Source organism: Mytilus californianus, unplaced genomic scaffold (genome assembly GCF_021869535.1).
Source record: "Mytilus californianus isolate M0D057914Y unplaced genomic scaffold, xbMytCali1.0.p SCAF_7, whole genome shotgun sequence".
Taxonomy (NCBI): Eukaryota; Metazoa; Mollusca; class Bivalvia; order Mytilida; family Mytilidae; genus Mytilus; species Mytilus californianus.
The window spans coordinates 6,733,822-6,805,910 of record NW_026262723.1 but is presented as its reverse complement, the minus strand read 5'-3'; the positions used below and the strand labels follow the sequence as shown (position 1 = coordinate 6,805,910).

Here is a 72,089-nt window from a genome sequence, read left to right as displayed (position 1 = left end):
AAAAGAGATGATTTTTCATTTCCTATCGTTAATTATCCATTTTTAGATGGTGACGTTCCCTTGTCACCATCTTACGGTGTTTATATATCTCAACTTGTACGATTCGCTCGTGTATGTAACAATGTTTTAGATTTTAACGAGAGAAATTTATGTATTACTGAAAAATTATTACACCAGGGTTTTCGATATCACAAACTAGTCAAAACATTTACTAAATTTTATCATCGGTATAAGGACATCATTCGTAAATATAGCTCAACATGCAGACTTCTTATACGTTCAGGTATTTCACATCCAATTTTTTATGGAAATATTCTTTATAAAGCACAAAAATGTCAGTATTCACCTCTGAAACTAACAAAACCTTTAAATAGACTTATTAAGAAGGGATATAGTTACGATACTGTTGTCAGGTCATTAAAGATTGCATATTTTGGCGTTAATATTGATTCACTTATAGGGTCTTTGCATCGGCACTAAACACATTTATTTAAAAACCAGTTGTTGGCATGACACGGGTTATGTTCTTCTCATATATGTTATGATGGTATGATACTAAACCCCTAACGGGAAGGATTGTGCCTGATATTCATATGATGAAGACATAATCTTTCAATCAGTTTAATTGAAGTCTGGAGCTGGCATGTCAGTTAACTGCTAGTAGTCTGTTGTTATTTATGTATTATTGTCATTTTGTTTATTTTCTTTGGTTACATCTTCTGACATCAGACTCGGACTTCTCTTGAACTGAATTTTAATGTGCGTATTGTTATGCGTTTACTTTTCTACATTGGCTAGAGGTATAGGGGGAGGGTTGAGATCTCATAAACATGTTTAACCCCGCCGCATTTTTGCGCCTGTCCCAAGTCAGGAGCCTCTAGCCTTTGTTAGTCTTGTATTATTTTTAATTTTAGTTTCTTGTGTACAATTTGGAGTTTAGTATGGCGTTCATTATCACTGAACTAGTATATATATTTGTTTAGGGGCCAGCTGAAGGACGCCTCCGGGTGCGGGAATTTCTCGCTGCATTGAAGACCTGTTGGTGGCCTTCTGCTGTTGTCTGTTCTGTGGTCGGGTTGTTGTCTCTTTGACACATTCCCCATTTCCATTCTCAATTTTAGTATATTAAAATTTTGAGACATACCTGTAATTAAGGTTGCCATTTTTTTTTCGGAGGAACCTAGAGTACATAGAGACAACCAGCGACTTTTGTGTACCATGCACCTACCAAGGGGAGGATTTTAACTTTTAAGAATCAGTTAAATAACCCTTTTCGGGCCTTACACACAAACCTCCGCCTACTTTCTAAAATAAGCACGGGCTTCTGAAACCGCGGGAATATCAGTTAGACTTGATTTTTCGACAGCGATGGATGCACATTTACATTGGTGGCGGATTACGTTACAGACGAAAACATGTTGAAGGAATTAGATTTTCTGGATATGGACGCAAGATAAGTCACAGATTTTCAGATGTTTAAAAGCTTTCTTGAAACCCAGATTTAGGGTTATCTAAACGTTCGAAAAGTGGCCCCGCACTGACTGTTGTTCCTGTGTTAAAATATTCAAAAGGCCACGGCCAGGTCTTCCTATCTTTCTTTTTCTTTCTGAAGACCATATACAACAAAACCATGGTATAATTGTGAAAATTATACCATAGATAGCTATGGTATAATTTTCGGTTAGTCGGATTTATACTCGGGTTGCATTCCCATAGGTTACATTGTACAGCTATGGGTTAAGCAACATTTATGATTTCAGAGTAGTAATCATCAAAATTGAAAGTACAAAATGTCAAAACCAAAAGTGTATGTTATATCAATATATTACATCAAATTACAACTCGCTTGTACCTAAATGTAACATTTTAAATGCTGGTCCTTCGATAGCTATCTTTACAATTTGGTTTCTTTAATTATAACAGCTTTTATTCAGTTTTATGTCCTTTTTTTAAACATGCATGTCTATACATCTAACTATATGAAACATTAATGCATGCTCTTTTTTATTCGAAAAGTGTTTCGGTATGTTACCACCTCATATGCAAAGCCTACTGATGATGCCCATTGCAAATGCTCACATTTCAACAAATGTAAACGGGACGAAACTCATTACCCTAAACAGACGCAATTTTTTGTATTCATTGCATTCTTGGTATCATTACTCTAATTTCATCTGATATACTGAAGTATTAAAGCACTGATGTTCATGTCTTGCATTCAATTCAAATTTCAAAATATTGGATCAACTTTTTTTTGGCATTAAATTCTGTAAATTTCAGTTTGGCCTTCCAAGTCAAAAAAGCCTTCTAATGTATTTCATTGCAAATGATCACATCGTAAATATTGTACATAGGACGAAACTCGCATATCCAAACAGAAGTTAAATCCATTGATTGTATTTCGATATCATCAAAATGTTTCAATGATTTCTAAAGTACTGATTTTTTCTTGCATTAAATTCATAAGATTCGAACATTTTTGTGAAATTGAAATCCCGTAAATGTTTAGTTTAGACATGACAATATCAACTATGCAACATATTTGCAGAACTACATCAGACATGGTAATTGTCGAGTCTTTCTACTGGGAGTCATACGTCCTTCATTGTTAATATGTTGGTACTTTCGGCATAATCTGTATCATTTTTTCAATATAAAACAGTCTTCATATTCACCCACTAGACAACACAACAGAATGTAAGATTTTAAAGTTGCATATGCGCCTTCTAGCATCCACCAGAATGCGCACTTGCTCATGTCATTATTAAAATTCGTTTATCAGACACTAAACGTCTCTGTCCACACTTTTTGAACGTGAAAAAATAAGGTAAAACAGAATGGACATTCATGATTCACCTTGCATTAATGCAATACCTATAGCACGCGGGAAACACATAAATGTGAAAATCACAGTTTATCGGGGATAATGATAGATTATCGGTCGATCATTATAGACGAACGCCGAAGATTTACCTTAACTATCAAACATAGTCAAAAAAATCTTTATGATTCTGAAGTTAACATGATTTATTTACCTTATTGTCTTTGGATTTCGCATGACAAATTGTTGAAACTTGCACCTTTCCTCTCTTTGTATAGATCAATACAAATTGACAATTATTTTGTTTGATAGTTAAGGTAAATCTTAAATTAAAAAAAGAAATCAACAAAAAGTATATAGACTAACATTACTTCAGGAAAAATACATGTTTTAAAATAACTATTGAAAGAAAACAAAATAATTTTAAATCAAGGCAAGGTACAAGTTTTTTCAGAAATAGAAGCCAAAATGATAAAAAAGAGTCTTTAAAATGCTTCTAACAAATAGTCGCAATACAGAAATGATATAACTAGCTAAACATAACATACAATATTATTTTTTTGAAATCATGTGACTTTAAAGGACAATGACTGCAATAAAATGTCAATTTAAGATTTTGGTCATGTTTGACTTATGTGTAGATCTTTCTTTGCTTGATATATATCTTTGCTGTTTACGGTATATCTCAATTTATAATTATATTCAAGATAATTAACAAAAACTGCAAAATTTCCTTCAAACGAGATATTATTGCAAAAGAATGCTGTCATGAAAGTCTCCCAAACGAACACCAAATCTTCAGATCAGTTGTTTATATTAAAGGATAGCTCAGAAGTATACGGTCAAAAATCAAGCTGTGGTGAACTTTGGAACAGTGATATTGTTTATACTACAAAAAATGTTCATTATACTTGGTTCAGACAGTTTGGTAGATTTTATGTTAATAAAAGCATTCAATTTTAATTACTTGTTTATCTCCTACTTGTATTTCTGAAGATTTTTATTACTTCAGAGCCCATGGCTTTAAAGAATTTAATTTACAGTACAATACAGTACATGTACCATAAAATTATATTTATGTTGATTATATAACTTTAGGTATCAGCAGGTAACATCCCAGTTAGTCTTCTCCCATTTTATCTACTCCCTGGTCGCAAGTGGTCTGACAATACCGTCTCCTTCGAAAAATTATAGTTTTTCGTTCGGTCTACTCTTGATAAATTTTATATGTTTTGAAACATTAACTTTTTTTATAAGTATAGGGTTTTTTTAATTCATAAAAGATATTCAAAGGTTTATTTTTTGTAAAACGTTTATTAAAATGTACTTATTGGGGGAAGGTTGAGATCTCACAGAAGTAAACATGTTTAAGCCGGCAGCTTATTGCACCAGTCCTAAGTCAGGAACCTCTTGCCTTTGTTGGTCTTGTATTTTTTTTCATTTTGGTTCATATCTATGTTTCGGAGTGTAGAGTGGCGTCCATTTTCCTGAACTAGTATAAATTAGTGCGTTGGGGCCTACTCAAGCTGCTGGATTTCTGGCTGTGTAGAAGGCCCTTTGGTGTCCTTGGGCTGTTTTGTGTTTTTTTTTTTTTTTGGGTTCTGGTGTGACTTCTTGTTCCTTATTTTTCAATCGTTTACGCATACCAGAAGCATGAAGAAGGAGTCAAAGCCCTACCAGGAACATTTATTAATTACTTTCAAGTTGGAGTGACTACAAATTCCACGGCCGTTAGTAGGGGCTGGGTCTAGTCCGACTGCCTTTGTTGTCCTGTAGATTATTTTTCTTTAAACTGTTTCGTCCTGTCACAGGGGCTTGCCACTGTGCTCGGATACTTATTTTCGGTAATTGCCAGCACCGAAATTTTCAATTTCAAAATCCCCCTTCCCCATAACACAAACGCAATTTATAGGCACATGGGGTCAAAAGCTAAATGCCCTGTGACAACAGACTATCTTGGTCTTTTGACATTGACCGGTCAAGGAATTTGAGGAATATCGTTTGATTCAGGTCTATATATTTAGGAGTAATGAGGATAAGTAACTATGTCCTTATATAACATAAGATTATTATTTACAGCTGTCACTCACCTCCAAAAACATATAGATTGTTGTATCCATGCTGCTTACATCAATTCGCAAAAGCGAAAGTAGAAAATAGTTGATCGCCAATCAAAATCGATTTACAATCGGCAGCATTTCCGGTTTTAATTCAAGTGATCGAATTTACGACTTGTGTTTTAATTCACTTTGTCGAGGTTAACTATCATTACCGAAACAGTTCTCATTATCGACCGTCAATGCATTATTAATCAAAGTACTGAAAGTACTGAACATCGGATGACTGCAAGTTCTTGAGGATGGTCACAAGCACTACAATGACTTGTCTCAGAAAAAAAATCACATCTTTATACCTGAAAGTGAGGTTAATGTACAGATATATTTTTTTTTCTTAAACAAGTTCGTGCGTGGATGATAAATAAATGACAGGGAATTCAACCTCATCGTAATAAATATGATATCGAAGTGATACAAATCAGTATACTCTGGTTTGTTGTTATATATTATATAAATATTTGTATATTACAGTTTCATGTATATATAATTTTCATCTATTTGTATATCATTCTATTCTACTATATTAATAATAGTGCAGTGCAAGTGCATGGTGGACACTCTTCTGTAAAAATTCGATTTTTATAATAGATTGGATTTCAGTAGGAATTCATATTTTCCCGCCAAACTTTCAATCTCCCATGCAGAGTTATCGGTCCTTGAGAGAGAGCGAGGACCGATAACTCTGCATTGGAGATTGCAAACGTTCTTGAGATATTCTTCAGCATGCGTTAACACACATTTTCTGTACGTGTGCATAGATACTAAAGATTGTTTACTTATATATATATTTCTAACGACAAAACATTTTCATATTATTAATTTATGTTCTAAAAAAATATTTTTAGGAGTATCCATTGAAAAAAATAATTTATAACAAGCGATAAGGAATGTTATTTTGCACTCGATAATGTCCGCGTATTTATCATGTTTATAGATCGGTTACAATCCCAACACGAAAGTTACGTAATGGAAATCTAGGCGACAGCAATACACCGGAATGCCCTCACGGTCATCCGATGTAAAAAAAGTAACTATCATTATCTGCGCGCGAGTCACATTAATTATATGATCTATGATAGTCGACCGTAAAGAATACTTTACGCCGTCTATCTATAATGGTCGACCGATAAACTATCAGTATCCCCGATAAATTGTGATTAACTATTAATATGGTTTCCGCGTTCCATAGATAGCCGACGACAAACAAGTTAAAGGTAAATGATTCAGTATTATCAACAACAAAAGTACTACGGTTGTCCACACTGTTACGGGAATACCTCTATATGAATTATTAATGTGTTCAAGTCCTTTTTCAGCATTAAATATTTAATTCGAAATATATAAATCATAAGTCAACACAAACAACAGGCCAAAAGAAAATGAACGATAAGACAAACAATAGTTTACGAAACGCATCACCGAGCACATAAGATTGACAAACACGGATCATCAAAACAAAACTGTGAGCTTATTTCACACTTTTATTAATCAATCAGCAAAAACTCTTATATCAAGATAGAAACTAAGGAGGAGATCAAAAGTACAAGTTGATTGGTTGATTAGTTGATTGATTGTTGTTTGTCTAAAGTCCAGTGTCAAATATGCTTTGCATGTTTGGGACGAGAGCAAATAAACTATATTTTTTAAGTATACTTTTAAAAAAAGTATATATATTTGTTTAGGGGCCAGCTGAAGGACGCCTCCGGGTGCGGGAATTTCTCGCTGCATTGAAGACCTGTTGGTGACCTTCTGCTGTTGTCTGTTCTATGGTCGGGTTGTTGTCTCTTTGACACATTCCCCATTTCCATTCTCAATTTTATAATAATTATAAAATTAATAGATCCTGCATGTAATAGGAGGACTACCAGGATAAACTCTTTTGGGAATGCTTTCTGCTGATCTTTTCTTCACTATGGTTTAAGTTACTAAATACAACCATCCATAATTTACTGTATAAGACTGTTATGCCACCTTGAATGGAAAAATTACTCGTCTAAGTAAAAATGGGTACCGTAAACTTACCTTAGGCAAGTAAAACCAGGAAGTAGGGCGAAATCGACTTATTTACAGTATAAGCGGGTCTTTACAACTCTCCAAAAGTTTTCATAATATTACAAATGTCTTTTAAGAGGATCAGTTTGTTTATTTCAAAATAATTTAATTTTGGATGTGACACGTCTTTTGATTGGCTGAGAGTTTTTTGTCTGTCAGCTCATAGACATAATTTTGTCACGTGACTGTGACGTCATCAACGTTTTTAAGTGATTTATTCCTTAAAAATGGAATTAAGATTAAATTATAAGGAATAGTAGCCGTGTTATTTAAAATTGTTCACCACATTTTTAAGATTATTTCTTCATAGACAGAAAAAATATAACAGTCATTCCTTACATAAAAGATATACTTATCCATGCAAGGTCCAGTCAGTTTATATAATTCAATAAATGTGAAGATATCTGATGTATAATTAGGAGTCTAAATCCTCAAACTATCCATATAATCCATATAAATCCTCAAACTATCCATATAATCCATATAAAAGTAAAAAGAATAGAATAGAAACAATATTCGATATTTGTCATAGAAGACCGAAGAAGACGTAAGATATATTTTCATGGTAAATTTAAAACTTAAGTTGAAGACTGGTAAAACTAATATTTGAATTAAAAGCAAATTAAACATTTGGAAATTTAAAACTGTTTAAGATAGTTCCTTCAATTCCCTCTAGATTTAATTTTGAATAAATATTTATAAGTCGTTACGATGTAACTGTGAAGAAGGTTAAACACCTTAATTCAGGTTATTATTTTGCTGGAAAGTACATACATGCTGAATAATTTTTATGTTTTTGTTTGAAGTGGAAATTACTCATTCCTTCATAAAATTATAAACAAGTTGTCATTGTAGACTGTGTTTACAATACAAAGTTCTATGCCCTATAGAGTTTTCATAGTTTCAGTCATTAAAGTTGCATCTTTATAATAAATGTACCGTCTCAAATGCATAAATCAGATGTCATTTTGTAAACTTATACTTCTAACACTGGCTCAAAGTGCATGATATGTGTGGTAGAGATATACTGGTGGACTTTAAAAACGCAACACACAACCGTGTACGCTCTTGCTCCGCCCCACCAACGATGTGGACGGATAATTTAATGTGCATTTGTATTTGTATTTGTGATTATGAATACTATTGTTATAATGTTTGTATTTGGTGAATAACAGTGTCTCTTCTTTAGGCTATAGCGAGAGTTGATGGTCAGAAAGATGACCGCACGGGTTTCAAGTGCAAAACAAATGGCCACATGTCATGAATATTCATGAACGGACAACGAACTAAATTTTATATACTGACTTACCTGAGGTAATTAAACATACCAGAGTATTGACGTCGCACGAATGCGAGAATTGAAACCCATACATGTTTTTTTTAAGCTGTTTGTCTTTATGAACCATTTCCTTGAATCCATAACCACACTTTAATCAGTAAAAACATGTTGCATTTCTATTTTGCCGAGACGCAGCATTGAAAATCATGCCATAAGAATATTGCGGGCAGGAATACGCCAACTTGTTGTTGCTAGACAATATCACGTCTGAAACTCCATTTACAGTCCTAACAACAACGTAGACTGATAAATATGTCTCAAATCTGAGGGTATGTATCAAGCCAGGAGACCGCACTCTTCAGCCTATACAACAACGATACATACAGATGGGATTTGTTAATGACCACCCATGACCAGATCAATCTGTAGCGACAACGCTACGGAAATACAATGTCATTAGGCAACGCAATTTGCGAGACAGGTTAACTACTGAAATGTTAATAAGTCTTCTCTGATGTCATGGGAGACAAGTTCATGCCATAAAATGTTTCCCACATACTGAAATGCCATAGAATCGACTTTTGAAAAACATTAACAGGGCTACAGTTTAAACCGCATTATTGACAAATCAGACTGTAATTGGTGGGACAGAGGCAAAATCAGAAGGGAAAAAACAAACCTCAAAACATGCCCAATAGAACTGGTTGACTTTTCTGAATATTTTAGGTGTTCAGCCATTGATTTTGACGGTACCACAGCAATTGATAAGGAGAAAAACAGGGTTTTAGTGCATACCACCTGATCGGAACATTAAACGTGACGTAATCAATCAAACTTTCGAACTGCAAACTTTAGTCAAACAATGTGGTAATAAATTAAATTAATGTTAGTATATTTATTTTATAAGTTTTGCTTTTAGCCCGCGCCCCCCCCCCCCCCCCCCCCCCCCAAATCCATAAGCCAGTAAATCTCGAATTATGAAAGTTTTTGAAAATTGAAAAAAAATAATCTAGTGTTGCGTTTTTAAAGTCCGTCACTATATATGTATCATTTAACTGTAAAACATAAAGTACAAATTAGAAAACTACTACAGACTTTCATTGAAACAAATTTTATCTTTTTCGTTACAAGTTTATAGTTGATGTGTTTCCCTCGGTTTTGGTTTGTGACCCGGATTTGTTTTTCGCTTAATCGATTTATGACTATTGAACAGCGGTATACCGCTTTTGCCTTTATTTAAATTGCATTTTCTGAAGAAAAGAAAAGAGCAAAGATCTGTTTGTATTATTGTAAAGTTGGTCATTTGAAATTTGTATTTAAAAAGGCTGTTAGAAATTACTCAGTGCCAATGAAATATATGTGTACTTTATAAATGAATATTCGTTAATCAATAGGTCGCCATCGAAAAATACTTATGTCGACATACAAAAAGACCTAATCTGTCATAATAACTTTCCAGAATGTTTTCTTTCAGAATGGTCTTGATAATATGCAATAAACCTACTTTAGACTAGGTACACCCCCTTCTATAAGCCTGTAAATCTCGTTGCAAGTCGCATATATAAGATTCCTTACTATGAATTTTTTTCTTCCATTTTGACAGTCATTTTCAAAATAGCAGACGATATAAATATACAGCCGAGAGCCAAAAGTGAAACAGTATACATAAAAGAAGTTATCTTAAACCAAATACGCCGCAACTGTAAAATCATTAAAGCATATAGCTTTTAAGCACGTATAGAAAATGTCTACGACCTTCACATAGCACGACCGACACACTCTGTAAATGTAATTGGAAAGTAGGAAAGTAGAGATATGGTGTATGAAGTCAAAGTCCTTACTCGCACTTGACAAAATCAAGCAAAAAGGAACAACGCTAAAATTGATGTTCTTCGTCTAAAAGTCACATTGAGAACTTCAACACGTAGCAAAAGCTTAAACCCCCCCCCCCCCCCCCCCCCCCCCCCCCCACACTACTAAGAGCAAATAAAAAAACTATTACTTTTGCATTGTAATGAAATGTAAAAGGAATCTGAGATTAATATTGTACCTTTGGTAAGGTATATCGCAAAAAGAGCTAGGGCCAATTTTCACGAAATTATTTCGCATCGAGGCTTTTTTTAAGGTTTTTTTTCAATTATGATTATTTACAGTGTATGTGTACTTTGAGGTTGTAACAATATTATGCAGCTATTCTGGACAAAATTATGAGTGCTAAAGATGGCTTTGAACCGCAATTTTGAATAAAAAGGACCTTCAAAACATTTTTATTGCATTGCAAAAAAACATCTATCTTGCGATTACCTGTAAACACAAGCGGGGGTAATATATTGAAATGTGGAAAACATTTTGATACATTTTTCGTTCAGTTGTAATTAATTGGCATCTTATTAAGTTCAACAATGACAGCCCGAATACGATTGAGAAAGAATGATATGTTTAAATGATTGAGAAAGAATGATATGTTTAAACGATTGAGAAAGAATGATATGTTTAAACGATTGAGAAAGAATGATATGTTTAAACGATTGAGAAAGAATGATATGTTTAAACGATTGAGAAAGAATGATATGTTTAAACGATTGAGAAAGAATGATATGTTTAAACGATTGAGAAAGAATGATATGTTTAAATGATTGAGAAAGAATGATATGTTTAAACGATGTGTGTAACTGAAAACACAACATATTTCAATCCCTGATTTCTATAAACACTTTGAAATACCAGACTGTACAAATAAATTCAAGAAAACGATCTTGTACACCTACGTTATTTTGTGATAGTCCGTTTTTTAAGGAAAAAATAACGATTTAATTGTTGAACATATCGGAATTATATATAATAGCATGTGACTGTATACAATACCAAAAATTCCTGTTCATATTTATTGTAGAAAAACCATAGGAGAACCGTAGACTAACAAAGGCTAGAGGATCCTGACTTGGGACAGGCGCAAATCAATGCTCGATTCACTTTCTAAAGATGCCCGAAACATTTCCGTTATTGATTCAAATTCAGATTAGTTTATTTCGCATTCGAACGGAAAATGATCTGGAATTAACATTTCTTTATATTATACAAAGATTTTATCAACAATCTTTCTCATTTGTAATTCTCAGTTTCAATTTTAAGATTAAATGTTAAGATTAAGCTTTTCGCTAAAAGCAATCTTAAATGAGAGTGTTTACTCTTTAAAATTATCAAGATGCAACGTAAATTGATATAACCTGAAAGGTCACAAGAAGTTCATCACAACTACATGAATCGCTCACCTAGCATTTTTTGGTGAAATTTTCAGTATGATCATCTCCTCTACATATAGTATCGGAATCCATCTCAATTAGTACGTACATCTGTGTAGAAGGTTTTCTTTATTCATAAAATTTAGAATGGAAATGGGGAATGTTTCAAAGAGACAACACCCCGACCAAGCAGCAGAAAACAGCCGACGGCCACCAATGGGTCTCCAACACAGCGAGAAAATCCCGCACCCGGAGGCGGGCTTCAGCTGGCCCCTAAACAAAATGTGTACTAGTTCAATGAAAATGGACGTCACACTAAACTCCAAAACATATGAATAAACTAAAATTAAAAAACATACAAGACTAACAAAGGCCAGAGGCTCCTGGCTTGGGACAGGCGCAAATCAATGCTCAATTCACTTTCTAAAGATGCTCAAAACACTTCTGTTATTGATTCAAATTCTCCTAAGAACAGTTGCTATGATTGTGGACATTGGTAACCACGGGTCATTCAAAATCGTGACAACTCCATCCAAAGATGAGAAAAAATGTATTTTTTTTTGTGTGTATAATTCGCTATTAAAGGGTTTTGATGCCATCAATATTAGCAATATTTTCTACACAAAATCTGCGCAGAAAACAATACATGATTACTTCAAAGAAAATACTAATCCTGTCATTTCATATACCTATACCAAATCTATTGCAGCCAAGATTTTCAACCACAAGAAGGTATGAGAGACCTTTACCCTAAAGAATGCTAAATCCAAACCTCAGGATTTCCCTTATTTGTCGTCCCCATGTTAGTATAGTCCAGCTGGTCATGTTATTCCGGAAACATTGGTCATCGTAAGCAATGAACTACTTAGAGGGTCGTCAGTCAAAGGCCCGAACATCAAATTCCCTAGCCAAAAACTGGAAGAAGAACTTCAAGTTACTGATGAATGCAGATTAGGACTACATGTATTTGAGAAAATTGATAAAGCGCGATACAGATGGACCAAACCTAGACACATTATCTGAACGGATCTAAGCTTTTCGGTCATGCGTTCAGAAGCGCATTTAAAATCAACGACATAAAATGAGCACACGTGATTCTAACCCCTATACATTTTGAAATTATTTAGAAACTAAGGTTTCAACTCCCTCAGGCAAAGTTGACAGATGGATTTGGCCATTTTTTATGTCCTTTTTGGTCGAATAGTCTTCAACGGTTTCGGTTCTTATACATCATAAGCTTTCAAATATTCGGCTTTGATCGTTCCTGATGAAGGTAAATCCAGAAACGCGCCTCAGACGCATAAAATTTATAACGTGTTGTTTTCATTTTTTACAGCACAGGGTCGATACCTCTGCTGGTGGACTATCAGTCCCCGAGGGTATCATCAGCTCAGTAGTCACTACTTCGGTACTGACATGATTTATAACAAACCTTTCTAAAATTGTCCGTTTATAAATTTTAAAATTATTTAGAAACTAAGGTTTCAACTCCCTTAGGCAAAGTTGACCTTAGATGAATTTTGCTATTTTTAGGTACTTTTTGGTCGTATAGCTCTTCAACTGTTTCGGTTCTTGTACATCCTTGGCTTTCAAATATTCGGCATTGGGTGTTCCTGATGAAGGTAAATCCAGAAAAGCGCATGAAATTTATAACGTGTTGATTACATTTTTTCAAGAAACCCGAGGTTGTGGATGCTTTATCGTCTCTCCGAGACAAATATGTTGTCACAGCAGACAAACCCTATAACAATAGTGTGTTATATGCAAAAATCATTATTTGTAATGTCTTTTAAAAGAAACTGGAATTTACAGCAAAACTGGAAATCCCACACATACCTCTATAGCATTTATCTAAATGGTGGACTTTTTGATAAACATACTGGTTGAGTTTTGAGGATTTATACTTCAATAAATAGTCGATATTCCAATGCGTACTTATTAGGCACCCCTACTAGCCGACTTGTTTTTAGCTCACCTGGCCCGAAGGGTTATGTGAGCTTATGCCATCACTTGGCGTCCGTCGTCGTCTGTCGTCTGTCATCGTCTGTCGTCTGTCGTCGTCGTCGTCGTAAACTATTTCAAGAATCTTCTTCTCTGAAACTACTGGGCCATATACCTTTAAACTTTAACTGAATGTTTCTTAGGGTATCTCGTTTATAAATTGTATCCGAAGTTTTGATCCATCAACAAACATGGCCGCCATGGCTAGAAATAGAACATAGGGGTCAAATGCAGTTTTTGGCTTATATCCCAAAAACTAAAGCATTTAGAGCAATTCTGACAGGATAAAAATGTTCAATAGGTCAACATCTATCAGCCCTAAAATTTTCCCATTGTTTGTTTGCTGCCCCAAAATTGGTAATTTTAAGGAAATTTTGCAGTTTTTGGTTATTATCTTGAATATTATTGAAGATAAAGATAAACTGTAAACAGAAAAAATGTTCAGCAAAGTAGGATCTACAAAACAGTTAATATGACCAAAATTGTCAATTGACCCCTCAAGGAGTTATTGCTCTTAAAAGACAATTTCACACTTCTGGGCCTAATACTTCTAAACTTTAACTGAATGTTCCTTAGAGTAACTGGTTTATGAATTGTATCTGAAGTTTTGATCCATTAACAAACATGGCCGCCATGGCTATAAACATAGGGGTCAAATGCAGTTTTTGGCTTTTATCTCAAAAACTATAGCAGTAAGATCAAAAGTGAAAGGGAGTTAAAGTGATGAATAAGTCAAGATCAATGTGCTAAGACCAATTGGACCTCCCAGTGTAGGGTTACTGTCCGAAATAGTTTATTTTTTATGAAAGTCTAGTGTGTTTGGTTATTATCTTTAAAATTATACAAACAATGCTACTCGTGCTACTAACAATACGATGCTAGGTGGTTTTGTAACACTTTTTTAAACATCTGTGCTGCCTGCTGATGAGTCTTGAGTGTAAATAATCATTCACTTATACATACCGGTAATGTTAGTAAGTATAATTTGTTTAATCCTTTTGTCCGCCAGTCCTGTTCATATCTAAAAGAATTTTTATCAGTTTGTAGGAGTTATGAATATCTGTATTTGTATCTGCCACATCTGGTATATTGTCGTTACTTAAAACCATAATATATCTTCATAGAAACAATTTCGACATTGAAACAAAATCTTTTACTAAAGATACTGGGAAGATCCTGAACAAATTTTCAGTTTTATGTGAACAAACCGAAGTAAGAAATGACCACCTCAAAGGAACATAAATAGAACCATACAAATATCACATGCATGCAGGTTCTCGGATACCATCTCGCATATTAAAATCACATCATGCAGAAATGCACCTAATGTGGTCCTCTTCTAATTTTGAGTTTTTGCTGCAATCCAAAATCAAAATTGTGGAACATATTTTATCGGAATCATTTGGCAATCAATGTTCTGCTTCTTTATGTTAATCTCTCAAGCGTTGGAGCACACTCAGCTAGCTGTGTTTCCTTGACGGACCATTTTTAAAATGTTAATGTATTCACATAGAAGTTATTCCAAAGTTAAAATGTTGAAAGGAAATTCTCCAATGGAATGTTGCACATGCACAAAATTTATTTACAGGAATGTACATATTATATACACGAAGCACTCATAGTACGTTGGCCAATATGTAGATTTGATATTAAAAGCAATGTCTAGCTAAATAAAATCTATGAACGGTCGGCACTGATTTAAGTTAGAGTCTCCTCCATGACAGTCTTGAACGTTAAAACTAAATATTAAATAAAAGACACTGCTATTTTCAGTGTTTGGTACAGGGTGGCTGTCACTGTGCACAACAGTTCAACATAGAATCCTATGGGGAAAAACCAGAGAACTCTTTTTGTCAGAAAACACTGTCAAACATCCAAACATACTATCCACACTGATCCGTGTCCACACTTGTTAATATTATAATAGATAGAGAGAAAGTGTAAATTGCAAAAATATTCAGCAAAGTAAGTTCTACAAATAAGTCAAATGATCAAAATAGTCAATTGACTCCTTAAGGAGTTATTGCCCTTGAAACGTTTACTTATTTACCTTTTTTCTCTAATATCTCAAAAACTACAGCAGTTAGAGCAAAAGTTAAATGATAAATGGGTCATGATCTATCTATTTTGAAATTTTCAGACAAGTTCGACATCCCATTGTTGGGTTACTGTTGGGAATAGTTTATTTTTATTAAGTTTTACTGTTTTTGGTTATTTTCTTTAATATTATAATAGATAGAGAGAAAGTATAAATAGCAATAAATGTTCATCGAAGTAAGATCTACAAATAAGTCAACATGATCAAAATAGTCTATTCACCCCTTAAGGAGTTATTGCCCTTAAAACGTTTTTTTCACATTTTTTGTGAAAGTCTAATTACTTTATCAAAAATCTTCTTCTCTGAAACTACTTGGCCAAATACTTAAAAACTTTAATTGAATGTTCCTTAGGGTATCTAGTTTATAGATTGTATTCGGGGATTTGATCTATTTAAAAACATGACGGCAGTTTTTAAAAATAGAACATAGGGGTCAAATGAAGTTTTTGGCTTTCATCTCAAAAACTAAAGCAGTAAGAGCAAAACTGATATAGGTGAAAGTGTTTAACAGGTTTAGATCTACCTGTCATGTAATCTTCAGACCAATAGGACAACTTACTGTTGGGTTACTGTCCAGAAATAGTTAATTTTTAGGAAATTTTACAGTTTTGGGTTATGTATTATCTTTAATATTATTATAGAAAGAGAGAAAGTGTAAACGACAAAATTGTTCAGCAAAGTAAGATCTACACATAAGTCAAATGCCTGAAACTGAAATTACAGGTGAGCGATATCAGGCTCTCATGAGCCTCTTGTTTTATAATAACACTGTGTCTAAACTACACCGGCAAAACATGTTTGGACTCGATGGTATCTATATCCGGTTCAGTGATCATTAATAGACAGAGAAACTGTAGGTTTCTGTTTATTTATTTGTTATTTTTATGATATCGAAGAATATATATACATGTTTAACTATTTTCTATTGTGAGATGTAATATTTTCTACAACCGTTCTAGATTAACGAAGAAATAAGTAAAATGAATGTCAAAATGACGAATTGAGTGAACCTTGCCTCGAATTTGTTTAATATCTCGTTGAATTGTTCACATTGTACGGAAAGAAAGGTAAGGAAATAAAGATATTGACATGGGGATTGCAAATCTACCCACTTTGAACACCTCAATACTTGTATTTCTGTGTATGGAACGAAAGAAATGGGTCATGTCAAAACGGAAGGAGCCGGTTTATTCATTGTTGTTTACTACACAATCACCCGGTTTTGTCTATGTATATGACCCGGTTTTGTTTTGTTTTGAAACCACGAATTTAGGAAAAGCAACCTTAACACGGATCTTAACATTGTCCATCGAAAGAAATTCAACATATATGTTATTGTAAAACAACTTCACTTGCGTTTTTTCAACAAAAATAAATACTACATATTATTTAGTCAAGAGTGTACGCACTGACATGTAGCGACTGCTTGAATGGTCGTAATTGAATCTATTTTGAAGATCTGTAAGATACAAAAATGTAAATAATTTAATAAAAGTATCACATAAACTTAACATTGTTCATTGAACCCTAAAAAAGTCTAGGTTTAATGAAACCTGCCAGACGGACATGAACACATTACAATTATTAAAACCAACAAAAAAAAAATTTAACATTTACCAATTAATCAAGAAAATAAGGGATGTCAACTCGGTGAAGATTATACCATTTCATGTATTGTAGGTCGTTGTCTTATGATCGTTAAACCCTTAACATCATTACCTAGGACTAGATAACAGTCCAAGGAATTTTATACCATAATTAATAGCTCATTTACTACATGTACTAATTATGTAAACGGTAATAATCTAATCAAGTAATTAATTAATATCTATAGAAAAATTATTACTCAAACAACAGTACTAGTATTTGGAAACCGCAAAAAAACACATGTAATGATCAACAAAGGGGTGATAATTATAACTTACTGATGGCATTAATCATTTTCTGAGGGTCGATACAGGGTGTAACGAATTTGTTCTTATTTAAAAATATTATCTTGTCAACTTTTCTGGAATGTAGCGATTTCTCAAATTTGTTAGGTAACATATGAAAATATATGCTCTGACGGTACAGAGGTGAGGGAGTGACTAAGATTAGCTAAAAGTGTCAGCCTTGGAAAAATGCTCTTGTTCATAATTACCACATATACCTCTGTTTTGAGGAATTTAAATGACAGTAAAACGCAAACATTCGAATCGTTAACTTTTATTAATTTTAAATAATATATAATGTCCCGGGAGGTGCTCTCAATAAAAATATTTTTTGTTTATACTTAAGAAAGCAACAACATTCTAACAGGAAACCAAGTAGTCAAGTATCATTTTGGTAATCGATACTCGGTACTACCGAGCGATACTCGAATACTCGAGTACTCGTTGACATTCCTAATAAATAGTCATGTGGCCGTATGAGAAAATATAGTTGACCTATTACTTATGGTATTAGAGATACGGACTTGTGTTACATATTTGTTTTTCGTTCCTTTTTTGTACATTAATTAGGCCGTTAGTTTTCTCGTTTGAATTGTTATACATTTGTGATTTCGGGGTCTTTTATAGCTGACTATGCGGTATGGGCTTTGCTCTTTGTTGAAGGCCGAACGGTGACCTGTAGCTGTTAATATCTGTGTCATTTGGTCTTTTGTGGAGAGTTGTCTCATTGGCAATCATACCACATCTTCTTTTTTTATATTAAACACGAAATGTTAACCTTGATCATGGATATCAACCATTATCAGTGTGACATTCACAGCTTTTCATTTTGTTAGGAAATCGCTGAAATATGAAAATGAGATCAAGGGCAATGGACATATGACAGATAGAAACATCGTAAGATAAAAGATCTGTGTACGAGGTATGTTGCAGTCAGGCCTTCTAACTTCTGACATATGAAGCTATATACAAATAGTTCAAGCCGCCACGAATTTGCATCCCTTGGTCTCGCATTTCGACGATTCTAAAATATCAATGTGAATTTTTAGAATAAACATGATAATCCTACTCACATACATCCAATTTCGCGGGTGTCCCTGTTTTCTTATTTCTTATAAAATTCTAAGTTGGTATACGATTTAGTTATATATATATATATAATTAGTGACGAATCCATGCGACGTATAGGTCGCACGCCCCCACCCCCACCTTTGATGGTCCCCAAAAAATAAAATCATGCTTTTTACGATTTTTTTTTAGCTTGAAATCGTCCAAAATTTGTTCGCCTCGCTACGATATGTAAGTTGTTTGAATTACTCCCACTTTGAAAAAAACCTAAATACGTCCCTATATAGTGTGAATAATATATATTGACAAATATCAATGTACAATAATCAAAACACAATGGAGAGATAACAGACCCGTTTATTTATAGAACTATTAATAAAATAATCATTATTGCATTTTCTTGATGGCCTGAGACTAATATACAAATGTCACGGCAGAAACAGAAATATTCTCATTACCGTTTGCTCAATATGGAGGTGGAGTACAAGAGGCTTTATTTGTACAAGTAAAAATAAACAAAACTTTATTTTTGAACTTGTTATTTATGCAACAATTAGTTGATAGCGGGATAAAAGCCGGTGGTTCGTAGATATTTTTGTTATTCATATTTTTCACTGATCTAGTTCAGCTACATGCTTGCAGTAACGTATGATCATCGTATATAAAAGCGCTCAAACAACTCTTATATATAGGTGGCGTATTTATTAATATTAGAAAATGATTTTTTAATATTAAAAAATCAAGCTGAATATTAAATATTAAAAAATAAGACCATTTATTAATATTAGAAAATGAATTTTTAATATTAAAAAATGATTTATTAATATTAAAAAATGATTTTTTAATATTAATAAATACGATCTATTTTTTAATATTACAAATTATTTTTTAATATTAATAAATCGAATATTTAATATAAAAAATTGAATATTTAATATTAATAAATAAAACCCATTTATTAATATTAAAAATTACCTATTTATTAATATTAAAAAATATTTATTAATATTAAAAAATATTTATTAATATTAAAAAATCGATTTATTAATATTAAAAAATAATATTTAATATTAATAAATGATTTTTTAATATTAATAAATAGGGAATAAATTCCACAACGGCTTGCCATAAATGTATACTGAGTATTAGATTTTTCTCCCCATAAACATTCTTTTTCTATGACGATTCTGCATGCATATGCATTTGTCTTCTTATCATGTCTTATAAATAAACACTTAGCCTTAAGAAGATTTATTTTAAACGATCATAGGAAAGATTACACCCCTTGGTAGATTGGATTACTTATAAAGATAACCATCCTGTTGTGCAAGAAAATCACATATCAAATGTGCGTGTTTCAGTTTTTAAGACCGTAAACTCTAATTTCAAGTTTGATCACTTACATTTACATATTTCATATACAAAACGCATAGAGTACTTAAACCTCAGTTTGCGTTGTAACCTTCATTTCTATCTATTTCGCAGTTCAAGTATTTTTTTTAAATGCACAGCAAAATTATAATTATTTTTGTTCCAATAAAGTAGGAATTCAAGTGTTTACAGATTCAAATAAATAATAAGTTGTCCTCTGAAAGAAATCGTTTTCCAACGAGCCACCAGACTCCTTTTAAACTCCGAAGTTCAATTATGTTATGCGATTATGCATTTTTTTCTTTGACGAAACCAGGTTCTGCCTTGTGAAATATAGGACAAAACCAGGTTATACACATTGACAAAACCGGCTCCTTCCAGTATGACATGACCCATTCTTTCGTTCCATACACAGAAATACAAGTATTGAGGTGCTCAAAGTGGTTAGTTTTGCAATCTCCATGTCAATATCTTTATTTCCGTACCTTTCTTTCCGTACAATGTGAACAATTTAACGAGATATTAAACAAATTTGAGGCAAGGTTCACTCTATTCGTCATGTTGACGTGCTTTTTTACTTATTTCTCCGTCAATCTAGAACGGTTGTAGATATATCTCACAATAGAAAATAGTTATTTATGTATATAAAATCTTCGATATCATAAAAATAACAAATAAATAAACAGAAACCTACCTTTTCTCAGTGTATTAATGTTCCGTCACCGTGCCGGTTATTAGATATCATCGAGTCCAATTATTTTTTGCCTGTGTAGTTTAGACACGGTGAATAAACCTTCTCAAAAACAAAGAGAAAAAAATCTAGCAAAGTTCTTTAATTTCACTTTCAGATGAATTGATGATTTCCTGCCACTGAATTATCCACATTTCAGTGAGTACTTGTATCTTATATATCAAAATGAACTTAAGATCCAGGATACTACCGAACCTAGAAGGTCTAGTTCATGCACATAAAGTTGACTTTTAATCATGGAAATAGGTAAACATGATAAATGAGTTTAAAAAGGTAAATCGATAGAAAGATTACAATGGGATATTCAAATTCATAAGTCGAAAACGAACTGACAATGTCATGGCAGAAACGAAAACAAACTGACAATGTCATGGCAGAAACGAAAACGAACTGACAATGTCATGGCAGAAACGAAAAATAACGAAAAGACAAACATCAGTACACAAAACACAACATAGAAAACTAAACACGAACCAATAACCGTGATAACCTGGGTAAGCAGATATGATCAAAGTTAGTAAAACAAAGTAAGAAGATACCAAGGAACTGTCAAAATCACGATTCAATACAAGCAACACTATAATTAAAAGAAAAAGCACGAAAAGAAAAACAAAAGTTTACGAAACGCTTCACACAGTGATTGAAATATTAACTAACACCAATCACAAACAAAAAATCTGTGAGCTTATTTCACACTTTGATTTATCAATCGAGTGTTTTTATTATTACAAGAGCTATTCAGCGAATAAAAAAAAGTAGCCACTTTTGCATCATAGTCTAACTTAAGGATCTTTTTTTTTCATGTTACAAATTTTCATGAATAAAAATAAGAAGATGTGGTATAATTGCCAATGAGACAACTCTCCACTAGAGACCAAATGACATAGAAGTTAACAAATATAGGTCAACGTACATCTTCTTTTGTATGTCTGTTTTATACTATCACATTATAGCAAACTTTTTAAGAATTTCAAAATTATTTATAAATAAGAATACACATCAATCTGGTTTTGAATAAACATTAGTAACCTGTTTTCATTGGTCGTCGTTAGATGCTGTCAATCATGTTTACTTTTCGTTTATTGTTTTGCCATAAATTATGTTGTTGATCTATTCGTTTGAATTGTGTAACATTTGATCATGACGCATGTGTTTATATCTGACTTTAAGGTATGGTTTTGCTCATTATTGAAAGCCGTATGGTGACATATAGTTGCTTACGGTTGTCTCATTTGCAATCATACCACATCTCCTTAATTTTTAAAAGTAAAAGTTTTCCTATTTCTAGTACATTACATCCATCATATACTTGTTTGGTTATTAGTTATATCTTTTCCAAATGATTTATCAATGTATATATATATATATATAACTTTCTTTGCATCTGTCAATGTCAAAACGTGTATTTTTTATTTTTTTATCTCTTTCGTCGTAAATAAGCAGAGCGCAAAGTATTATTACTTGATTTATCAATAATGAAATATAATTTAATTTTGGATGTTACGCGTCTTCTGATTGGCTGAAACTTTTTTTGTCTCTCAGCTCATAGACATAATTTTGTCATGTGAACGTGACGTCATCAACGTTTTTTTTTCGTGATTTACTCCTTAAAAATTGAATTTTGAATTAAATTCTAAGGAAGACATTAAGGAGGCGATCAAAAGGGCAAGTTGAAGAACAGACAATAAGAAAAACAAACATTAAAAGACACAGTTAAAATGTAATAAGCAGGTGTCTTACAAGACATCTGAGAAGTTGTAGATGTCTTAAAGAAAGGACAAGGTATGATAAGTATCAGCCAATTTCCGTTAATTGAAGTAGACCTGCCGTAAAATTAAGATACTTTATTTTCACAGTTTGGTAAATACATTAGTTTTGTCAACTTCCGTTGATTTAGTTCGTTTTGTTGTGGTAACAACCCTCCTGATTTGCGAAAAAGATAGAAAAATGACAGTTTTCAAATGTTTTTTTTTTTTTTTAGAGTTTTTAAAACTACGATCGTTATGCGGGTTCGCGAGGATTTCTGTACTCAAGGAAGTAGATGAATCTGACGGTCGCTTTTTATTGTATAATCACTATGATTGGCAAGTTCATTGTGCTTTAACTTCTTATAAAATGTAACACAGTTTTTATGATTGCATTGTAAAATCCCTGAAATTGTTAGGACTTTATATACATATAATCACTGATATTGCCCCTGGTTACAAGTTTAAACTTGGTAATAGAAATGTTTTTTTTTTCTAATATAAATAGACAAATGATTTTGAAACACTACTAGTTAAAACTATTATACAGTGATTATGAATAAAAGGCATATGAACTGATATTAAGACTACAATTTACTTATTTTTGCATTTTTGCATGATAAGTTTGGGTGACATCTATTGTTACATAATTGCCCTACTTTCGACAGGCACACCTATTTTGTTTACATCTATTCTTTCAAAAACATTCACATTTTATAAAACTTGTCCATCACAAATGGAAGACAGTTAAACTGCTTGTCGATAAGATATGAAATTGTCAATAGATACAGTTGACTCAAAAAAGGGAATCAGTACGTTTAAACTGGTTTCTAGCGTATGATCCTAACAAAATACCATATTTGGTAGCAAGTCGATAACCTTTCTCTGACTTTTCATGGACAATTGCCATTATTTCTTTTCACCCTTTCCACGATCAACAACTTGGATAGGAATAATAACATTACATGCAATGTTAACTTCTTCTAAAACTATATTAGACCCAACTTAACGAACAGTTAGCTTGTTTTTCCATCGATTAAGAAGTGTTTGCACGTTCATTTTCTATTACCGTTTCCGCATCATTACTTTTGACGAAAATCTTCTGTTATGACTAATTTTTTACTTAAAACATGTACAGATTTTTTTAACAAGTAGAACAGAAGTTGCATTCATTCACTTGATATTGATATAAAAGGCTAAATTAAACCCAAACTTGTTGAGTTTAACGCTGCAGGCTTTTTTTAAAGAATTTTTAATCAAAAAGAAAATTATTTTTACAAATCCACAGAAATTTGATAATAGAGAATCTTAACAAAAGATCTTAATCATTTCAGTGATTTTGCAAAATCCGTAGTCAAAATCAGAGATTTTATAAAATCACTAATCAGTATCAGTGATTTTACAAAATCCCTAATTTTACAAATTCACTGTAACAGATATACTTCTTTCAGGTCAGCTGAGGTTTGGACGAATCGTTAACTGTATTGTTACTTAGTTTGGATGGTAAGTATTACACCCAATTTACAATAACCTTGACAAATCTCACTACTAGCCTTGTTAATAGTCTGCTCGACTGTCTTCTCTAGTACTTAGTGTAAACAATATTTTTATTTTGGAAATAATAACGTAATCATTACAATATTACAATATGACAGGATTGGAAAACAAGTGAATTTTCACTTTTACAAATTCCTCTCCCATATAATATAATAATAGATAGATGGAGTCAGAAATATGTTTTTAACTGAAATAAGAAGCATTTGTTGACCAAATTCGCAACTGAACTACAGTGCTATCAAACTACACAGGTATATCTTAAATAACGATATTAATTTCTTTAAGTTGTTAAATTGTAGACTAGTAAATATATAGGTGTTGACCACAAGATGTCTTCCCATAAGATCTAGAACAAAGGAATTAAACCGCCAAAAGTACTGACCAATAGAAGAAATGTACGATAGCGCTCAAATCAACCGTGAAAATAAAGTACTAACTACAGTGAAATCAGACTTAACCAAAACATGAGATGAGAATTCGTCCGTCAATAGTCCATGTCAATAAGTTAAAAAAGAATAATACACAATGCTAATCCTTAATTACAAAATGTAATTAATAAGCTAACAATACAACTTTATTCAAGTATATATTAATATCAAGTACTAAGAATATAAAAATATACAAAATACATAAAATAGCAGGCTATCACATACTCCCCCCAGCCGTGAAATGACGTCCCGTCATTTCCTGTGTGTGGTTGCTGTTGAAATGATATCAATAATGGCCTGTGCTGCTTCTGCCTGTTTTCCATGAAATAGATGAGTGTCTGCTAAAGATGAAAGGCATTGAACCCTCTGAAACCAATCTGCAGTGGTGGTGTGACTTGCACTCTTAGAAAGCTCATATTTTCCTGACGTCATCCAAGCAGGTGCTTTCTTTGTTCTGGTTGACCGACGAATACTCACAGGTGACGATGATGACGAACTGTCAGAAATATCCTCCTGATTGTCACTGGTCACCTCTTGTGAAGGCCTTCTGTCGCTGATATCTGAATCTGTCCCAATGGTGTCATGAGAGTGGGCGTCCCCTTCAGATTCAGAATCATCTTCTGTATCCACGTTGCTTGTTGGAATAACAACTGGCTGAGTAATATCTGAAGTGATGCTTGAATCACTGTCATCCTCAACTAATGGTTCCAATAGCACATCTATAATATCCTCATCATCAGATGATTCCGGATAATTGGCTGTCGGTTTCTTGCATATTCTAGGTGCAGGTTTCGGTGGTTCCTTCTTGGTTCGTTTTCTGGGTCTAGGTACTGGCTTAGTTGGTTCTACAAGGTGACCCACTGGCAACAGCAAGTTTCTATGGAGGTGCCTCTTACGTCCTTCTCCACTCTCCTTTCTCACTGTGAAGACTGGTATGTCCAGATTCGGTTGTTCAAGTACAACATACGGATCCTGCTCCCACTTGTCTGATAATTTGTGTTTGCCTTCAAATGCAACTATCTTCACCAGGACTAAATCTCCTTTCTTGATGGTAGCTCCCTTTACTCTGGTGTCATAGTTCTTCTTTTGTTTCATTTGTGCTTTCTTCGACGCTTCAGTAGCTAAGTTTCGGAAGACTTTGATGTTGAACCATCTTTGATTACATACCAAAAGTACTGACCAATAGAAGAAATGTACGATAGCGCTCAAATCAACCGTGAAAACACGAATGTCTTTGTTTTAAGAATAAAATCTTGAATAATGAGAAAGTTATCAGAATTCTTAATGTCGGACACCAAAGGATTACGTAATAGTTATACACCGAGGGATAGGTGTGTCTGGATAAGAAACCCCGTCGGGTTATCCAGACACGCCGTATCCCGAGGTGTATAACTAACTTACACCCCATTCTAAACCCTATATTTGTTAACATTGATTATTAAATGAAAAAAAAAACGATAGAATATTTATTGACAATATCAAACATTTATTTATAAGAATATTTTTTTATTACATGAAACCCCACTAGTAACCTTTCTTTGGTTATCTTCGTTCAAACTTTGACTAGTGAGTATATTTTACAAATGTCAAGTTGTTTTGCATATTCCCGTTAAAAATATGGATTAGCAGGTCAAGGTTGACTGTTTCGTGTATTCTTAGTCTAGGTTAGTCTATGGAAAGGTATATACTATGAAATTTAGAGCGAGGGGCTTGCCCCGAGCTCTTAATTTCATAGTATATTCCTTTCCATAGACTATCCAATTTAGCATATATTTACAACTCGAGTAATCTTTTAATTGGTCTATTGATAGTTTATTTTGGCTGACTACTTGTATCATAGGTGTTTGTAAAACGGAGCTCATTAACGAAGTTTTGTAAATCTACTCACTAGTATCATTGTAAAATATGTTATTTCAAAAGGCCCTTGACTCCAGAATGAAAAGATGGTAGCTGCTGGTGTAAGTATGTTTATTGATATAAAGCGGTGTTTTACTATACATGTTCTTCTTACATGGTAAGATGACCAAATAAATTGACCAAAAGCATGCAATAATTAAATTGCAGTGGAAGCTTTACATGTTTTGAAAACATTTTTTAATTTCACAGTAAAACTAAAGCTACAATAAATTTGAAACATATAGATAGTTTGTCCCCATAGATATAGTCTAGCAGATAGGCATTAAAAAGCAACTACCAATTATTATAGATCAGAGATTATAGGTTTTGTGTTTTTTTTTTTTATTATTATTATTTCAAAGTAAAAACTAAAAGATTTATCAGAATCTGTTTATATATATATAGGTGGCACATTATCTTCAGACATAATCACAGTTTTTCAATTCATGACATCATCCTGAACATGCATGAAATATTTGCCACTGGAAATTAAGCAACCAATAATCAATAAATCAATCAATTCATGATGAAATAGATCACCTTCCTTAAGAAAGTTTAAAAAATTATCACCAAGTTGCTTTAATTTCCCTTCACAAGGTTTCATAGTACACACTTTTTTGTGTACAAAGTAATTGCATGGATGATACATTAATCATAATTTTAAGATATCGTTATACTCTAATCAAGGTATAAAGAACCATATGTATTACCCTTTATTTAAATGAAAGAAATTTGCAATTGTCAAAAACATTTTTTAGATCCAAAGATTTTAATAGCAGGATATTTAAAAATCAACGTGAAAACTAATTACAAACTATTTAATTTAATTTGGAACACAGCATTTTATTTCAAAATAGCCAGTGGCAATTTTTGTTTTAAATATCTTGATAACGATACAATGAAATCTTACCCTTGTGGTCATTCATGCGTAGTTACTTAGTACACAGGAAAAGTATGTACTATGAAAATTAGAAGGCAAATATAAGCAATTTGATTGGACGAGAAGTTGTAAGTATGTGCTAATTACAAACAAAAAATACATCATGCTCCTGGTATACAGTTGTCAATATGGACGGGTATAAGACAGACGACATTTTGTGGCAAGCGTTGGATTTGGTAGAAGAGACTAAAGATAAAGGCAACATTATAACCCAAAGTACTTACCTGTATCAGTTTAATAAAGGTAATCATAACTGGTTTTTATATCTTACGATTTTATCAAAAACAACCCCCCCCCCCCTCTTCTCGAGAATGAATAAACATTCATATTAGAACATACTAAGGGATAGGTGTGTCTGCATTAGAAACCCGACTACCAGACACGCTCAACATACAATATTTAATATTGAGGAACTCCTTTTATTGTGATGCAATCAGGGGCTGATCCAGCCGGGGGTTCCCAACTCAAGAGAAAAAGGGGGAGAAAGGGGGGGGGGGGGGGGGGGTCCGGGAGTTAGAATCCCCATTTTTTCAAAGATCAATGCTTTAGAATAGAGACATATGACTGGGATAAAAAAATTACATTCAAGCAAAAGAGTATTTAAAGGATTATTTTTTTATTCCATATAGATGCTTATTGGAATTTCCTAAAATGTGTTTTTTTTAATATCATGAAACAATTTGTAGTGAACACTATTAGTAATTTCTTATGTTCATGCTATTTAAAAAATAATCAATTTCTATTGTTACGAATAACAATGGACTTTGTTTGCGGGATGTAGAAGCAGCTCGTCACACCCTGTGGTCAAAATCCATTGTTATTCGTAACAAAAGATCTAATCAATTTACACTTGTTTCAGAAATAGAAACTATGAAGTATAACAACAGAACTGGGGTGTAAGTAGTAGTTATACACCGAGGGATAGGTTTGTCTGGATAAGAAACCCCGTCGGCCGGAGGCCGGAGGGGTTTCTTATCCAGACACGCCGTATCCCAAGGTGTATAACTAACTTACATCCCATTCTAAACCCTATATTTGTTAACATTGATTATTAAATGAAAGAAAAAAAACCGATAGCATATTTATTGACAATATCAAACCATAATTTATAAGATTTTTTTTTTAATTACATGAAACCCCACTAGTAACCTTTCTTAGGATATCTTTTTTCAAACTTTCACAAGTGATTATATTTTATAAATGTCAAAGTTGTTTTGCATATTCCCGTTAAATCCATGTGCTAAAATGGATCAGCGGGTCAAAGTTGACCGGTTCGTGTATTCTTATTACAAACAAACAAAATACATCATGCTCCTGGTATGCAGTTGTCAATATTGACGGGTATAAGACGGACGACATTTTGTGGCAAGCGTTGGATTTGGTAGAAGAGACTTAGGATAAACGCAATATTATAACCCAAAGTACTTACCTGTATCAGTGTAATAAAGGTAATCATAACTGTATTTTATATCTTACGGTTTTATACCCCCCCCCCCCTTTCTTCTCAAGAATAAACAAAATTCATATTCGGACATACTAAGGGAATCGGATAGGTGTGACCCGACTTCCAAACACGCTCAACATACAAAGATACAGATTTAATATTTAGGAACTCCCTTTTGGGGGGCAAACAGGGGCTGATCCAGCTGGGGGTTCCCAACTCAAGAGAAAAAGGGGGGGGGGGGGTCCAACCATTCAAATGCATTGATCTTTAAAATAAAAGTCGGGTCCAAACCGCAGAACCACCCCCAGATCGGCCAATGGGTAACCGGGGGGGGGGGGGGGGGGGGGGGGGTCCTGGGAGTTAGATTCCCCATTTTTTTTAAAGACCAATGCTTTAGAATAGAGACATATGACTGGGATAAAATAAAAATTACCTTCAAGCAATGGAGTATTTAAAGGATTATATTTGTATTCAAAATAGATGCTTAATTTTTTTCCCTATTGGAATTTCCTATAATGCAGTGGCGGATCCAGGACTTTTTGTAAGGGGGGGGGGCACTGACTGGCCTAAAAGGAAACCCCGCCCGTCGTAAAATCCTTTGTTATTCGTAACAATAGATCTATTCAATTTACACTTGTTTCAGAAATAAAAACTATGAAGTATAACAATAGAATTGGGGTGTAATTGATTAATCTTTGTTGCCTTATCTTGTTTGCTAATGAATCACATGTAACTCTGAAGGCATGTTTGTTTCGCGTTGATTTTTATGTTTAAATTGTTTCACATTTTGTCATGTCGGGGCCTTTTATTTCGACTCTGATTGTTAGGGGACGACCACTTAATATTCCGAGGAGGGGGTGCAGAATTGTGAAATTAAATAGTCTGGCCTGGTTAGGATTTAAAAATAAATAACCTCGCCCAAACAAAATGAAAATGTATATTTTGCACAACACAATGCAGTAAATAAAGATGTACAAAAGCACGTCAAAACCGTACAAAGTTGAAAATTAATTTCCCTCAGAAAAAAAATCCACCTTCCTTAAAAATAGCAACTGGTTGTCCCCTTAGTTTTCTCATTGGCAATCATACCACTTCTCCTTATTTTATATATGTCTTTCAAAGAAACAATGCAACACATTGAAATATATAGGTATACCATAATCGAAAGAACAAAGGTTATTCTGATCCATGAAAGATACTACATTAAGTGCACTATGTAAAAAAGGACGACAATGACGAATGACGGACGTGTACTGGTAGATAATAAACTATATAATGGTAATTTCGCATTATTTTATATATGACCTTGGCATAAAGAAACTAGTATACAGACGTTCATAATGGACGAACATATTCTTTTCATCGATATGGAGTTTTCATCTTGTAGGGGAAAAGGCTATAGAGGTACACAAATATGCTTCAAATGCCACCCACACGGAAAACCTCCTTCATGCATGGGCCATTTGGAATTGAATATTTCAATATTTTAAGTGGACCTTCAAATGTATTTCATCTCGTTGACTTTTTGTCTAATGCTTTACATGATTTAGATTGATTTTGAAAATATTGCTTACGTCCCGGGGACACTGTTGTCATGAACAATTGTGGCTTTCACCACAGGAGATTCGCCGAAAATACCCTTATATTTATTTTGGGACACCGTCATAAAGATTTATCATATCAACCTCTACATATCACACAGACTTGAATACATGTGAAGTATTTTTTAAAGTAATGAGACTATTTGCATAGTCATATGAATTACGCAAGTAAATTGACTGAGATTTAAGACTTGCTATACTTAGTATATTATATATATCCTTATAATCAATTGAACTAAATTTGTTCATGTGATTCTTTTGTGAAATGTAACATTTTTTAGGGGGAGGGCAATGGTACAGAGATCTATTGAAGGTATAATAGGGAAAAGGAACTTCATATGATTGCTTATTTATAATTACACTCCAGTTCTATTGTTATACTTCTTAGTTTCTATTTCTGAAACAAGTGTAAATTGAATAGATCTATTGTTACGAATAACAATGGATTTTGACCACAGGGTGTGACGAGCGGGGTTTCTGGAAACCCCTGCTTCTTCATCCCGCAAACAAAGTCCATTGTTATTCGTAACAATAGAAATTGATTATTTTTTTAAATAGCATGAACATAAGAAATTACTAATAGAGTTCACTACAAATTGTTTCAAGATATTAAAAAAAAACACATTTTAGGAAATTCCAATAGCGAAAAAATCAAGCATCTATTTTGAATACAAAATTATCCTTTAAATACTCCTTTGCTTGAAGGTATATTTTTTTTTATCCCAGTCATATGTCTCTATTCTAATTTCTAAAGCATTGAAAAACGGAGATTCTAACTCCCGGACCCCCTCCTCCTCGGTTACCCAGTGGCCGATCAGGGGTGGAGGTTCCGCGGGTTGGAATGCAATTTGAATGGTTGGACCCCCCCCCCCCCCTTTTTTTTCTCTTGAATTGGGAACCCCTGGCTGGACCAGCCCCTGATTGCCCCCAAAAAGGGAGTTCCTAAATATTAAATCTGTATCTTTGTGTGTTGAGCGTGTCTGGTAGTCGGGTTTCTAATGCAGACACACCTATCCCTTAGTATGTCCGAATATGATTGGGGTTTTTTTTCCCGAGAAGAGGGGGGAGGAGCTTTTGTTCTATAAAACCGTATTAAAGATATAAAATAAAGTTATGATTACCTTTATTAAACTGATACAGGTAAGTACTTTGGGTTATAATATTGTCTTCATCTTTAGTCTCTTCTACCAAATCCAACGCTTGCCACAAAATGTCGTCTGTCTTATACCCGTCCATCTTGACAACTGAATACAAGGAGCATGATGTATTTTTTGTTAGTAAGAAGAATACACGAAACAGTCAACCTTGACCTGCTGATCCATATTAGCACATGGATTTAACGGGAATATGTAAAACAACTTTGACATTTGTAAAATATACTCACTTGTCAAAGTTTGAACAAAGATAATCAAAGAAAGGTTACTAGTGGGGTTTCATGTAATAAAAAAAATTCTTATAAATCATGGTTTGATATTATCAATAAATATGCTATCCTTTTTTTTATTTTTTTTTTTCATTTAATAATCAATGTTAACAAATATAGGGTTTAGAATGGGGTGTAAGTTAGTTATACACCTCGGGATACGGCGTGTCTGGATAAGAAACCCCTCCGGCCTCCGGCCGACGGAGTTTCTTATCCAGACACACCTATCCCTCGGTGTATAACTATTACATCAAGTAGTAGTGAAGACATCGAGCAGACTATTAACAAGGCTAGTAGTGAGATTTGTCAAGGTTATTGTAAATTGGGTGTAACAGTTTGACATCTTTGCAATATTATTGTTATAGAGTAAAAGGTGGTTTAATAATGTCTCATTTATAAGATCTCGTCATTCAATCTAGTTGAGAAATAATTGAGCGAGTAATGGCAAACTAAATATTATAAAATACCGTTAAGTATGCGGTATTGAGGAGTAGTCGTCTCGAAGTCAGAATAATGTGTCTGAGTAGGGTGACATGTCTTTATTGGAAAGTAAGGATAAAGTGTATAAAGTCATTCAACAAAATCCCTACTCGCACTTGACGAAATCAAGCACAAAGGAACAATGCCATTATTGCTGTTCTTCGTCTACCAAAATCTTTCTCACATCTCGATCAAACTTAAGAGCGAATCTAGAAACTATGGATTGTTTTTGCATTGCAGTAATGACTTGGAACAGGAATCTAAGAAATAATCTATGTGTACCTTTTATAAGGTATATAGGCAAAAGAGGTTGCCAATTTCCTGAGTTATTTCACATCGGGGGCATTTTTTTCAAGTTTTTCAATACTGTTTATTTGCAGTGTACATTATATGTGTACTTTGGGGTTGTAACAATATTATGCGGAAATTCTGAACATTTATCAAACATATGAGAGACAAAAGAAGGCTCGAGACCGTAATTTTGAAAGATGTCTGTCAATTTTGAATATTTATCAAGGAGGGTAATAAAAAGAATCTTCATAACCAAATAAAAGATCTATCGGAAATATAAAGTGTCTTTCGGTTAAAAAAGAGGGACGAAAGATACAAGAGGGACAGTCAAACTCACAGATCGAAAACAAACTGACAACGCCATGGCCAAAAATAAAAAGACAAACAGACAAATAATAGTACAGATGACAGAACATAGAAAACTAAAGACTAAGCAACACGAACCCCACCAAAAACTGGGGGTGATCTCAGTTGCTCCGGAAGGGTAAGCAGATCCTGTTCCACATGTGGCACCCGTCGTGTTGCTTGTGTTATTACAAATCCGGTAAATAGTCTAATTCGGTAGGTCACATTCGTGAAAAGGGAAGGGTATTGTAGTTACGACATAATGAACATATCCGATATCATCTGTGAAACGGTTATTCCATAACGGTCAATCTACTCGTGATGGCGTCCGTAAAATTTATGAAGGGATGATTTCAACTTCACCATTTGGAACTCTTGGTTTAATAGCTTCCTTGTAAGCAGCAATCCTCTATCAAGGAAATCATGATAGAAAATACAAGCCCGGGAATATCGTATCAATCTTCATATCCAAACAAAAACATCTATCATAAGTATAAAGTGTCTTTCGGTTACAATCTTCATAACCAAATACAAAATCCATCGGAAGAATAAAGTGTCTTTCGGGTACAATCTTCATAACCAAATAATACATCCATCAGAAGAATAAAGTGTCTTTCGTTTACAATCTTCATAACTAAATAATACATCCATCAGAAGAATTAAGTGTCTTTCGGTCAGAATCTTCATAACCAAATAATACATCCATCAGAAGAAAAACGTGTCTTTCGGTTACAATCTTCATAACCAAATAACACATCCATCAGAAGAATAAAGTGTCTTTCGGTTACAATATTCATAACCAAATAATACATTCATCAGAAGTATAAAGTGTCTTTCGGTTACGATCTCCATAACCAAATAATACATCCATCAGAAGTATAAAGTGTCTTTCGTTTACAATCTTCATAACCAAATAATACATCCATCAGAAGAATAAAGTGTCTTTCGTTTACAATCTTCATAACTAAATAATACATCCATCAGAAGAATTAAGTGTCTTTCGGTAAGAATCTTCATAACCAAATAATACATCCATCAGAAGAAAAACGTGTCTTTCGGTTACAATCTTCATAACCAAATAATACATCCATCAGAAGAATAAAGTGTCTTTCGGTTACAATATTCATAACCAAATTATACATCCATCAGAAGTATAAAGTGTCTTTCGGTTACGATCTCCATAACCAAATAATACATCCATCAGAAGTATAAAGTGTCTTTCGGTTACAATCTTCATAACCAAATAATACATCCATCAGAAGTATAAAGTGTCTTTCGGTTACAATCTTCATAACCAAATAATACATCCATCAGAAGAATAAAGTGTCTTTCGGTTACAATCTCCATAACCAAATAATACATCCATCAGAAGAATAAAGTGTCTTTCGGTTACAATCTTCATAACCAAATAATACATCCATCAGAAGAATAAAGTGTCTTTCGGTTACAATCTTCATAACCAAATACAAAATCCATCGGAAGAATAAAGTGTCTTTCGGGTACAATCTTCATAACGAAATAATACATCCATCAGAAGAATAAAATGTCTTTCGTTTACAATCTTCATAACTAAATAATACATCCATCAGAAGAATTAAGTGTCTTTCGGTCAGAATCTTCATAACCAAATAATACATCCATGAGAAGAAAAACGTGTCTTTCGGTTACAATCTTCATAACCAAATAATACATCCATCAGAAGAATAAAGTGTCTTTCGGTTACAATATTCATAACCAAATAATACATCCATCAGAAGTATAAAGTGTCTTTCGGTTACGATCTCCATAACCAAATAATACATCCATCAGAAGTATAAAGTGTCTTTCGGTTACAATCTTCATAACCAAATAATACATCCATCAGAAGAATAAAGTGTCTTTCGTTTACAATCTTCATAACTAAATAATACATCCATCAGAAGAATTAAGTGTCTTTCGGTAAGAATCTTCATAACCAAATAATACATCCATCAGAAGAAAAACGTGTCTTTCGGTTACAATATTCATAACCAAATAATAAATCCATCAGAAGTATAAAGTGTCTTTCGGTTACGATCTCCATAACCAAATAATACATCCATCAGAAGTATAAAGTGTCTTTCGGTTACAATCTTCATAACCAAATAATACATCCATCAGAAGAATAAAGTGTCTTTCGGTTACAATCTTCATAACGAAATAATACATCCATCAGAAGAATAAAGTGTCTTTCAGATTACAATCTTCATACCAAATAATACATCTAACAGAAGAATAAAGTGTCTTTCGGTTACAATCTCCATAACCAAATAATACATCCATCAGAAGAATAAAGTGTCTTTCGGTTACAATCTTCATAACCAAATAATACATCCATCAGAAGAATAAAGTGTCTTTCGGTTACAATCTTCATAACCAAATAATACATCCATCAGAAGAATAAAGTGTCTTTCGGTTACAATCTTCATAACCAAATAATACATCGATCAGAAGAATAAAGTGTCTTTCGGTAATAATCTTCATAACCAAATAATAAATCCATCAGAAGTATAAAGTGTCTTTCGGTTACAATCTTCATAACCAAATAATACATCCATCAGAAGTATAAAGTGTCTTTCGGTTACAATCTTCATAACCAAATAATACATCCATCAGAAGAATAAAGTATCTTTCGTTTACAATCTTCATAACCAAATAATACATCCATCAGAAGTATAAAGTGTCTTTCGGTTACAAGTTAATTTATTTTAGTTATCGACGTCCTTCATAAAAGCATGTAAAATTTGCAACAGGGTAAATAATTTTGGGGGTTTGCATGGTAAATTCATTTCACAGATGGGTTTTCCCCAAGAGGTTGTTTTCAATACTTTCGTAAAATGACAAAATCTCGTTCAAATCAACTGGCCTGTCTTGGTTGTATACAACCTTAACTGCACAGTGACTTCATTTCAATGAAATTATGGTGCCAAACAAGAAATTTTCGATTTTGTCACAATTATTCATATTTCTCTTAGTGCTTGACCGATTTTGACACTAGCCATATTTGAACTCTCGTAAATATATCGGATGTGGTATTGAAATAGACGATTCCTATCCTTCCAGAGCACCTGATATTCCGGTGTTGGTCAATTTGCATTGCCTTTAATTTTAGTTTCACTTGTCTTGTTGTTTATTTTTTGTATGTTTGGGTAGTAATATCCTCTGGATTTCAATTTTAACCCCCCCCCCCTTTTTCCCCTTCCCCAAACCACCATCCCACTACCACACATACACCCATATCACGTATTCTAAATGTCATCTTTAATGTAATGGACCTATTTTCGTGTGTAAAGGTAGGCATCGAATTAATAAGACTTTGTCTACAGAGAGGGTGGTAAAGGGTTATTTTCGTGCAATGTGTTTTGCCATTTTTATTTCACGTGCAGCCGTGAAAAAGGTTCGTTATTCACCGTGTTTCGTGAAATCGGTAAAAAGATCAACGTGCAAGAAATTTTTAATTGTTCGTTCATCGTGAAACGGCAATTTTATTTCGCGTTCTTTCGTGAAGATACCCCCCTTCCCCCTTTACGCCCCTCTTCAGACTGTCATCTTGGTACTTCCATAAAATTTTATGATGGTTTAGGCTGAAATAAAAAACACGGTTAAGGCTTACTTAAATACCCTATTTATTTGCCTCAAAATGCCTACCCTGACGTTCCATTAGCGCTCTTAATGTCTACCCTGACGTTCCATTAGCGCTCTTAATGCCTACCCTGACGTTCCATTAGCGCTCTTAATGCCTACCCTGACGTTCCATTAGCGCTCTTAATGTCTACCCTGACGTTCCATTAGCGCTCTTAATGCCTACCCTGACGTTCCATTAGCGCTCTTAATGCCTACCCTGACGTTCCATTAGCGATCTTAATGCCTACCCTGACGTTCCATTAGCGCTCTTAATGCCTACCCTGACGTTCCATTAGCGCTCTTAATGTCTACCCTGACGTTCCATTAGCGCTCTTAATGCCTACCCTGACGTTCCATTAGCGCTCTTAATGCCTACCCTGACGTTCCATTAGCGCTCTTAATGCCTACCCTGACGTTCCATTAGCGCTCTTAATGCCTACCCTGACGTTCCATTAGCGCTCTTAATATTGAATCATGACTAAATTTCTGGTGATCCCAATATATTCAAGGTAAATACACCAATATATGCTCAAGTCACTTTTTTGTATGAGGCTGAGAAATTGGGGAAGGGAGATGTTTACCGAGCCCTTCAACAGTTTCGTGCAGAATATTGTTTGTATACTGCAGTTTAAAATGGCTAAAATTATATTGATGAAAATAAAACTTATTTTCCATCCACAAACAAACCACCAGTTGAAAAGAAAAGTGACGTGGCATGAAATTGACATTGATCGATATATCCCTGTGTTACTATATTTAGTAGATAAAGACAACAGGAAATGTTCTAGCTGCAGTATAAACAATTGCGCCAGGCCAAATAAGAAATAATTCCTACCTAACCTATTTTTATAAATGAGGAAACCAAAACACACATATTTTTTTGTTTGACCTTTAAGGATGCAAATGTCAGATTGTGTGATGTAGTCGTGCGGTTTAATGTGGATAAAATATGAAATTGTGCGAAAATCCTTACATACGAAAAATATTAATTGATGAAGTTTTTTTCATATATGCAATACATTTCTATTTATCATTGTCATACTAATTAACCACACGTTATGCCATAAATAATTGCAAGGCTACGCAACTTACACGCTTCCGTACAAATCACCGTAGTAGTAAACATTACAGTTCAATGCGGACTACATGCATATTAATAAGTATATAAAGCTTGGTTCATGAAAAAAAGTGTTAAAAATGGGGATGGGGGTCTATTCTATTATTTTTCATGATTTGGAAAAGGTTAATTCAATGTGAATATTTCCATTTGAATATTTGGTTTTAATCGGTTACTAATTACAAATTAATAATTACATAAACCTTTCATACGATTCCGTAATTTTGATTGGCCGAGGCATTCCAAATAATGTATTTTCTATTTCTAAATAAAATGCAACATCTCTGACTTTACGTATCGTGACAACATTAAAATAATACACAGAAAAAATAACGAAAGTACTGATTTGACTCGTATCTTCATGGTAATGGCATAAACATGAATTTATTAGAATTGAATGCTTCTTTTTGTAATTTTATAGGGTTGTACAAAATTTTATAGGGTTGTACAAGCGTTGACCGTCTGCACATTTTCAATATGAAGCGCATCCGCGTTTTTAAAAGTGCCTCGATCAACGATTTAACACCCCAATAAAAGAAGCATTCAATTCTTAAACAAAATAACCCGCAATATAGGTATCTCAAGGTTTGTACACATGATTTTCATATTTGAGAGTCGCACAATGTATAGATCCCCGTAAATACTTGCTGTAGGAAACGAATTTTGTCAATTTAAAGAAAAATATTAAATTTAATCGCTTTATTGGCCTTTCATATGAAAATATTTATTCCCGATTTATGTACTAAGGTTAACGGATGGTTTATCAAAGACTATTTACTTATGGTCTTGCTTTTCCTAGTGTATTCATAAATATCGATAAAGACACTTTTATGAAGTAGGTGTGACATCAAAATTTACTTGTATGCCCTTAAGTTGTCAGATTAGATTATCGTATTCGGATCGAACACGTTATTTTCCTATTCGTTGCCTCAAACGCAAATAAAGTATTTATAAACAAAAACTAAAACACATACAAAATGTATCTATGGGAAACAGCTCGCCTAGACGAGTGCAGCAAAGTTTTATTTTATTCTAGCAAAAAAAGCTGTCCTCAAATCGCTTTGTAAACACACTAAGCCGCTGCAGCATACATGTCTTACAAACATATCTACAAAGAAAAATAAAGAAATAGAATTCGTTCATATCTATAAAACAATATTTACATAATGTTCTTTCAAGATCTGCAGAAAAAACGTAAAGCGTTTACAATAATTAAAAAATTAATACAAAAAAATTTCACATGGGTGTGAGGGTGGGGAAACTTTACTGCACTAAGACTGAGCTTCGAATGGTCAAAATATGAAATTTTCAATGTAAACTTTTACCGCGAATGACCAGTCCGTGCTATCATATAAAGAAACCTTGTACTCTTAACTATGTTAAGGTGACTTATTGTTATACTAAAATAATTTAAATATTATTGTAAACATGAACACATGTTCCCAATATAACAACAAACCCATGTGCTATTGATAGTTAATAAATACATTTGTTTTATTATAACATTTTATTTGATTATTTATTTATTGGTTGATTTTAAGAACTAGATAATTCCTCTCATAAAAGACAGGATATTAAAGCTAATTATTAAATCCATGTACAAAAATTCCCGTATCTTTAGGAACACATTTTACGTACGGTACTATCTTTAGGAACAAATTCTACGTACGTTGCTATCTTTGTGAAAAAATAATGATGTCAGAGTGTATCATATGCCAAATATCTTGTCATGAATTATAAATAGTGGCTATTGACTGTTAATTGAAAAAAAAATCACTAGCGTCAATCTGGTTTATCTGGCTCTTCAAACTGTAGTAATCACAAGACCGCAATCCGAACTTAATTCGGAAGTAACCTTTGAAACGATAAACTGACAGTCTGTCTTGTTTGCATAATAAAACAAAATATCATAAGGATCTGATTTGTAAAATGTCCTTTATCTCTGGTGTCAATTTTAATATATCATTTATGGATCTATATAAGTGAAGTGAAGACCAGTAGATAAAGATTTATCTTTAACCGAACTGTATATACCTGTCAATGTCGGGTTGTTTACCATGCTCCAGTGAGCTTAGAAGTGTCAAACTTTACATATCAATCTCGCTTTGACAAACAAGGGAAGTACATGTCTTCACTTCAAACAGGCGTCATTAGTAAAGGCCGATAAACATGTTTACCGTTTAAAAAAAATATACCAAAAAAGTTATCATCGTATAAAAAAGACGTCACAACAGAGAACTTTCATTTCTTTAAAAATTAAAGAAGTAACTGCTTGGTAAAATTACAGTAAGATAATCATGTGGAATAGAACTTATACTTATAGTTTTGAAAGAGGGGAATCAACGCTCTTTCATGTGGCTGATTATGTTGTTTTTGGACTAACTCTTTTGGTTTCTGCTGGAATAGGACTTTTCTATGCAATTAAAGACAGGAACACTACTAGCGAGAAAGAGTTCCTGCTGGCGGGACGTAACTTGTCAGTGTTTCCTGTCGCTTTATCGTTACTCTCAAGCTTCATCTCAGCAATAACACTACTCGGAACACCAGCTGAAGTTTACAAGTACAACACGATGTACTGGCTTATTTCTATAGGATTTGTTATATCTGCTACTGCCTCAGCTCAAATTTTTATTCCAGTATTCTACAACCTAGGAATCACGAGCATATTTGAGGTAAGTTTGATTTTTGTGATTTATACTGCTGTACCACCAATTCTCTATTGCTGTCTTTTGGAAAGTTTGAGGCACCTCCGAGTATGCAGTCAGTCTTTAGAAATCTCCATATTTTTAATTTATACTTGCATATATTTTTTACAGACTCTTAATTGCAACGTTCCTGTAACCAGCGCATTTGAACTTGTATCGATTTTCCTCCATTGGTACACTACGTTTGCGGCCCTTGTTTTTTATAAAATATAATCATTTATCGTATTTTTGTTTTCGTGTTGACGGATTTCATGGTGGTTAGCCACAAAAATTATTGAATGAAAATACATGAATATGTATAATGTAGATAATGATATCAAGTTTCGCTATTCTCTTTTATCAGAGTTCATCATCTTATATATATATATAATAACCAGTAATCGATTTTAGATTAACGTCTGTCTTGATTATTTAAACGCGAAGCGTTTCTAGAAGTTAGATAATGAACTTATACTTTGGTGGATAGCTTTCTTATTGGCAATCATGGCACCTAGTGACATACCCTTATTTTTGTATTGATAAATACTACACAATTGTAGCCTTCCTATGCGGTCTCACTAATTAGCGACAAGAAGGATAATTTAGCGACAAGAAGCGACAAGAACACTATTTAGCGACAAGAAAACAAATTTAGCGACAAGAAATTTAATATTCTATCAATAAATAAAAATTTATAAAAAAGTCAATATCTATAGTAGTAAAGCATCACACATGTTTGAAACATAGATCTAATTGCTGCATTTATTTGTGAGATGTATTACAGCAAATATTACGTTTTCCCTGTCATATTATGATATTAATTTTTACTTATGTTTTAGAACAATTATATATATTATCTTATAATTTTCTAACACTCTCTTTGTCTTATATATGATAAACTGACTGCATGCAAAATGCATTATTGGTCATTAATTGTGCATCATTGTCCGGCAGAAAAAAAACGGACATAATTTCACGGTGAGAAACAATGAACCAACCAAGGAATTGTATAGTAAGAAATCCTTGTTGAAATCAAACAAGAGAAAAAAGGTAATTCAAATTAAAACGTAAATATTTTACATCATTTCATTTTGTGTATTGCCTCATTAAACGATATTTATCATGTTTATGCATGTACAAAGTTAAAGGTGATAATTGGATGTTATTGTAGCAATTAAAACAAAGGACACGCGTATCGCTTTTCTCATTTGATTTTTTTCTTAACATATTTTTTTTTCTTCAAAAAGGACAAATGGATTAGACACAATTTGTTTAACTTAGTAAGCCTTCTCATTTGATGTTTCACATAGTGTGTACTGTTATCTTCAATCTTTTATTCGGAGTGTTGTATTTTGGTGATTTTACTTTTTCATACAATGACTTTGCTTAAAACAGTACATACATTATCTTAAAAATATTTCGTTATATTTAATAGAAACTAGACAATCCCTTTCTTCTTTACAAATGTTTAATTTCTTCATCTATCAATATAATAAAAGTAATGAAAATCACGTTATTGCTGCCCGTATAGATGAGAAAAAAAAATGCCAATGCATATTTTTTTTAAATATATTTATTTGGAATAAGTTAGTTTAATAAGAATTATTTTAAAGTTCTTGTCGCTAAATAGTCTTCTTGTCGCTTCTTGACGCTTCTTTATCGCTTATTAGTGAGACCCTTCGTATGAGGTCGATACGAGGCTATATCGACCGGAAAGAAGGATATCGACTGAGGACAAAGTAGTTAGAATATACTAAATAATATAACTGTTACAATACATTGTACAGACTTTACAAAATATACAACCAGCTTAACTTTATACCACATCTTCTTATTTTTATATTAATAGTTTCAGGCAAGAACATTTGATCAGATACTTGATTTATTATAAACCTTTAACGTAACTGGGCTGACGTGTTTATCGAATATACCCCAAGGAAACAACTTCTATCTTAAGTGCATGGATTATACCTTATTGTAAACATTATCATTATAGTTTTCATCTGATAAAATTACCTTACGGGTATTTCTCACGATAAATGATACTTTGTTGACAAGATAGTATTATCACATGTATTGTTAATACACTTTGTTGACAACATAGTATATCACATGTATTGTTAATATGATTAGTTTAGCTATCTTTCTACATGCTGGGACTATTTTACTAACGTCAGTATAATAGTCCTTGATACATGGACATGCTCAAACACTTTTCACATGTCCTTGGCAGTAGCCGTTGCTGTCCATTATCGGAATTTTGTACATTCATGATTGTCGCATTGATCTGATTAGCGAGGCTCTTAGTCTAAATGATTTCGAACTTAACTATATATTTGGTATTGGGATTGCTAGCATTTTTGTTGAATATCGTATTTTGACCTCTTAAACTCAACTGCCATTGATCATTTTGGTTTATATAGCTGTGTGATTTCTCTTGACGACTATCTCGCATCTTTCCTTTAATGACTATTTTATATTTTATCTCAGGGTACCGTCGCGTTCAGGATTATTTGGTATTAGTAAATGACTTTAATTTCATGATCTTTTTATTAATGGAGTAACTAATTGCTATTATAGTTTGATTACATTGTCATTGTATTTATAATGATAACTAGGAATGGAAAGAATTTTGTAGCAACGGATCAGGTACCGTGAGCTTAAGAAGCGGGATCTAGCACAAGAAAGAATGGGTTAATAATAATGAATATAAAAATAATAATTATAATAATAATTAAAAACCAATTGTTCAGAGAACAATTGAAGGTCTTTCCACACCAAAGAAGATAGTTTCCTCAGACTGATGCGATAAATAAATGGTTTTGATCTGCTTTAAAGTGAACTAAAGGAGATAATGTGCTACTTCCGGTTAAGTAGATCTTACTTCCGGTCTCATATGATAGCTTCTTTCCCACTGATTCCAAAAATTTATAGTTTCTATATACTTTTGCCTGTAAACCCGGATATAATTGACCACTTCCGTTTTACAGAAAGTCACGTCTAGTCTTAAGTGATAAGTAAATGTATTTAAATTACAAAATATATGGATTCTGAGTACTTTTTATGAAAAAAGTGCAAAAATGGCTACTTCCGGTTTTCTCAAGGTCACTTCCGGTTGTCATTTTTCAAGGTCATATGTCACCTAACCTTTGTACAAGGTCATATGGCTTTATAATGAAATAAGTTGAAGTAATAATCAAATAACCTTATAATAAGACATTTCAGGGGCACTAACTCCTATAAGATGCCATTAAATTGAATCAGACCTAATGTAACAATGTAACATATCTTCATTACATAAAAGCAGACATTTTGCAGTTGTTCTGTTATATGTATCTTTCAAAGTGTAGGAGAAAATGCAAAAACAAGCAAAAGTCAACATTGAGAACTTGACCTTGACCTTTGACCTTGACCTCATTTTCTAAGTTAGGACCTAGGAGCCTCAAATAAAAAGATTCCAGGGTTATACGGTTAACGGTTGATGAGTTAAAAACACATACCGACAAATTTATTTTGAAAAGGTAGATAACTCCTATAAAATTTCATCGAATCGCTTCGATCCAAATTAGCCAAACATTTCTGAGGATGTAACCAACAATTTGTAAAAAGAATTTTGTCGATATCTTTTTTTTTTACGAAGGAGATGCACACTCCGTAACACTAGACTGTAAAAGTTTTAAAGAGTTAAACTAAAAACTCAGTCATCAAAAATTATATAATGCAAATCTTTACAAATAAAACCCGTGTTCGTGAATCGTTTGATTTGACTTATAAATTCTTCATTTCAGCGAGTTTTTTGAGATATTAAAACTCCTGTAAAAATCCGCACATTTTATGTACATAACTTTTAAGCAGACACATTTTATTGAAAGAAAATAAACTTGAATGTAAGTACAAAAACAAGTGAAAAAATGTTGCCTTAAAAGTAAATACAAAAACGAGTAAATACCCGTATGAACAATTCTACACAGAAGGCACACGGTAAGTGCATGTCTCAATTTAGGTAGAAAGTATGTTAATCGAATGTAAGTAATTATAAACAATGCGATAAAAATGAGTTTTTAGATGAGATTTAAAAGGTTATGGAATATTTAAATGGGATAGAGATACAAGGTGCCGCGAAATTAAAAGTGTGAAAAGCTGATCTCTTTACACCTCAAAGTCGTGAATGTGGCAATCCATTTGTTTATAAGCTGTCGGTTCTATTTCAAAACAACTAGACTACGAACTGGTATTCCGTTAGAACGCATGCGCAGAATGTACATTTTAACTGTGTCATTGTGCAATAAAATGCACCGGGTGAAACAGAAATCATATTTATTATGGTTTTAAAACCAATCAGAATTTCTCACGAAAGTTTGATTGGTTGCTTGTTTGCTTAACGTTCAGTGGCAAATACTTCATAAACAAATTAACAAAAGATCCAAATGGATTGTATTGCATAGCGGAGCGACAGAAGCCGGGAAGGGCGAGAATTTCGACAGATACTGAAAACTGAGGTTATGCTGGCTAGTGGCAGAGTGTTGTAGACCACATACGAAGCCCTCAAAGAATTATTGCAAGGGTATTTAATAATAAAAGGTCAGAGAGCAGGCTCTGCGTAAAATATGTATCCTACCGGACGTTGCTGCGTGTTTAATTATACATCCCGCATACCCAAACAGACGCCCAACTCTAATATGGGTTTTACCGCCAGTTGGCAGAGGTGTAGGTTCCATAATTCTATACTCCAGTCCACCATTTGGTTGTTCACGAACGGAAAAACAGACACTCAGACAAACTGAAAGATTTAAATATTCAGTTGAAAATTGTACAAAGTATGCAATTTTCCTCTTGCAAAGATTGAAAATTTCCATTCTACGAAATAAAAAAAAAAGATAATTTAAAACTTTAGCTGTTTTCTTATAATGGTTCTCAAACTTCTGGCACCCAGTTCTTGTTTCATGTTTGTGACTTTTCCACAATCCACGTCCAACAATGACTCACCACAGTTTAATAGAGGAAATATCAACGTAAAATACTAAATTTCTAAATCTTAAATGTACAAAGATTGATACATATGCTCTTAAAATATACGTATACTGTATATATGCTAATAACTTTGAAATGCTGGAAAATAAAAATGAAATTTAATTGCATACATGATGCATTGTACCTATCCAGTAAACGAAACGGTTCATAAATTCTTTGTTTTTTTTTAATAAATTAAAATTCACAAACTAGCGTTCAAGTGCACTGAATATAAAAATTAAAAAATATGTTAAATTACATTTTTCAAATCTTTATCGAAACATAGTTGTACAAAGGACATGCTGGACATGCGTTACACGACAGCAACCAAACGACCTAAAAAACCGACAGATATCTAGAGGTCAACATAGAGCTTGAACATGTTTAGCATAATGATAAAAAAAAATGCGTCAATTTTCATGAAAAAATTGCTTCGAGCTTCTTAACGATAAGTCCAGCTACGATAAAGACCATCTAAACTCGACTATCGTCTTCGAAGATCTACAATTTATTATTTTATTTTATAATGTCGATGTAAGTCTTAGAATGATTAGAATAAATTACTTTGTTTTACATAAATAAGTTTCTACGAACTGATTCGAAAATTGTCTCCTTCAAACTGTACTTTTTATATATGTTTTTAATTTCATTTTTTTAATATATATGGCTTTTACTCAATTATATAAAAAAAATCTTCTGTTCCATATAATATTGATTATATGGCGTGTACATCTTTATATAAAGTCGCATTGCGAAATCTTCAAAATTGGACGACGAAGCCGGTCTTCTGGTTTCTCTGCACTTGACCGTTTACTTTCTGTGATTTATCAACACATTAGTCGGCACTTCGGTCTTTGTCAGTTTTCAGGTTATCGTTTAATCATAAATGTTGTGACATCTATTAAAACATGAAAATTTTGTAATTAATAAAAGGTTTCATGAAGAAGAAAACACCATAAACATTGAAAATTATTTCCTTACAAAGTGAAACAATTGCGTCATCCAATGGATTGAAACAAACTTCTCTGACTTATGATAAACTTTCATTCTTATCCTATCAAATATGGTTACAAGCTTTCCTTGTCTTAGTATGTTTATGCGAACAGTGCAATCGATAACGAACCAAGAAGAACTAATTGAATATGTATGTCCATTTCTAGTTAGTAATAAGGAACGTACATTAGTAAATTGACGGAAAATAAGTTACTTCATCTATATTACATGATGGTACATGAACATGTAAGTGTATGAATAACTAACAGCAAGATTGCATTGACAATTTTATATAGTATGACCTTTCATTTTGTTCTGCTGATATGATAACTTATAATCAAGTCCAATCGTATCCTCATACAGGTGTTACACGACTATATCCATGAAGGTGTCACCCGGTCGGCCCCTATGTAAGAACATTTAAACTAGTATTTGTGTACGTACTATTTGAATCCAAGGACTTTGTGTCTGTTGAATTTTGTTACACGAATTTCATTTAGTTATGTCGATCAGTTTGCTTATTGCCAGAGACATATAATATGCAATGTCTCTGGTATTGCCAAAGTAAATATTATATTTGATTAAAGTGTGAAAAGTGATATGGGGATAAACAAATAAAGCTTTGAAAATCTAGTTTAAAGTCTATCATTTGACTGTCATGTACTTGCGACAGACAGTAAATATAACGGTTCAATATTGAGATGATATTTTATAACTGCAAGTTAGTGTATAAGGTTTAGAGATTTTGTAAAAATCCTGATAAGAATCATAATTATCAGATCTGTCTTCTGCGGGGACTATAATACATCGGAGACAAAATAACGTTGTAATAATTTTGTTTTACGATTTTACGAAAAATCGTTTGTGTAAATCTTTTGAAAAAAGAAATAGAGTAGTTCTACCCAAAGTATACAAATGTAATTAAAAAAAAAATGGAAATCTTGAGTAAATGTCTAAAATAACGACCACATTTATTTCTGAAAGTTAGTACAGGAAGGTGTGTTTTTTATAACATATGTCATTTTGTCAGGTAACAAATAGCGTGTATTAAATTTTTTAGGTCTTTTCTGGGATCAAAACTGTATCGTTTGCCCTTAAGAATTACATGTACTATCGCTTCCATTATATATATAGAATACATTTTATTTTAACTGATTTTTTTTAATATACGTGTCAGCCTAAATAGCATGACGCGTCATTATTTCAAGTCGTTTTTACCTCAGAAAACCGCGTAAAAACGTAATTGGAAAGAAGTCACAAGCTCTTTGAGCACATGCATATAAAGGATTGAAGAATGTTGAAGAAATGGCAACCATTTATTCAGACAGGTACACAAACATAAGCCAGCTATAACTAGTGTTATGACTACACAACCCTCCTTCTATTGTCTGAACCGCTAGTGTAACAAACGATTGATGCACATTGAAAACGCATGAAACAATAAATCATGCGTAGACACCTACCAGTTTTGACCAAACATTTTCTTCGGAAAATGCCTATGCTCAGTCGGGAATATGACAGTTGTTTTCCATTCGTTTTGTTGCGTTTGTTGATATAGTCTAACGTTTAACTTTGTCAGGTTTAATGGACTTCCGCCTTTTTGAATTTACCTCGGAGTTCGGTATTTTTGTTAACACTTTGAAAAATCTGATTAATTCTTCATGAATTTTTAATGCTGGTTATTACTTAAAAAATTACAAGAAGTATATTTTATTTAATTTAATTCCATTGTGCTTCTCACGTGATCATATTAGCAGTTTTACTTCTAACCATATTTCGTACAGCGAAACTGGATTATGGATAATGACGATGATAAGGCCGTGTCTGCTTTTGTCTTTGTTTTGCGTCAACTCAATTTGTGAAAACCTACCAGCCAGCCAGGAAAAACACACACAGAGAAAAAAAAACGCAAGGTCTTGCATCTTAATAAAGAAGAGAAAACTTGCGGATGAATCAAGGATGGACAACCTGTAGACTTAGACAACATTAGGAACAATGCTAAGACTGATATTAAAACAGACATACAGAGAGAACACAACACATCTAACTAAAAATGAAGATGACTGAATACTCTACCAAACAAATGGGAGTGAACTCAATTATTCCGGATGAGAAAGCAATTTCTGCCTCTTAAGAAATTTGAAGCACATCTGTTTGTAATTAATTAGTTTCTTAAAAGGTCAAAAGCTATAATATTAAACATTGTGCAAAAGCTTCCACGATAAAATGATATATTGTATAAAACGAGTTAAGTAGGGCATTTTCTCAATAAATATATAATGCACTTAAATTTTGAACCGACAGTAAATATCACGGTTAAAGAAATTTTAATGCCATTATTACATTATTGATCATAAAGATGGATGACTCGTTGGCGTCCAGTCGCAAAAGAAAATGAATATGCAGGACTAGAACGCTGTTTTATACCTTGACAGCCACGTTGAGACGGGTTTTAACGTGCTACATGTACTACAGAAAGAAAAACCACGCATGAATATATATCACCCTACCCGGACACATTATTCTGACTCCAAACCAACTGGTATTTGCTCGTAATCTTAAGTGTTGCGTGTCTAGCGGAAAAGCAGCCAATACCAATTTTCAAGGCCTGGGACGAAACTACCTAATTGACTAACAGCACGTTATGACATGTGATTATCTGATACATGATGGTTGACAGATTTATGACTGTCATAAATGAATCAATCTTAATTATCATTATACAATTAATCACAAGACATTGGCACACTTACGTTCACCTTTCAATCCAATTGTTCATCTTAAAGTTTCATATAAAATTTTGTAATTATCAGTCTGATTCTTCATTTTGAAAACCAATTATTGACTCCGTAACACCAGACTGTAAAAGTTTTAAAGAGTTAAACTAAAAACTCAGTCATCAAAAATTATATAATGCAAATCTTTACAAATAAAACCCGTGTTCGTGAATCGTTTGATTTGACTTATAAATTCTTCATTTCAGCGAGTTTTTTGAGATATTAAAACTCCTGTAAAAATCCGCACATTTTATGTACATAGCTTTTAAGCAGACACATTTTATTGAAGGAAAATAACTTGAATATCAAGAGGGTTCATATCCATCGTCTTTACACCGAATGAACCAGAAAAGAATATAAATGACATAACTGTTATGTAATTCATTAATATGGAGTTGAATGAACGTACGTACTATTTTTGTTACTTAAAACTTTTAAAGTTGGGATAAAGAATACATTCATTTGTCAAAAACTATACTCCATTTTAACACTTATAAAGAGATTTATTGTGGAAGTTACACGTGCAGGATTTTAATAAAAAGGGCATTTCACGTCTATCTTCTTACGGTGATATTATGTACAAATTTAGGTATTTTCTTTCAAATCTGTCCGTTTGATTTGATTAAAACACTGGACGATTTAGAGATTGGTACATTGTAAAGCCACTTATTTACTGTTGAAGACTGTATGTTATTCTTGATAGGTGTCATATGGGTAATTTTTTTTGGCTTGCTCTCTCATTGACGTAATCGCCAACATCACTTTTTTCATATAAAATATCAACATTTTAGGGGTAAATTTAGGTTATTATATCCAGTTTTAGGAAGAGCAGAGTCTTAAAGTTTCATTGATTCCAAGAAGTTCTAAAAGTATTATTTCTTCTTTCTTTTACTCCTGTAAGGTGAACCAATTTATTCTCTATTTTTTTTCACTATTTTCACATTTCCCACACGATTGTTCTCCTCACTAGTGAAAAAAACTGTTCTCGGCAAATAATTGGTCGAATTATAACGTCAAATTTTCTTGTAGTTTCTTCTGAATTTCCTATTGTGACGCCATGAAAAAAGGCGACTATGCCTGGTGACGTCACATATAAAGAACACAACTTTCTGCAAATCTTTGAAAAGGAAGGATAAAAATCATTAGAGAAACAGATTACACCACTATAACTCGTGTATTACGATATTTCTCCACTCTCAACAGTTAAATTTTAATTATTTAAAAAGCTCGGCAAGCCTCGCGCTTTAAATATCAAAATTTAACTATCTCGAGTGGAGAAATATCGTAACACACTTGTTGCAGTGGTGGAATCTATATTTCATAAGTACCATACGATGCAGTATTACAACACAAACATTTCTTCTAATCTAGTAAAATGCTGGCTAGAAAATATGAAAGCATTATAAATTTTATTGTTTGTTTCAGTACATTCATATGAGGTTTGGAAGACTTGTAAGAATCATTGCCTGTATTGTTTACTTAGTTTGGATGGTAAGTATTAACAGTTTGACATCTTTTCAATATTATTATTTCCAAAAAGGTAGTTAATGTCTCTTTCATGAAGACTCGTCATTTAATCTGGTCTGTGGTAAAAAAAAATATAATTGAGCGAGTAATGGCAAACTATAGATCGAACGCACCTTTTCAATTTTGGAAATGACCAGAACGGTATTCGAACCCCTCTTATGATCATAGGCTTAATTGGACAGTACTGATAGATATAGACCACTCGACAGCAAAGTATGAGAATTGATATACCCCTACCTTTTTGTAGCTACTGCTCCTATAAAATACATTGGAATTACCCTTCTAATATGAAGATACAATTTTGATTATTCTTAACGTATCAAGGGAGAACATTTTACAATTCTACTTTTCATCTTAACTTTTTTTATTGTGTTTTTCACTTTAAAATGCAATGAATTTCACATTTCTCATCAATCTTCTTTACCTTTTAAATGCAATTTCACATTAGCTTTACGCACGGTTTTAAAGTTATAGAATCCGGTTAAAAAAGTGAAAATTTATAGAGCCGGATACTGATGCCCATTTTACATATCATTCGAATCATTTTATTAAAATTACTTCTCTTATTTGTCAGCTACTTCAAAGGGGTATGTCTAGTCATCGAGTTTATCTTAAATTTACGCTTCAACTTGCTCGATTTAAAGCTTGAGACAAAGTTCGAATTATTTTTTTTTATTTCGTCTTTATTCTCGAGTTTTGAGTTGAAACTAATTTGCGAGGTAACATTGGTTTGACTTGTGAGGTTTCAGTTATTAAATTCAAAATTGTTTTGCATCTCACCCCCTTTTTTTTTAATATTGTATTTATATTGTGTCATTATAGATCAAATTTATTCGTTCAGTATATGTTTACTTGTTTTTGTTAATATGTCTTTTTGATTGCGTTAAGCCATTTCAATTGATATTTTATAGTGTGTCTTTCTATGTTGTAGTGTTACACTTCTATTTCAGGTTAGGGTGAAGGTTGGCGCCTGTTTAAACATTTAAACCCGCTGCATTTGTTTGCACCTGTCCTAAGTCAGGAACTTGTTGTTCGGTGGTTGTTGTTTGTTGATGTGGTTCATATGTGTTTCTCGTTTCTCATTTTTTATATAGATTAGACCGTTGGTTTTCCTGTTTGAATTGTTTTACACTAGTCATTTTGGAGCCCTTTATGGCTTGCTGTTGGGTGTGAGCCAAGGCTCCGTGTTGAAGACCGTACTTTGACCTATGATTGTTTACTTTTTACACATTGTGACTTGGATGGATAGTTGTCTCAATGGCACTCATACCACATCTTCTTTTTTCTATTATATAAAACAAAATAGAATTAAAGATCATCTACAACAAATTCCTTTGTAATGTATTCCATAAGTTATTTGAAAAATCAGCGGCTCGTTGGTCGAGTGGTCTAACTCTGAGGTTGTGAGTTCGAACCCCCATGTGGCAGGTGCGTTCGTCTAGGATCGCAAGTTGTCCTGTTAGAGGTCGGTGCTTCTCTCGTGGTAATTTGGCTTCCTCAACCAATGAAATCTGCCCGCCACGACATAGCATAGAGTGCTGAAAGTGGCTTTAAACACCAAATATTAATCAATCAATATTTCATAATCAACGGTTTTGAAAATTAATTTATAACATTACTTACTAGTATACTAATTTATGTATAATAAATACACGTTTTTCCTCTTTCAGTTGTTCTACATGTCTATTGTACTTTATGGTCCATCATTAGCTCTCAGTGCAGGTAAGATAACAATGTTACGTAACGTAAGAAGTTATCAAAATCAAAATCAGAAATCGACGAAGTACAACACAATGACTACAATAAAGAGCCAAAAGTAGGAAAAGGACCAACCTTGAAAACTGAAAATTAAACTTAAAGGTGTTAAAAACTGGAGTGAACTCAGATGCTTAATATGATATACGCCTGGCACCGGTTGAATGAATAATTGTATTACATCATACAGATTTGACAAAACATCATCAAGTTAAACGATTTACCAAAAAAATATTACTCTTGAAAAAAATAGTATCTGAGAGGCGGAAGATGCCAAAGTGATTTTCAAACTCATAAGTTGAAGACAAACTAATAACACCATGACAAAACAGCAATAACAGAATAAAACCAAGCTTAGTTTCTTGATTCCTGTTTCGCTGTTAACAGATATTGCTTTATCACTATACCATTCTGCAGATTAATTAAAAGGTTAAACATCGTTGTCCCCAGTCAAAGAGCTGATAACAGTTGATTCTGAGTTTGAGATTTTTGTACATAAGATGAAACTTTTTATCAACAAATATTCTATTTATGATAGGCAATAAACTGAGCAGATGCTGCATAAAGACGGCTCTATTTATTTTAATAAATTAAGTAGGCAACTGCTTTATTGTAAACCTTGCTCTCCTTGACTGTCTTGGTAGAGACTGCTTACAAGGAACTTCAAAGGTGTAAAGTTGATCGTCTCTTTGAAAGTTTACGAACGCCATCACAAACTGGTTGACAGTTATGTAATATCTGTGTAGTAATCTGCTCGTCTTTCAGTTCGTCCGTCAGTGCTGTATTGGATTAAAATGTTTCGTTAAAGGTAGTTTACGAACGCCATCACAAACTGGTTGACAGTTATGTAATATCTGTGTAGTAATCTGCTCGTCTTTCAGTTCGTCCGTCAGTGCTGTATTGGATTAAAATGTTTCGTTAAAGGTAGTTTACGAACGCCATCACAAACTGGTTGACAGTTATGTAATATCTGTGTAGTAATCTGCTCGTCTTTCAGTTCGTCCGTCAGTGCTGTATTGGATTAAAATGTTTCGTTAAAGGTAGTTTACGAACGCCATCACAAACTGGTTGACAGTTATGTAATATCTGTGTAGTAATCTGCTCGTCTTTCAGTTCGTCCGTCAGTGCTGTATTGGATTAAAATGTTTCGTTAAAGGTAGTTTACGAACGCCATCACAAACTGGTTGACAGTTATGTAATATCTGTGTAGTAATCTGCTCGTCTTTCAGTTCGTCCGTCAGTGCTGTATTGGATTAAAATGTTTCGTTAAAGGTAGTTTACGAACGCCATCACAAACTGGTTGACAGTTATGTAATATCTGTGTAGTAATCTGCTCGTCTTTCAGTTCGTCCGTCAGTGCTGTATTGGATTAAAATGTTTCGTTAAAGGTAGTTTACGAACGCCATCACAAACTGGTTGACAGTTATGTAATATCTGTGTAGTAATCTGCTCGTCTTTCAGTTCGTCCGTCAGTGCTGTATTGGATTAAAATGTTTCGTTAAAGGTAGTTTACTACATCAACTTGAAATTTGGTACACATGCTTATTATAATGTGCACTTTTTTATTGTATGGAAAATTTGGTTTTTTACCCAATTTCATGGTTTACTAATGCAAACTAGAAATGGTGTCCTTTTGACACAGATTCTTGTTTTCTTTCAAATGTACGCCTTACGCAAACCACAAATAACAACCATGTTGTCAAGGTTAATATTGTTTACATACCGTATGAAGCTTTGATATTTGGGTGAATGCAGGTATTACATTATAATAACAATAAAGTCGTTGTTAGTACAAACAGAATCATGACCGCGTTCATAATATGAAATAATAAAACTAATAAAGCAGGTCACTTTTCAAAATTTTATTATCGGACTTCACCTGGTATTGACAAAGATTTTTAAAAGCGGTCGGCGTAAATCATGTCCTTCACCAAGATTTTCGGGGAGTTTGACGAATGCATGACGAAGAGGACTTAGAAGATCAAATAAAATATGTGAATTGAAATTAGATTTAAATTTTCATTATCTGAATTGAAAATGATGTATTCGACTCATTCATGTCGGCTAATTTTAGATTGTCACTCTTTTTTCACTTTTCTGAATCATCCGACTGAATTTGGATGGTTTAAAAGATCACGAATATTTTATAGCGTCTGACGTAATATGTTCGACAAGCCTTAATTTGAAAACAAATCATGTAAAATTATTATCATCTTCGCTATTCAAATGTTACGATCCATTCCCTTCTTCGTGGAGAAGAGGGGGACTGGTTCGTTACCCTTGGCTAGAAAAGATGAATTATTTTAAGAATCTCTAAAAGGTAATTGTCCTATTTGAAATCTCATATTTAGGGAAATATATTCTTGTATGTAAAACAAATTTTAGGTAAAATTTGAAAAGGGACGATTTCTATCCACAGCCAGCACATACTATACAAAGTCGAAACAACATTGGTCATCGGTTTTAAACTGTTTCAAAGAGTATAGTTTTTTCTGAATAGACATGTGGAAATTTCGATGGTAACCACGTATTCCGTTGGCTTCTGATCATAGTTGAAGGTCATACAGTGAATTATAGATTTTCATTTTGCGATGACGATTATTATCAACAGCAAAAAAAAAAACCCACTTTACAGAAAGGTCTTTTAACCTATTGCCTTATTATAATATTTTTCAGTAACCGGTATAAGTTTGTGGGGCTCTGTGGTAGCAGTAGGAGTTGTGTGTACATTCTATACAACATTGGTAAGGAACGTCCTCATTAATAAAAGAATAGTTAATTAATCCACGCAAGTTATAAATATCTATCTACTTCAAAGAAATGAGCAATTTTCCGAAACAGAACGTACAATATGAAAACTTATCATAGATACGAGTCTTACAATATCATACGCCAGACGCGCGCTTTGCGTACTCTTAAGATTCATCTGTGACGCTTTCATAAAAAAAAAGTAAAAAAGGGCAAATAAAGTACGATTGTTTAGTATCTAATAATCCGATTAGAACAATTTCCTTATATTAATATTATTGTTTATGTTGAGTTTAAGTGAGAGACGTGCGCATTCTCTATCTCTATATCTATTTTAATATTTAATAGTGTCTCAACCATCATTTATAAGAATTTCACCGTGGTCTCGTGTTCGCCTCAAGTGCGGGAGGTCGTGGGTTCGAACCCCGGCCGGGTCAAACTAAAGACTTAAAAATCGGTATTTTCTGCTTCTCCTCTAAGCACGCGGCATTCAGAAGTAAGAACAAAGACTGGTCGGCTCGGAATCAGAATAATATGTCCGGGTAAAGTGATATATGTCTCCCTGCGAACTAGCACGTTAAAAATCAAGTTCAACGTGTCAGTCTAGTACAAATCAGAGTTAATGTTCATATTATGTTAACATTTTCTCGTCCCGAATAAACATATTAATTTGACTCTGGACGTTAGGTAGCAATCATCATCATCATCATCATCATCATCATCATCATCATCATCATCATCATCATCATCATCATCATCATCATCATCATCATCATCATCATCATCATCAATCATCATCATCATCATCATCATCATCATCATCATCATTTTCAAGCTTAAGTACATGAGGATTATGAAGTACAGTATGTATACTTGATTGTTGGGTGAACAATTTAATAATCATTAGCTTTATGACTACATGCACGGGTAACAATTACACTAAAAGCAAACCAGATCAAGGAACTATGTTTATCACTATCATAATTCATAATTGAACAACATTTGGGAAACCTGTTATAAACTTTTTGGTTTTCAGTGCTCTTCCACCTCGTTATTAACTATTTTGATTCCAGCACCACGCGCCACTCATTAATCTAATGGAGACGTATACAATCCACTCATTAATCTAATGGAGACGTATACAATCCACTCATTAATCTAATGGAGACTTATACAATCCACGCATTAATCTAATGGAGACGTATACAATCCACTCATTAATCTAATGGAGACGTATACAATCCACGCATTAATCTAATGGAGACGTATACAATCCACTCATTAATCTAATGGAGACGTATACAATCCACGCATTAATCTAATGGAGACGTATACATATAAAATCCACTCATTAATCTAATGGAGACGTATACATATACAATCCACTCATTAATCTAATGGAGACGTATACAATCCACTCATTAATCTAATGAAGACGTATACAATCCACTCATTAATCTAATGGAGACGTATACATATACAATCCACTCATTAATCTAATGGAGACGTATACAATCCACTCATTAATCTAATGGAGACGTATACAATTGTCTTTTCTGTTAGTGACATGTATATATGAAAGAACAGATCATTTGACAACGGCACATGAATGAATAATTTGATGTTTTCATCAATGAGTTATCCTTGTCGTTTATCTAAGCATCTAAGTGCTTTACTACTTCCATGATCTAATCGACCAAAGACGTGAGTTCGTGTCGTTTAAAATCAAAACGTATTCTGTTTCATTTGCATAAAAATGTGATTACTATTGAAACATACAAATAATACCGTTTCAACAATAATCTAGGGTGGAATGAAGGCAGTGGTATGGACGGACTCATTTCAAATGTTGGTAATGTTTGCTGGTATGTTCACGTTGCTTATAGCGGGTTGTATGAAGTTAGGTGGTTTAGACGTGGCATGGAATGTGGCATACAACAATGACAGAATTCAATTTTTGATGTAGGTATAGTATTATAAATGATCCTATGCTTACAAGTTTTGTCTTTTTTTGGTTAAGAGGATGATAAGTGATATCGTTCGGTACTTGTTGAACTGCATTTGATGTAATCAGTTTTGATTGAAAGTGTCTTTATTTTTGGAATCTTTTTTTCCAAATGAACTTTCAAGATATAAGTACACGAACATATAATTTGGTTAGATATACTAAATCATATTCATGTAACTTAGCAAAAATCACCAAAAAGGTGAATTTTTTTAAATTATTGTTAACGACGAATCACTACAATGTTTATGAAATCAAATAACTGGTATGTAAGAAATATTTAAATTAACATTTTAAAGATTACTTTAATAATTTACGCTACATTTTTAATCATCATTTTCGAATTATTTCAGCATGGACTTTGACCCTACAACCCGACATACATTCTGGAACGTTATAGTCGGTGGTGGTCTATTTTGGACTGCAGTATATGGTATAAACCAAGCACAGGTTCAGCGTGCGTTGTCCCTGCCTTCACTAAAAAAAGCAAAACTGTATGTTCTTTTCATAATTTTACTGGTTTTTTTTTTTTATTTCTTATCTTTTAAGACTAATGCATTTCTTGCTATATCCTGTGCAAAAAGTAATAGGTTGTTTTAGTCAGGTGTGAAAATATAGAAAGTTAAACTAGAACATTTTTATCCGTTCAGACAGATTATATGACATAACAATTTATCGTTGCGTAAACTGATATGGTCGCTAATAAAACTTGATTAAAGGTACTTTTTGTGCTAAATATGTTAGCTGATAATCATCGGTCTAGTTTGCTCATCGATAATTTCATAAAAATGTGTAATCCTTGTAATGTTTAACACACATACATTTCTTTGATTATTACATTTTAATTACCTTGCAATTACGTAAGAGTCTATTGAAATTATTATTACATTTTAGTTACCTTGTAATTACGTAAGAGTCTATTGAAATTTTTATAACGGTATTAAATATAATAAATAAACTTCAAACAGACTACGGTAATTGACGATACTAACTCTTAAATCAGTCTCTTTTGATTATACAAATCAAAGGAAAACACCTTAAGGAATCGCATTAATTTCAACTGGAGCGAGATCGGGTGTGACGCCATGGAAAGCGTCTCTTGTTATGAAAAGAAAACTCATCAAGGCTTCAAGGCTGTTATGAAAGCAGCGATCGCCGTGCGAATTCAGACTCAGTCAAAAATGGCCTGAAAGTAAATAATAAGGCCCTCCTGTGTTTGAATGATAACGTTTAACCAGCTTGCAATAGTAAGCTGAAATGGAACCGATGCCGACTGAATAAAAATATATTGTTCAAATTGGCGGTTAAAAAAGTTTTATAATAATTTCATTATTCTATATTTTTTTTTCATTTACCAAAATATATATTGCAGGGCCTTATGGTTGAATCTACCGGGTATGTTTATTGTATTGACTTTGGTGTGTTTGGTTGGTGTGACTATGTATTCTTTCTTTAGTACATGTGACCCTGTTACCCTAGGAATAGTCGAGAAAACCGACCAGGTACTATGAATAACATTATTACAACACTTGAATGAGAGTTATTATGAAGAGAGAGTTATTATGTAGATTTAAATGATTACAAACATACAATGCGAACATAGTTTCGTATTTCAAAAGAAAAATTTTGGAATTCGACAAATCCAAAGTTTTAACTTTAAGCTTTATTTAGATAAAAGATATGTGTAGTGTACGTCAGTGAGACAGCAACACAAGTCACAAATATATGTAACAAAAGTTACAAGTAGAAGATTCCTAATCAACGATGTTTGATGAATATTAGAGTCAAAATCCAGAGGACTATATACTAACGAGAATATTCAAAAGCATTCAGACATGTATAGGAACAGACAAAAAGAGAGGTTTATGAACACCGAATACTTAAAGCTAAACATTCGGGCAACACAAACTCCAAGCCTGACCGGTCGTGATATTGAGTTCGTTCTCTGGAAATGTGTGCATATACACCCTACGGTATCCAGATTTGTTAAAGGCCAAAATTGGTAAAACAAGGTTACGGACTTCGGGTAAACCTATCCTCACTTATTTGTACTTCGGTGGCGTGTTAACGAATATATTCGTGTTGGCGACCGTAGTTTCATAACGATATTACTTTCAGCTGAACATACCGTTGACTGAGCATTTAATGGTATGATGCTACTTAGAAAGGAAAAAATCGCAATTTGGAAGCAAACAAATCAGTCTTCAATATTAAATTCATTAACACTTATGAGAGTGTAAAATATAATTACATTTTCAATAGATTGAGAACTTTTGAATTTGCTTTTAGTAAATGCAAGAGTTCTTTGATTAGGTATATTCTAGGATGAGTGATGATTTGTTTTAACACATTGAATATCATTTAATAGATCTGCGACATACGTTTAAGAGACACCCGTACCAAATGACATAAAATACGAAAAGATATCTAGATATCGTCTATTGTAGGAAAAAAGTAAAATAACAAGGATTTGCATTTTCTATCCTATCATATTTTTACAGCACATTACAATTGATGTATATTATTTTCTTTTTTGCTTTTTTTATCAACATTTAAAAATAAGCATTAAAAAATATAAATGAATAACTTGATTTTGAAGCTGATCCCACAATTCACAATGGAGCTTGTTGGACACCTAGATGGTTTACCAGGACTTGTTATATCATGTGTGTTTAGTGGAAGTTTAAGGTACGTAGGATGCTGCATAATATTATTTTCTTGTTTGCGAACCCCCAAAAAGAAAATAGCATTTGTTAAATGTGTTGCGTCCGAAACGCTTTTCTGGATTTACCTTCATCGTGAACGCTCATACCCAATACCAAATACTTAAACACGTAAAGAGCTATACGATTCAAAGGGGCATAAAAGAATAACCAGATCCATTTTAGGTCAGCTGTGCCTGAGGGAGTTGGAACTTTAGTTTATTTTTAAATGCGATAAAAAGATAAACTGCTTAATACTATGAGGAAATTCTCTCACAGTTTAAAACAATACAGAGACATAGAAATAGTTAATAAGAAAAGTAAAATCAATAATATTGTTCACTTGAAAAAAAAAGGTAGAAGAGGACATTCGAAATTCGAGGAAAACTGACAACACGTACCATGTCAAAAAATGAAAGACGAAGGAAAGACAAACAAATCCACAAAACACTACATAGAAAATTAATGAGTAAGCAACACGAAACCCACCATAAACTGGGGGTAGTCTCAATCCGTGATGTCAAAATCGAGGAAAGGAGGGCGGAAAATTGGTAATGACTTTTGGAACATATCCGTGGTCATCTGTGACACAAATATTTCATAAAGGTCACCTAACGCATTCTGGCGTCCGTAAAACTTTCGAAGGGATAACGATGACTTCAACTTTACCGCTTGAAACTCTTGGTCCAATAGTTTCCTTGTAAGCAAGAAGCCTCTATCAAGGAAATCATGATAGAAACGCAAGCGCTGGAATATCGTCTTAACTGGGAGATATATACTAAGTATGTAGGCACTGCTAGAATGTTGCTCAATAGATATGGAAAGTTCACACTTGAAAAGTTATATTCATTCTTTTTGTTGTAATTTTGTTCTCATCCGACCCTCATTGTCAATTTCAAGATGTAAGTCAAGATATAAGGCAGTTGACTGTAGCTGTGGTATTGTTTATTTCACTTTCGATGGGATGGGTAGGTTCAACATACACACCAAACTTTGAATATTTAGTGAGAGGACATCATCTATATAGCGGAAAGTGAAGTTAAAGGATAATGCTAGCTTCTTTTCGTTCTCCCTGTGAAGCTGCTGTATGAAATCTGCCTCGTGTGATTTATGGAACAAGTCGGCAAGAAGTGGAGCACAGTTGGTTCCGATAGTAATGTCGATTGTTTGTTTGAAAAACACGCATTCCAAACGTTACAAATATGTTGTTAACGAAAAAAAAGTCAATTTTGATGACGTCAGTCTCAAGAATTTTTTGTTTGAATCAGAGTGATTATTATTTTAAATATTATATGTCCCATACATTATAAAACAAGATATGTGTACCTACATTGGCCATTCTTTTTAATGAAACAATGTAGGACTTATTCTTTTAGTGTAGAATGGGGAATAATAGTGTAAAGGGTGAAAGTCAAATGTTTATACGGTTGCAAGAGGAAATGAGACTAACATTGAATATACTCAAATTTTAATATCAACATCTGATGTATGAAGTATGAAGCTTCACCATTACTCTGAAGCCGGCTTTGGTTGGTGATAAAAGTAAATAATGATAGAATTATTAAGAATGTAAATATCGTATGAAAATAAAAGCAAGTGAATTAATGAGAGATGATTCAGGTACATCGTTTAAAAGCATATAATTAATGAATGTTCCATGTTTGTAGTACAATATCATCTGGATATAATGCTATTGCTGCCATTTTGCTGGAAGATTTTGTGAAGCCATGTTTTCCTAGAATGACATCATCTGTAATGACTGTGATTTCAAAAGTAGCCAGTAAGTTTACCTCATAATTTAGGAAAGACTTCCATACAATTTATCATTAATAATAATTCTTTATTGTCATATAAAAAAACAATATACTTGTGACAAATACAAATAATAAACAACAACAAACAATAAAACTGATTTGAATACATATAAGTGAATATATTAATGAACATAATAATAATTGAGTTACATACTTAAGTAGTATAAAACACATTTTGACATTCTGGCTGTCGTTCCTAAGCTAGATAAGGCGTCCTTGTTGGTGTATTATTTGGTTTACTATTCTTCAACTTTTGGTACTTTTGGGACTTTTAACTTTTGGTTGACCCACTACTGACAACATATCAATTAATACTACTTCATGCCAAAGTAAACATAGTGTTGTCAAATGAAATGTATTTAATCTAAGAAAAAATATCAAAGCAACTGCATTTCATACAAAAATGTTCAATAATATCGTTATTAGCGTACACATCTTTGTAAACTTCTGACATCGGACTCGGACTTCTCTTATACTGAGTTTTACTGTGCGTACTGTTGTGCGTTTGTTTTTTCTACATTGGCTAGAGGTATAGGGGGAGGGTTGAGATCTCAAAAAACATGTTTAACCCCCGCCGCATGTTTGCGCCTGTCACAAGTCAGGAGCCTCTGGCCTTTGTTAGTCTTGTATCATTTTTAATTTTAGTTTCCTGTGTATAATTTGGAGTTTAGTATGACGTCCATTATCACTGAACTAGTATACATATTTGTTTAGGGGCCAGCTGAAGTACGCCTCCGGGTGCGGGAGTTTCTCGCTGCATTGAAGACCCATTGGTGGACTTCGGCTGTTGTCTGCTCTATGGTCGGGTTGTTGTCTCTTTGACACATTTCCCATTTCCATTCTCAATTTTATTAAGGAAATCAAGAATTTTTCAATCAATTTTAAAGTACATTCAAATGAGTAATATTATCTATATTGAATGCTCTAGATATAAGTAACACATTTTAAAACAATAACCATCTGAGACCATGATATAAAAATGCAAGGCCAAATTTCAAAACAAAGGACAGCAATTAAAAAGATCCATTTACTAGTTAGATTATTTTAAAGCACGTATAATAAAAGTAGTACTTCTTTACTGTCATAAGTGGTAGAATTTTCCTAAAACATATATCTGACTTATAATTATAATAACGTCTCTGCTCTGTAGCTTTGGCAAACAAACAGGAAATCACTTGTAAAATAAATTCTTCTTCATTAATTCAATTACAATGCTCTGTACACTGTAGACGAGAAACAAATGATACAGCAAGACAATTCTACGCTAAAATATCTATAAATTAGAGGCCACGGTAGCTAACCGATGTTAAAAACTGTGTTAAAAAATGTGGTGCACACTTTAAAATAACCCGCTACGCGGGTTATTCAGTGTGCACCACATTTTTGATGTTATTTCTTCATAGACAGAAAAAATATTACAGTCATTCCTTAAATGTAAAATATGCAAAACTGGAGGAATCGCATGAACTCCAAAAGGTGCGAGACCGGTTGCATGCATCTGTAAATCAAGAGATCAAACGTATTATTCAAGTTTCAGTGCTCATGACAAGTGTTCCTGAGATTGTCATCATCAGATGTAATATAGATCAAATGTCCGGGATGCTTATTATTAAAATCATTCAATAATTTCAAAAGTCAAAAACGACCTTAACAAAAACAGCCAGAATCGTTTAATTAACAGTAAAATAATTTTTTTATATACTTCTAACTACATACATATCTTTAGCACTGTAATTTGACGAATCTCTTTTTATTGGTAAGCTATTTAAAATAAACACGTATTTATTTACATTTTAGTTGTTGTCTGCGGAGCAGTTTGCCTTTTGATTGCTTACGTCGTTTCTCAGCTCGGTGCATCTATTTTACAGGTAAATTGTAAAGAAAATTGATGTCAATATACATCTTTGATCTAAGATATGTGTTGGAGCTTAAAGCTAATTTTCACAGGACCTTTCCTGACATGAACTTATTTAGATAAATATCTAGTGTTTAATCAAAAATAATAAATGGTCAGTTCTGAAATGTTAAATAAAGCTAATTTTGCATCTCTACATGGTAAACACATCTTCGAAAATATGAAGCTATTCTTTGCATGCCTTATTACGTTTTAGTTCTCACAATTATTGTGTTTATCTTCATACGTTTGTTTCTGAACATTTATAAACATGGTCAGTCAAGCAATGTGGTTATCAAGAAACAAAAACTGCATATTCCTGTCCGTTTAAGAGAGTTTGTGGTATTGGAAATAGAATATTTTCTAGGGGCTCTGTTTAGTGATTAACGTGAATAAAAGGAGATGTTTGGTATTCATCAATGAGTACGACACAACAATACAATAAAACTAGAAAATACATGTGCAAGTCCTCATACTAACTGCTTTACTCGTTTATTGTTATCACTTATTTCATTGCAGGCAGCTTATATTTTGTTTGGTATGCTTGGAGGACCTTTACTTGGATTGTTCACACTTGGAATACTATTTCCCTGGGCTAATAAATGGGTAAGTGCATATAAGTGTTTATATCCAAAACGGTTCATTCTTTTATAGTATATTCAACTTGTACTTAATAATTTATAAAAACCAAGGACTTCTGGTGGGTTTTCTCAGATATTAATCAACACTGAAAGATTGTATCTGTCATTTATTTTTTTATCTCAATGATTACGTCAGTGCAAAAAAACCGGATACGTTGCGCATTTCTAAGTTTTATTAATAACCTTAATGTCTTTAAGGAAGATTGTTGAGAAAAAAATGCACTACTTTATTCAACTCGTATCGCATTTAGTAACAATGTAAAACTTTAAGAATAAATTATTTCTTGATAATACAGGTAGTTTATTTTAAAGGGAAATATTACATTAAACAGTATCTGTATAAATTATATATGCATATTTTTAATCTTTTTTCAATTATCTTTTTATTACACATGAGATATTTGCATCATTTTTATTTGTCAATACTTTTGCAATATTCATTGTGTACAATATCTGTTTGACAGGGAGCATTAATTGGTCATCTGACAGCCCTGGTAATAACACTATGGATAGGTCTAGGATCATATTTGAACAAAGTGGTTGTCACATCGCCATCAGCACTGACAATAGAAGGATGTCGTATGCCCAATGCTACAACAACAACGACAATGTCAACTATCCCATTAGTTTCCACTGGTTCTGTTATACTAGATGAAAAGTAATTACTATTTTTATTTCTTATACCGTTTGCAATGTTTCCTTTGATTGGATAATGGTGTAAGAAAAAAAGATGATACTGTTTACCGTACGCACCATACGTGTTACGCTCTCGAGACCAAAAGTTTTGAAAGCCACCAATACGACAAAAATTAAGAGCACAAATACCAAAAGGACCAAGACACATCAGCCAAAATCATCTCATTATAGTTTCAGTACAATTGAATAGCTAATGAACTAAACATTTACGGACAAAATTTATCTTCAACATCATTCCAGTATAAAAATATAACAAAACAATACTGAACTCCAAGGCAAATTCAAAAAGGGGAAGTCCATAAAAAAAGACAAAATCTAATCAATCAAAAGACCAAGTGAAAAACAACTGCATTATTCCTGACTTGGTACGGTAATTTTTTCAAGAAAATCTTGGGTTAAACCTATAGCTAGACTCCCACTTGTATGACAGTTGTTTATAGTTCATTTATATTGATAAAATTGGGTAAGCAACCCAAACAGACAGAATAGGTTTATGTATCACAATACCGACCAACTTGTCACCGAACAGATTGTGTCCTTAGGACTGGTAGTCAGTCCATCATCAGAAATACTTACCTAGTGGGAGTAAAAATCGTATGAAACTGATTCTCGTCATCATGGTACTTTTATAATATAAACTTTGGTCTATGACATATCTTCTTATTTCCATTTTCATCAGGAGATCTCGAGTCGAATAGCTGGGGAAGATGAAAAAATATAAAGAAAGATAATAAAGCAAAAAAGCATCAAACTTTGAACAAAGGCTCAATGTCAATTTTCATGTATTTTTAGTACAAACACGGTAGTTATTGAAAAGTCATTTGGCTATACAGCATTTTATTTGTCTCAAACTTGATTTGAAAAACAGTGTTAAAGGTATAAAAAAAAGCCTAATGTGGTCTCGTACAGTACCGATGGTCGTGGGTTCAATTCACGGTTGGCTCAAACCAAAGACTTGAAATTGTTGTGTGTTGCTTATCTCAGACAAGCACGCAGCATTTAACAGTAAACGTAAGACTGGTCGGCTCGGGGTTAGAATAATGTGTCCGGGTAGGGTGACATGTCTTCATGCGGACTATTACCTTTTGAACTAGCACCTTACACATCCTGCTGAGCGTGTCTATCTAGTATAAGCTAGATTCATATTCATATTACTTTAACATGTTCCTGTCTCGATATGCATGTAGTAATGCTTATAACTTTAAAACCCAATTCATCATCATCATCATCATCATACCAGCAATGGTACAAGGTACAAGGCCAGGAAACTCTCCATCCCTGTCGAGATTGCCATTGTAATTTTGACTATTAATTAGTTTTTGCGTTTATTGTTGTCAGATGGAAAAAAAATCATATAAAAATAGTCCAATTATAAACAGAACAAAGAAGCAGTATGTACTATCATGTACATTTTGTGTATTATCTGACATTATCTCTCTATTTATTTCTTTCCGACTTTTTCTAGAGATGATTTTCCATTGTACAAGATGTCTTATATATGGTATACAGGACTTGGCATGATATTAAACATTGTTGTTGGGTTGATTGTCAGTTTATTAACAGGTAATGTATACTAGTATACGTATATAATTTCGATTAATTCGTATTATAATTCTAAATAACACGGTTGGGTGTATACCTATCATGGGATGTGAAAAGACGCAAAAGGTTAACACGACGTTCACTTCACTTTGTGCACTTTATATATTCTCCACGATTACTGTGCATTTTCCTCCATATGTTAGTAGCCAATCTCATTGAAAATAAACGCATGTTTCTTATACGTTCTAAAATATTTTCAATCAAACACTAACCCTGGAAACAACCCCCTTTTTAATAACCTGCATTATCATTGATATCAGAGGTAAAATTATTTTGGAATAATGTGTAGAAATCTAAAACCATTAAACAGGAACAAAGTTAAAGCAGAGTCAAACCCGGCCAAGGTTTTACTGTTTGATTCGAGCTGCTCTAATGAATCTTATGTAGACAAACTATGCATCTGATTTACTAAACTTTAAGCCTGGGACCTATAAAGATAAATTTACGAACTTTGCATAAGAAAACGGAAATATGAACGTTCATCGAGTTATTTCAGTATATCGAAATAAGGTCAGTTACTCCAGGTCTTCATTGTATTTTAAATAATTTTATTTTTATTTTTACTTTTAATTTTTATTCTGTCAGGTCCGACAAAACCTAGTGAAATAAATCCAGGATTAATTTGTCCCATATTTGACGAATTATTTCCATGTCTTCCAAAGAAACTCAGGAAAAAGTTGCATTTTGGTGTCCGTCACGAGGATGTAAGTATCTGATTTATATATTCATAGATATATTTATATGTTTACTACAATTCTGTGAGTACTTGAGGTATTGAAAGTTTATTTTCTTGTTTTTTAACTTGGATACTGTTTCTCACAGTAGTTTCAACAGTGTGGTGTTATTTATTCGGTTCTTTGACTTTTTGGAGTATTGTTATTTACTTTGACTTAGTTTTACCAGTCTTTCACTTTCATATTATTAAGTGCCACTTATTGTTATATTTATTTCTACATAAAGTATATGAAAACACGCATTCCAGTCAGAAGGCAAAGATCAATCAATAGAATGACGTCATTTCCACAGTATGACTTTTTTCAGTGTTGACGCTGCTAATTTTTTTTAGACTGTTGGGCAAATCACACATTATCCATACGAAGACAGAATGCCCATGATACAGTTCCTTTTTCGGTGTATTTCAATCGTTGTTTTCAGTTAATCGTGTTATCTGTCATTTTTTTTGCAGTGGAAGGTATAGCTAGGTATAAAACCAGGTTTATCCCACCATTTACTTCGAGAAATGCTTGTACCAAGTAAAGAATGTGACAGTTAATTTTCGCTCGTTCCGTTGATTGATAATGGTTAATTTTGTCAGTTTTTATGGACTTTACCTTGGCGTTCGGTATTTTGCTTTCCTTTTTCCTAATGACAACTAATTTAGTGAATATTTCATTAAATCAATCTAGGATGAGCATTTGTAGCGCTTTGATTAATATAAAATATTTCAACAGTAGTATTATATTTGAATGAAAACAACAACTGTTTTGACTAAAGTTATTCACAGTTAACTTTGAAAACTGAAAATTTACATCGGCTACAAAGGGGAATGATAACATTATAATTTCATGCATATGCAGTCGTCCTGCATATGCATGAAATTATTGCCAATAAACGTGAAGCAAGCAACAATCAATTAAAATTTGATGTCTGTCATTGGTTATATACCTCCTTATTCAATTTTAAATCGTGTGCTGTCTCAAGTTATTCTCTGGATGCTTTTTATGAAGATTGATCCAATACCTGCATGTGAGGCATATAAATAAAAAACAAAACACATTAACTATAAGTATTGCAAACGTTTTACTTTGAATTTATTTTTGCCAATTTTAGTAATGTTGAAACTATCGTTCAATAAACATTTATTTTTTTTTATATCTTATATTTATAGTTTGTATGTCAATACCATATAATTGTTATCTTTGTAGTTCGTAAAATTTAGTCCAGACGATCCTGACACAAAAGATCGTGGTGGATACGATAACAAGGCTTTTGACTTCAAAGAAGCAGATGATATAAAAAATGAAAAACCTATAGCTACTGTTTATAACGGAAGTCCTAGTTATGCGATTGGAAAAGATTATGAGAAAGATTTTAGTACGAAGTTATAGAAATCCACACCACACAATATGATACTCAATAGCTGTCAAAGCTTATATACAGACCCGTTGAACTTATATATTTGGCACTTTATATATTACATTTAAAGGAATAATTGAAAAATGATTTGCAATCAAGTGAAATGTTTTTCTGAGTCAGCTGGAGTTAATCGAGTCTTTGAAAGTGCAATTTGTCTATCTAACTTGACGATTTGACGTACAATGTATATTCTTTTTTATGAATATTAATTATGTTTAGTTTTTATAGTTTAGATGTATATTATTATTGAATAAAGTTTTATTTTGTACAAACTTTGTTTTTCATATACACGAATTTACAGCTGTTGTGAGCTAAACTCATCGTAGACGTAGACGACTGATCTGATAGTAATGAAACTAAAGACAGATGTAGAACACTAACTGAAAATGTACAGAAAGGAATCTAATTCCTTGTCACTATATCAAAAAGGCGATAATCAAATCAAGGAGTTATTTGTTAGCGAGTTCAATCACAGTTCTAGTTGCTAAAGAACACATGTACTGTTTAACATATGATCCATCTGGCTCTGTGTCACGTGGAATATTTAGATCTGCTTAATCTTACCATGAGAACAAGTTGCAAAAAGTACAACACAGTTATGTTAGCCTTTAACCTGAACCAGCAACATATAAAACAAAAAAGCGACTTAAGGCCAATAAACAGTCTTGAAACTTAAGAAGCATCTTAACAAAAACTTTACAAGATGTCAAGCTTTGAATAACCCCGAGTCTAAAACAATATGAATAAACTTGATAGAGACCATCAAAAATATGCAGTGAGTCAACGCCAAACTGCAAACTGTACTAGTGTAAAAACACAGAGAGCAAGTGTGGACTTTTGCAATCAATTTATGTCCGTCGTCAATCGTTTCTTGTCGTTAAATTTCTTCTCTTCTTCACTTATTGAGCCAATTGAAACTAAACTATGACACAATCATTCTTGGTGTAACTTATTAAAATAGACCCGATTATCCCCGCCTGACAAGCAACTTTCACTTTGCCAACACGGCTAAAAATAGAACATAAGGGAAAATTAAAAGTATTGTCTAGTACCTTAAAAATTATTAAAGATTAAGAAAATCTGACGAGGAAGAAATATTCAAGTCGAGTAAGATTTACTTGTGGAGATTAAAATGATCAATCGACTCCTTATAAGAGTTATTGCCCTTAAATTAAGATTTTTACTTTTGCAATTTGGGCTATTATCCCTTGAAAACTACATTAGAAAGAGAGAAACTTTAAACAACAAGAAATTATCTGCAGGACACGGTCAGAAGAGCGAAATAGTCGGTCGACTTCTTAAAGTTGTTGCCATAAAAAAGTATAGTAAATAGAAAGAAACTGTAAATAGTAAAAATGAATCGTCAGTTGACACCTTGCAGGAGTTATTGATGCCTAAAAGCGTTTCATGTTTGTGCTTAAACTACAGTTGCAACTCAGTAATACGACGACCTTGGACGGTTTTTGGCTTTTCTGCTTGTTACTTTTTTGCGAATTAATATATCGTGCAGTTTCTATGTCATCGGAAGATAATATATCAGACCAAAAGTGACATATGGCTTGGCAAATAGTGTAGACAATTTAGACTTTATGTTTTTACCTATTACTAGGTAGTTGTTAACTATGCAAAATAAGTATGTGATCCTTTATGTCTTTCCATAATAAATGAGCTTATTTTCAAATGATATTGGCATACTAGTACTTTAATGATGTCGTGAATTCTTCATATCATGTATTTGGATATTGGAAACCACTAGTTTACTGTTTGATTTAAAATATGATTACAAAACATTAGCCTAAAACAAATCTAAAAAATGAAAAACATAGCTCAAAGCAATAGAAGAGTTCTTTGGAAAAAATTTCGAAATTAACCTGACATTTTTCCATGTCAGATAACTTAATAAGTACTTACGAATGATAATCCCGTCTATTAAACTAAAAGAATTGTAAATATAATACATAGAAAAGAATAACAGGACAGTACACAGACCACATCAAACACCAACACCTATTCTCCGAAAAGTTGACGTGTTTTTTTATAATTTCAAATGTGACGTCACTTTGTGCGTTGAGGCTTTGGCTAACTCGGCTGTGTATTTTTATGTGTTAGATTAAGTTGTTTTATGTAATGTATCCGTTTTTATTCTGTAGTTAGTCCCCACTTCGGTTTTATCATGTATATCTATTATATAGTCATTTTATAAAATTTACTGTTTACAAAATTATAAATTATTCTAAATAATAAGGATGTTCTTGTCCCAGGCAGAAAACCCTGGCCGTGTTGGGCGCAACTTTTTGGAAGTTTTGGTCCTCGGTACTCTTCAGCTTTGTACTTGTTTTGGCTTTCAAACTTTTTTCATCTGCGCGTCACTGGTTAATCTTGTGTGGACGAGAGGCACGTCTGGCGTATTGGATTTTAAACCTGGTGCCTTTTGTTAGCTATTATTCGTGTGTTTCTTTGTCCTATATGTTCTCCCATTTATTTGTATTGTAATCCTGTCATGTAATGTTGTCATTTTAATGTTATATTTAACATTGCCATAAAAGCGGGAGGTTTGGCATGCCACAAAACCAGGTTCAACCCACCATTTTTTCATAAAATGTCCTGTACCAAGTCAGGAAAATGGCCATTGTTATATTATAGTTCGTTTCTGTGTGTGTTAAATTTTAATGTTGTGTTTTTGTTGTGTCGTTCAAACTCATAATTCGAAAACAAACTGATAACGACATGGCTAAAAAAGAAAAAGACGAATAGAGAAACAACAGTACACAAAACACAACATATAAACAAAAGACTAAGCAACACAAACCCCACCAAAAACTGGGGGGTAATAAATGTAAAATACATACTAGTAATAGAAAAACCTGTAAAGTTATTAAGATAGCATTAGATTGACAACACACTTCATCGAGCAAAATAAAAGATGGCAGATCTTTTTAAGCAGGATCTACATGAGCCCGCTACTACCGGATGCTTACTAAGGAAACCAGTCATTGGTCGAATACGGCCACTCAAGAAAAGTGAAAAAATATCAGAAACAAGACTTCTTACAAGTTTGATGAAGTCTCATCATTATATTTAATTGAAATGGGCAATGTGACTATAGAAAGTATCTAGAATAGTAAGATGGTTGAAAGAGTATTTTAACTGAATTATTTTTGTAGATTACGCCTGTCGTCCTTGCTGTTCAAAGATGTTAGAACTTCTCTCAGTCTCGATATTTTTTGTTTTGTTTATGTTTTAGCTCTATTTACGAAATTGCAATAAAAGATTTACTGTCGAATTCAAGGCAAAGAGAAAAATTACATTAACAGGTAAACTAGTTCTTCTCGACAGAACGGTCTTTGAAACTGAAAACTGTGTAGCTGTAAAAAAATAGAATAAGCTTGGTAAAAGAGAGGCAGAAGATACCAGAGGGATATTCAAACTCAAACTGACAATGTCATGGCAAAAAAAAAGACAAAA

General features: G+C 33.1%; 1 protein-coding gene and 1 pseudogene across 1 annotated transcript; both read left to right on the top strand.

The window, feature by feature from the left end:
- Nucleotides 1-32,487: 32,487 nt before the first annotated feature.
- Nucleotides 32,488-35,523, top strand: LOC127708182 (uncharacterized; annotated as a pseudogene).
- Nucleotides 35,524-39,717: 4,194 nt separating this feature from the next.
- LOC127708970 (sodium-coupled monocarboxylate transporter 1-like) lies at nucleotides 39,718-68,896 on the top strand. Its single transcript, XM_052214202.1, has 15 exons — nucleotides 39,718-40,312; nucleotides 50,530-50,595; nucleotides 52,302-52,353; nucleotides 55,063-55,130; nucleotides 56,942-57,096; nucleotides 57,493-57,633; nucleotides 58,512-58,641; nucleotides 59,739-59,827; nucleotides 61,509-61,621; nucleotides 63,453-63,523; nucleotides 64,069-64,155; nucleotides 64,655-64,848; nucleotides 66,352-66,449; nucleotides 67,074-67,192; nucleotides 68,414-68,896. The coding sequence occupies exons 1-15, from the start codon at nucleotides 39,938-39,940 to the stop codon at nucleotides 68,594-68,596; spliced, it is 1,941 nt and encodes a 646-aa protein (XP_052070162.1). The 5' UTR covers nucleotides 39,718-39,937; the 3' UTR covers nucleotides 68,597-68,896.
- Nucleotides 68,897-72,089: the final 3,193 nt, after the last annotated feature.

What these genes read in the sequence shown, in the direction of transcription:
- LOC127708970 (XM_052214202.1), top strand. Translation starts at nt 39,938, where the DNA reads ATGTGGAATAGAACTTATACTTATAGTTTTGAAAGAGGGGAATCAACG. An exon ending in TAGTCGAGAAAACCGACCAG is followed by an intron (nt 58,642 to 59,738) that starts GTACTATGAATA and finishes TTGATTTTGAAG; the next exon opens with CTGATCCCACAATTCACAAT. An exon ending in GATTGTCAGTTTATTAACAG is followed by an intron (nt 66,450 to 67,073) that starts GTAATGTATACT and finishes TTATTCTGTCAG; the next exon opens with GTCCGACAAAACCTAGTGAA.